General features: G+C 43.9%; 1 protein-coding gene and 1 non-coding gene across 6 annotated transcripts; one reads left to right on the top strand and one right to left on the bottom strand.

Annotated features, from left to right (window-relative positions):
• The first annotated feature begins 7858 nt into the window (after nucleotides 1–7858).
• Nucleotides 7859–39497, top strand: AZIN1 (antizyme inhibitor 1). Of its 5 annotated transcripts, none has more exons than XM_036830112.1 (13): nucleotides 7859–8214; nucleotides 12968–13105; nucleotides 20127–20272; nucleotides 26255–26452; nucleotides 28288–28461; nucleotides 30002–30174; nucleotides 31831–31965; nucleotides 33269–33350; nucleotides 33713–33787; nucleotides 34381–34540; nucleotides 35716–35831; nucleotides 36157–36371; nucleotides 36966–39285. In XM_036830112.1, exons 4-13 carry the CDS (start codon nucleotides 26351–26353, stop codon nucleotides 37075–37077), a joined length of 1344 nt encoding a protein of 447 aa, XP_036686007.1. In that variant the 5' UTR covers nucleotides 7859–8214; nucleotides 12968–13105; nucleotides 20127–20272; nucleotides 26255–26350; the 3' UTR covers nucleotides 37078–39285. The 5 variants fall into 5 exon arrangements, with proteins under 5 accessions (XP_036686007.1, XP_036686006.1, XP_036686010.1 ...); XM_036830113.1 differs by having other exon boundaries at nucleotides 7871–8214; nucleotides 20127–20284; XM_036830111.1 differs by lacking the exon at nucleotides 20127–20272 and having other exon boundaries at nucleotides 36966–39497.
• Nucleotides 20946–21019, bottom strand: TRNAG-UCC. Its single transcript has one exon. It is a non-coding gene; the product is annotated as a tRNA-Gly (tRNA).
• Nucleotides 39498–71540: the final 32043 nt, after the last annotated feature.

A 71540-nucleotide genomic window follows, 5' to 3' on the forward strand; every position in this document is an offset into this window, starting at 1 on the left:
CCAGCTCATCATATTTGGAAGAATATTGATTTTGATTTTCTGACCATTGTTCTCTAACAACTAAAAGGTTTGGTTCATCATTTTACTGTGGTATTAGCAACCAAATGTTGGATCCCAGTGCTTGATAGTCATGTAACTCTGCTGCCAGTGGGTACGGTGCCCGGGAAGTAAGAGGCATGCCACAACACAGACCCTCTGTGTTAAATCATCTCCCACTCAAGGGTTGCTGCTGGCAGCTGGAAATTTGACTTAGGAATCAAATATGTTGTTAAGCACCATTGTTTTTGTGTACAAAGAACAATGACTGAGACTTTTTTCTTTTAAAGCATTCTTAATGTTATACTATTATAGTGTCCCTCATTTTCTATGTCTTCACTTTCTTTGAAAAGCAAACACTCTTTTCTTGGTAATTAGGCACACAAGTAAACATAAAACACCCCAGTTTTTCTTGGATAGTTTATCTCCATTTTTATGACTACCATTTAAAATTAAAACAAACAAACAAGCACTATTCAGTTCTCTCAAATTAGAGGCATTTTCTTTTCTTTCTTTTTCTTTTTCTTTTTTTTTTTTTTTTCCTACTGTAGGCTATTGATTTCCTTGGGGAGGAGGAGGAATCAATAATGGCTAATCACAGATAAAATGCATCCTAATTTTAGTATGAGTAAATAATGCATTATAAAGAAATAGAACTTCATATGTTAATATGCAATCATCACATTTAAAGTTAAAATAATGCTAAATTTTGCTGGTTTTTAAAAAATAATATTTAATGAGTAGTAATCAATATGTTTCACCTTTACTTTGTGATTAAGTAAGGAAAGTGTCTAAGAGGTCCCTCTTCTCCAACATCCTCCCAGGGCAGAAATCCCCTCTGTATCTCTGAGTGAGTCCAGTGACAAGATATTGATAGCTTTCTGCTCCACAAGACATCCTAGGGCACTGCCAGTTACTACGCTGTTAGGAAGTAATCAGAGGTCTATGTGCAAGGCACTGTGCTGAGTGTTCCATCAGATTAAAAAAATAAGAATAAAATCCTTGCCATAAAGAAGCTTTGTGAACTTTTCACAAAGTTCAGACAATAATTACAATAACATAAGACAAGAAATTAAAGGGGCTATAGAAAGGCACAAACCAAACCTTGTGGAAACTCAAGGGGAGGAATGAGATAGCACATCTAGCCAAGGAAACCCACTGGTCCTAGCTCCGCTGTCTGGACTGACACTGTAGTTTCTCTTGTCCACTTGTAGAGCTTGACATAGTCTATAGATGAGTCCAAAGAGGCAATATAGTTGAGGGGCTTGAAGCTGGGTCTTGGGCATTAGACATCTTTGGACATGAATCTGGACCTTTTCTTTTTTAGCTGGGTGACCTTGAGCAAGTTACACAACCTCACTGTACTTCTGTGTTTTCATTTGTAAAATGGGCATAGTAAGACCTACCTGACAAGCTTACTGAAGAATTAAATAATAATATAAGAGGCTTTAGCATTAGTGCCTGGCACTTGGTGTATAAAAAATTGTAGCTTTTGCTTTTACTTTTTTTTCATTTTCCCTGTGTTTTTTTCTCCCCAATTTATCTCTAATATTTTTATCACTCCTAATAATATGTTGTTTCTAGACCTCCTCACCTTTATGGCTATCCTCCTCCAAACTATCTCGTTTTCATTCTCCTGTACAATGTGCTACCTTGAACTTTACAACAATAAAAATTTCCCCCCAAAATGTTACTTTTTCTGTTCGTTGGTTTCTGACCAAAACAGTAAACCAAACCACTACTTCCCTTCTAACCTGTACTTCTGTTAATGCATTAATTTATTGAATGTTCAAAATTATTGCATTCAAGTTTTTTTTTGTTTTGCTTTTGTTTTTTAGCAATTCCACACATGCCTTATCAGTTCATGGCAAGCTTGTGGCCAACTACCTTCTCTAGGCACTATTTAGATAATTAATGAACAATAGGTCTCTCCTGTCTTGTACTTGTGCTATTGATTTTTTTTTTTTTTTTTTTTTTTTGGCTGGTCAGACGGTTTGTGGGATCTTAGTTCGCCGACCAGGGATTGAACCAGGGCCACGGCAGTGAAAGCACTAAACCGCTAGACCGCCCGGGAATTCCCATGCAATTGATTTTTTTAACCTAAATGAAGGTCTTTTCCTTTCACTCTCCTGTGTAGGCCTTGATTCTTAGTAGCAAGTAACAGAAAGCTAGTTGGAACTAAAAACTTAAGTAAGAAAGATGAATTTTTCTGTTGGCATAACTGAAGAGCAAGAAAAATGGGACAACTAAAATGCTGACTATCCCTTCTTCATGATGAGCAGTGGCTTCATTTTCTCACATAGCTTTCTACTGGGACCCTTATGGCAGCAGCTCCTGGCTCATACTGTCATGACTTGAGCCATAGAAAAAATGATTCCCTCGTCCATTCCTCCTCCCTCCAACCAAGGTCTGAATCAAAAATGTGCCAATCGTTATTGAGCTGCCTCTGCCCCCAAGAGAGGGTGAGAAGTTGTCAACCCTTAAACTGGTTACTTTGTCCCAGCAAGGCAGAAGTTTGAGAAGGTAGCAGTTCCCAGCAGAACTCAGGGTATGGCAGGGGAGATGTTCTCCCAAAGGAATGAGGAATACATTTTCTAAAAGCAATGGAGGGGAATTCCCTGGCCGTCTACTGGTTAGGACTCTGAGCTTCCACTGCAGGGGTCATGGGTTCGATCCCTGGTCAGGGAACTAGTATCCTGCATGCTGTGCGGCCAAAAAAATTAAATAAATAAATAAATAAATAAATAAATAAATAAATAAATAAATAAATAAATAAAAGCAATGGAGGTGGCTTAGAATTAAGTGATTTAGACAAGTAGGACCTAGATGAAATGAAGATTCTCAAACTACTGTTGTTACAGATGGTTGAATGACACAAAAATATTATTTTTGTGAAATCAAGTCATTTACGTTTCTTCTCCCTATTTAAGTAAAGAAGGAACTAATCTTTTATTGTCTTTACTGCATGGCCTTTTCTCCTTTTAGTTAGTATTAGGTAAAGCAAATTTAGATTGATATAAATGTTTATCTGAGAACTTGCAAAACTTCAAGTTAAATGACAAAGTAACAAAAATTCTCATTAAATAAAATGTAGCCCGCAGTTACTTATTAATAATCATTTAGGTGCTCAGGTGACAGCACCTAGGCTAGGTTATTTATTTTAAAAAATAGAGTAAACCATAATTCAAACTGGACAAGAATAGATTTCAGAGCTCCTATCTTCTATATGCCCTGAACCAAAAAGTTTAGGATGTTTGCCAGGAAGTTGTTTTGAGACAGAGAGATACAAGCTTATCTTGCTATGTATTACCCAACAAACAAAACACTTATCAGATAATGCCTGACAGCAAAGTGAAAATGAGATTAATTTTCCAAGGATTTCCTAACTTCCAAGGATTAGAGAAAGATATGAGGGAGTAAACTCATGGGTCACGTCCATTGATTATTCTAGTCATGTATGTTACATTTATTTTTAAATTATTTATTTATTTATTTATTTATTGGCCAAGCTGTGTGGCATGTGGGATCTTAGTTCCCTGACCAGGGATCGAACCCGTGCCCCCTGCAGTGGAAGCTTGGAGTCCTAACCACTGGAGCACGAGGGAATACTTGTATGTTACATTTAATTTGTAAAGCTGGATTATTGCTTTGCCCTTTTACACAGGTTTCCAAAACAGTCCTCTTAAATTAACAGTGAGTAATTTGTTATTTCTTGAAGTAATAAAAGACGTCAGTGTATTGCTTATGACGTGCTTATCTTAGAAACCATCCAAATCACTTGGGAGATAGGCTGACCCATATCTAATGACATACACAACCACTGCAATGAAAATAGAAAAAAATTCTTTTCCCTCAAACTGGGTTTGTATCTGGGCTCTCTCACCCTTTGCTTGCCAGGCATACCATTCTATAGTTCAAATTGTCCTGTGGACAAAGATATGGGTGATGGACATGAGCGATTTCAAATCAGTGCTGGGATGCAGGGTACCTGGACTGGAATGCCACATAACCCCTGCTGACCTGATCCCTACATTTTGTGAGAAAAAAAAATTAAATATGGCAATAAATAGTCTCCTTCCAAATTAAGTGATTCCTCATCTGAGGTGAAAATCAACCTAGGTAAAGGAATTACGACTCTAAAAGATTATAACAACAAATTCTTAGCAAATAAAGGATAGCACCTTATATCCATTCTGTTCAAAGAGAGAATGGTGTATAATCTGAACTCTGTGCTCAGCAAAGTAATTTACAGAGCAAGTGAGTAATTACTCATTTTTACCTGTCCGTAAAAGACATAGCACCAGATTCTTGATAAGCAAGTTAGCTTTTTCGAATATTATCAGTGCACAAAAAGATGTGGTGGACAACTGAAATATCATAACATATTAAAGTGTGAATGTTTTAACTATTTGAAATCTATATATTTTGCTTTTCTACATAATAAGGCGTACTCTAAGAATGTACCTTAGCAATAGAAATTCTTATTAAGCTCTCTTTAAACATTCCCATTAAATTAGGATTTTCACTCTCAGTTACCACTGGGCTCTTTATTTTGTCACATTTATATATGTGACTACAAGATATTTCTATTACAGGCTAGTAATTTTAGGTTTACCCATTGTTTTTTGAGTGACTTGTCTTTATCAACAATCTAATTCATTCAGTCTTTTATATCTACTGGCACAAAGGCAAACAACTTTGAATCAACAGACCAGTATGATCTAAGTGTGAATGGTATTATATCATTTTATCTTAAGGCTCTCTATTTAATGATAATACTTTCTCTGGCACAACCTGTGTTTTTGTGTATGTGTAACCTGACTTGGCAAAAAAAACCCAAACCTCGAACCCGAAACGCAATTAAATATGCTGTTCTCATTAGGCAGCTATCATTCTGTTAAAGTTACATACTATGTTGTCTAGTTCATTGAAATACAGTTTTTAAGGCTCTATTGTATTCATTAAAAGCTAGCATTATTTAGATTTGAATACACAAATACTAATTGTGAGGGCACATAGTTTGAATGATAAATTGTTGGGTTGCTTCATTGTATAAATGATGTTGGATTAGGGTCTAATCCAGTTGAAAGAGTGGACATTCACTGACTTCACTTCAGCTGCTCCCCACTGGAACCTCTGCCACATGTCTGTGCCTCCCACTCCACTGAAATTCAGTTAAAGGTCACACATAACTTGTTTTCAGGCCCTTATCATTCTCCTTACTGGATCCTTATAATAGCTTTCCAAGTGTTCTCCCTGCCACACATGTATAGTCCTTTTTCTTCCCACCCCTACACTCTACCCTTTTCTAAAATTCAAATCACTCCCATGATTGAAACGTTTTTGTGTTAAAAATCCAGACTTCTTAACCTGAGTTTGGAGTTTACCGATGACTTCCCATTTTCCTAAATCAGAACCCCCTTTCAGCCATTTCAGGGATATGACATGCTGATCATTCATTCCATCTTGAAACACCTTCCCTGAATGGCTTGACATGGTACTACTGTGATTCTCCTCCTACTCCTCTGGCTGGTCCTCTTTACTGGCCTATCTTCTCTCTGGCATTTCTCTAAGTCCTGTGCTTATATCCCTTTTCCTGTAGACCTTAACATTTCCTTAATTATCATGTCTGTAGGAGAGGCTCCCAAATTCACAGACAAAAGGGTTCCAGATCTCCCTGTTTCCAGGGGCTTTTGGACCATTTTTACATGGATATCTCATCAACAGCTCAAACTATGCTCAAGGAAGGCTCATAGTCTTCCCTCTGAACTAGGTCATTCTATTTCTATCTCTGTTCATGATTCCAGAATTCTCCCTGTTGATTAGTTTCATATCTCCAAATCATTTGACAAGTTCTCCTTTCCCTTGACATTCAAGATTACCTCTACTCTTTCTTTGATTTTTCCCTCCCATCTATTCTGAAACTCCTGGTACTCTTCTTAACTGCTATAAGAGTATCCTTCACTGTCTCCCTCTTCCACATTTTCTGTTTTCAATTCCACTGATGACAGAGTAATCTTTTAAAAATATCTTTGAGTATATCATGTCCCTGATTAAATGGTTCCAGAATAAAGTCCAAGCTCTGATCACTTCTTGATCTCACCCTAACCCACCTTTTCCATCTCATTTGCAACACGAGGCCCTAAGCTGGAGTCACAAAGGTCACTCGGTTCTCTGAACTGGCCCATTTCTGTGCCTTCTCTCACACAGTTCCCTTGCCTGGAATATCTGCTCTCAAAATCACTTATTTCCCATGTCTGGAATGTCTGCTCTCAAAATCTATCTCTACCTTTCCCCACCAGCCTTTCTCTCACTTAGCTGCAATCATTTCCCACTTCCACTAGGTTCCGTGCAACATTTTATTTATCTGTCAACAATTTAGTTATTTTGTGTAGTTGTTTTATTTCCCCTGCTAGATTGTAAGCAAGATTTCAAGTGGGGTATTCATTTCTAGCCCTCCTCCCTCCACCAGGGACGGGGTCTAGTAAAGTGCTGTGCTTATAAATGTTCTGAAGCGAAAATAATTTTTATAGAGTGAAAGAGAAAATCAAGAGACAGCAGAGTAAAATATGGAGATATGAAATCAGGAAAAGTCCACAGCTCCTGACTTCTACCTAATACTTTCATCCCAGAGCGTACATTTCAGCGTTGCTACCGTTTTACTCAGGAATGTTCTCTCTCTTACTTTCTTATCTCATGATTTAGTAATCAACCACAGTGCAGCTCACAAAGTAAACAGACGGTCGGCAAGTACCAGAGGAAAAAAGTCTGGGTCTTTATCTCAAAGATTTTGGAGGGGTGTGTCAGTACATATTTCATTTAGTCTGAGTTGCAAGGCATTAGCACGGGAGGACTCAGGGTTTCTGATGAGTAGAGCGAAGACATTTTGAAAAGATGAGAATAAACTAAAAGCCATGCAGGTCGTCCTAGGTTCGCCAGTAAAAATAAGTTTGTTACGGAGTAGTAAAATTCAATGACCGCGCAACGAGACGTAGGGGGTTAAAGTAATGTGCCCTTGTAACGTCGGTAATGCCCTCTACGACACTGGTCCTTCATTAATAAGGACTGGGTCTGACTGCACCAACTCTTTTAAAAAGGAAGACACAAATGTCACTCCTTTAGAAAAAAAAATCCTACTGCACCACACTGCAACGTGCGAGCACGGGGACATTTCCACGCGGTCACGAGCCTCTGCAACCACCCGAACACTGGGCCGAGCCGTCCTGGCCATTAGGAACTCGCTTCCAAAAAGCAGCGCTGCATCCCGCGGGGACTGGAGCTTCACCCTGGGAGGGCAGTCCCCAGGCGCAGCCTACAGAGCCCTCCAAAGCGGAGGCTCTCGAGGGAGGGAGTCTCCGGGGGTGGCTGGCACGGACCTCCCTTTCACCCTCTCCAGGCAGTGCACGCGTCGCGCAGCCTATGGCCCCGGACTGCGCTCGGCGCCGCGGCCGCCGGGCCCAGTTCCTAAAGCGCCCGGGCCCGCCTCGGGAGTGAGCGCAGGCGCCCAGGCGGCGGGGGCGCGGGCGATGCAGCGTTCTGCCGGAGCCACCTCCCTCATCCCCAGCCCGCCCACGTCCGGGCGGCGGTCTTCCTCGGGCGGGGAAGCTGCCGAGGGCGGGAAGCTACCGGACGACCGGCACCTGCGTCGCGGGGTCGCCCGGCCCCAGACCCTTTCTCTCCCTCCTCGCCGTACCCCTTTCTCTTCCGCCCCCTCCCTTCTCTCCGGGCCGCAGCCCCACTCCGCCCGGCTCCCGCGGCGACCCGGCCGCTGTGACGTCACTATGACCCGCCCCCCTTGATATAAATAATGGCGTCTCTGGCGCCGCCTTCTCACACTCTCTGGCTCTTCGCTCGGTTGCAGTGTTTCGTTCCTTCGCCTTCTCTGCCTCTTCTCATCCTTTCTCGCTCTCTGCTCTGCGGTGTGACGAGGCTGAATCCTCTCCGCACCCAGCCCTCGCCTTTCTTCTTCTGCCCGCGCTGTTCTATTTCTCTCCTTCGGCCGCCGCCGCCACTGCTGCACAGCTGGTGTCGGTGCCGCGCTTTTCCCCCCACGTCGTCCCCGCAGCCTATGGCCCAGGCCGCCTTGGGTATTTCTGCTCAAGGTAACCACATCCCTCTTTAAAAATTCCGCCTAAAAAGAGAAGACGCTTTACCCGACTCTTTGGGCCGTTATCTCACGTGAGTACCGACCCGAGGGGCGCGGCCGGGGCCGGGGCGCGGGGCCGGCCTCGGGGTGCTGCCGGGTGCCTCCGGCTGGGCCCCGCCGCCCGGTCGGCGTCCCCGCAGCGCCCCGCGGCCGGCCGCCTCGAACATGGCGGATGGCGGCGTGTGTGGCGGCTGCCGGTGCTTCCGCGGTGGCGGCGGCGCGGCGGGCCGGGGCGGCGGGCGGCCGCTGGCCGCCGGGCCGAGCCCGACCAGCTGCTGTTGGGGCGAGGGGGCGTGTGTGTGTGGGGGGCGCGCGCGGGGGTCTCGCCGCCGGGGGTCGGCGGCGCCTCCGGGCGGCGTGCGGCCCCCACCCCGCTCCCGTGGTGCATTGCTGTTTCCGGGGAGGGGGACGGGCTGCAGCCCTGAGGGGCCTTGGTCCCGCCGCCCGACCCTGAGCGGCGCCGCGCCTTCGCCTCCGGGAGCCTGGCGGGAGCGCGACCGGTTGCAACCGCCGCGGCCTTAGGTTATGAATGGAGCGGGGCGGGCCCGGCGCCGGCCTCCTGTGACAGCTGCCGGAGGAGGACGGGTGCTCGAGGGTGCGGGGAGTGCGGCCCCCCTCTGCTGGAGGAAAGTTGACGCCGCAAGGGGCCAGGCGGCGGGGAAGCCCCGGTGTCAGGTAGCGAGCAAGAGGCCTTTGGCCCCTTCTGGAAGCCTCGGGGCTGCTGCTCCGCCCCCTGCGGCGCTCCTGATTGGGCCGAGTCGCCTTCACTCACCCCAGCCGCCTCCTGGAGCCCGAGGATTAGTCACCATGGCTTCGTTTTCCCGGCCACGCCACGATTCCAGGGCAGAGAGAGGGAGAGCGGTAGGCTTGGGTGGCTTATCAAGCAGTGTTTTGGCAGTTAATGGTGCTGTTTTAACCCTTCCCCAATGTATATCCTGAACGTGTGTTTCTTAGGCTAAGCTGCTGGTTCGGCGACCTGAAACGGTCGGGAACACAGTTTACGGCCCCATGTTTCAGCAGATTTAACTGGCTTTTGTGGTTGCCTCGTGGATACATGAAGATGTTTTGTGTCCCGTCGGGTTTCCACCGTTGAACCCCCTGCTTGGATGGGAACCGGAGGACACTTAAGGGAGAGAATTGATGTGTGATCAAGGAAAGGTTGATGTGGACGAGCCTGGCAGAAATACAGCTAATGATTATAGGGCAAGGCTCTAACAGTCCTTTGATTTCTTTTGCAACTGTAGGAGAGTACAGATGCTGGTTATGAAGGCAAATAAGCCCAGAAGAGTTAGAAGGAAAGATAGGCTCCTGATGATTATAGGTGATATGGTAGGCGCCGGAATCAAGTAATAATCAGTGCCGTCCGTCTTGCCACCCAGGTTTAACTTATAAATTTTCAAACATAACAGAGGGAGTGAAAGAATTGTACCCTCACCTACGTTCAGTAAACACTTAACATTTTCCTTTATTTGCCATTCCACTGTGCACTCATCAATCTTATGTTTCTATGTATTTTAAAATAAGTTGGAGGGCTTCCCTGGTGGCGCAGTGGTTGAGAATCTGCCTGCCAATGCAGGGGACACGGGTTTGAGCCCTGGTCTGGGAAGATCCAACATGCCGCGGAGCAACTAGGCCCGTGAGCCACAACTACTGAGCCTGCGCGTCTGGAGCCTGTGCTCCTCAACAAGAGAGGCTGCGATAGTGAGAGGCCCGCGCACTGCGATGAAGAGTGGCCCCCACTTGCCGCAACTAGAGAGAGCCCTTGCACAGAAACGAAGACCCAACACAGCCATAAATAAATAAATAAATAAATAAAATTTAAAAAAATAATAATAATAATTTAAAAAAAAATAAGTTGGAGACACCAGAACACTTCACCCCTCCAACTTCAGTATGCACATATCATTAAATAGAGTTTAATAGGGTAAAATTCACATAACAGCAAAATGTACAAATCTTAAGTTTACCATTTGACGAGTTTGACAGAAAAAAGTAATCCAGACCTTTAACAAAAGATGAGAACATTGCCATCAAACCCAGAAAATTCTCTTTTGCCCCTTCAAACTCCATCTCTCACAACCCACAGAGGCAACCACTGTTCTGACTTTTTACTAACCATATAGCTTAGTTATTATGGAAGTCTATTCTACAACTTCCATAGGCATATACTGTATGCATTGTATTTTGTAAAAGGCTTCTTTAACTCAGAATGTTTTTGATATTCATCCATTCATCAGTAAATTGTTACTTTTAACTGCCAAGTAGTAGTCCATTATATGAATATGTTGCCTGATTTTTTTTTAAACAACTTTATTTTGGAATAATTTTAGATTTATGGAAAACTTACAAAGATAACATGAAGTTACTTTGTACTTCTCACCTCGTTTACCTTATTATAAGAGGTATTGATAGTACATTTGTCAAAATTAAGAAACTGACTTTGATACATTACTCCCACCTAAACTCCAGACTTTCTTTAGATTTCACCAGTTTTTAATGTGCTTTCTGTCCAGGGACCAATCCAAGATACCACACTACACTTAGTTGTCATGTCTTCCCCAGTCATCTCTGATTTGTGACAGTTTCTCATGTCTTTGACAGTCTAGAGAAGTACTGGCCAGATATCCAGTAAAATGTCCCCAATTTGGGTTTGATATTTTTCTCATGATTGGACTAGGGTTTGGGGTTTTTGGAAAGAATACCCAGAACAACTTGAAAAGTCATTGGTAAAGGCAATGTAAGTTGTTCAGAGAAATACTGATAATTTGGGGGATACTAAGTTTCTGGGTAGTTATTGTCAAAAGTGATGGGAGGTTTTTGGTGATTTATTGGCCAGCTGCTGACGCGGTTAACTCTAGTTCTCCCTGTGCTGTCTGCCAAGATAGTGTAGCAAGGGTCATTCTCTTCAAACAATTGAATTTGATTGCAGTGTTGTACATGATCCAACTGATTGAAACATTCTAAATGAGAAAAATTTATCTTTCCCTTTACCTTCTATTTTTCCATATTTTTATTTTTTAATAAATTTATTTATTTATTTATTTTTGGCTGCATTGGGTCTTCGTCACTGTGCGTGGGCTTCTCTTCTTGTGGAGCACAGGCTCTAGGCGCGCAGGCTCAGTAGTTGTGGCGCACGGGCCTAGTTGCTCTGTGGCATGTGGGATCTTCCCGGACTGGTGCTCGAACTCACGTCCCCTGCACTGGCAGGCGGACTCCCAACCAGTGAGCCACCAGGGAAACCCTTCATATTTTTATTTAAACTTCTCTTATGGTTTATCGTGACTGTACAGGTGAACATTCAGTTCATCCTGTATGTAAATGGCCCTGTACCCCTTTTATTTATATTAAAGGGTGCCTTTCAAAGTTTAGAGCCTTCATTTCCTACTAGTATCTTTTTCGTTAGGTGGAAATATTTTAGAGATCCTGCTGAAGAACATTCTTGAATGTCTGAAGTGTAATGTTCTCAACATTTCACAGTACTGCTCCTGGGTTGCATTAAGCAGCAAAATAGCTATTGATCTATAGTGGGTCGGGGTGGGGTGGGGGTGTGGATGAAAATGTCTCAGCCAGGGTAATTATCCTATTCCTTAGAACAGTTAAGGATAAACTCTGTCTCTGTCGCTAGCGTGAGTCGGCTTTTAATTTACTTTTAAAATTACCTTGGTTTGGGAAGAATTGGAACCTTTGTTTTGGAGTACTTAGTTGGAATCTAACGTGATGATATAGTCACTGTTGCATACTAGTATGGATTTTTGCCTCATTGTCCATAAGTGTCATTGAGCATGTGAGCAGGATACCCCTAGTAGATTGAAAGAACATTTTATCTCCCCTAAGGGTGCCTCTATCCTGGTTGAGATGAGATATGCTTAAGATGTGTCTAGAGTGCTTCTGAAATCTCAGATTCTTCTAATTCCTAAATTTCATTATTTTTCTGGTTCCCTTCTTACCACCCATCTTCTAGCAGATACTGTCAGGTTGTATTACTTTAAGGTAGCAATCACTGAATTACAAATAGAAGTATAGATGTAGCTGTTTAGGTTAGAGGTGATAAGTCTATCCTGTCAAATCATAATAGGTAAAAACCACTTCTAAAACTTATTTAGCATTTTGTAGTGTGCCAAGCACGTTCACATTCATATGTTGTTCCTAGTGATAGTAGAGTGACTTAGATTAGGAATGAGGAGGAGGTAAACCTTAAGAGGTTACTTGTTGGATATGTAAGGCAGGTCTCAGAAGTTATTTCACATGTGTACTTAGTGTATTAGCTAAGTCACAAAATGTTTTTCTTTTTGATATGTAGTAGGATTTTACACTTAAGCAAAGAAGAACGTAGAATTTGGAGAGTAGAAGAAGGCTTGTGGGTAGTTTCAGACTATTAGATATACATATAATATCTTGCACACACACCAGGTTAGTGAGGGCACTTGGAGATCTTAAAATTTTAGGCCACTTAGAAGTTTGGGTTTTGGAGGACAAATAAAAGCAAAAATGAAATTCGGTGAAGACTGGAAACTGAGTAGGTAGATAGAGTAACTTGGTAAGATGACCATGACCTCAAATTCTTTAAGTTCTGTACTCTAGCAGCTTGGAAATGCTTATTACATAAAAAAGTACTTGGTACTGTGATAAACCCTTTGAAAACATCATTTTGTGTAATGTGCTTTAATGAAACACTTCAAACTAAAACTTCTTCCCGCACTTAATCTTTACATCAATTTAACCTTCTTGAAGTGCCACCTAACATTTTTTACCACTGGACTTACATACTTTTATTTTCCTCTTTAGGGCGAACTTTCTGACCAAGTATACAACTACCCAGAGGGCCTAGGAGAAGTGCTGTATAGAGAGCAGTTCGACTTCAACGCTGAGCCACCTTGGGAACCTAGCTGATGATAGGGGGGTTCCATCTCCTAACTTGTCCATGTAAGTATTTTCACATCTGCAGAGGGTGAGGGACGGTCTTGTAAAATAGAAGTAAAGGAGAGTTCTTGTTGCTCAGTCTTTTTCAAAACTTGAAATTGTATTTACCACTTATGCCCCACCCCGCCCCCCACCCTTTTTTTTGGCCGAACTGGGTGGCTTGAGGGATCTTAGCTCCCCCACCAGGGCTTGAACCCAGGCCATGGCAGTGAGAGAGCCCGAAATCATAACCACTAGGCCACCAGGGAACTCCCCCACTTACCCTTAAAGTTGATTCAGTTGTATGCATTGTTTACTAGTGGCTGGATCCTTATTTGTTACTATATCTAAGTACATACTGCAGGGTAAGTTTTAGGAAATCTTACTATTCCAGATTTTAATATAAGTTGGAGAGATGGTTTTTTGTTTGTGTTTTAATGAGGTGTGGGTAGTAGTTTATCATGCCATTCAACCATTTAACTTGTTAGATTCAAGTATTTGGAGTATTCAAGTATTCAAGTAAAAAATTCTGCTCTCCATTCCACTCAAACCTCTTCCACAGAGCATGGGATATAAGAGGTGAATCTTAGTTCTTGTTTTTCTAGTTATGAGCATCTTGCCAAATACAATGTAATTTCTAAGTTTATGTTCTTTTTCACAAAAAGACTTTGTGTAATACTCACCTGGTAGAAAAACTGGTTGTCTTTAGAGGTATTACTGAGAGATGATACATGCTTATCTCTCAACCGGCTACCTTCCCAAGAGATTTTCAGGGATAGTTTTTGACTATACTTGATTTTCTGTGTATGGATTTAACTTTGAATTTAAACCTCTATGCAAAATGCAGTTCCACAGTAAACTGTTGTTCGAACTTGTGCTGCTAGATTTGTGTGGTTCATTTAAAATTTTTTATTATTTGTAGATTTCTTGCAATTGAAATTTGGGTTTTGGTGTTGAGGTTTGGATGTCTTTAAGTGGGCTAGAGACTTGGAGGGAGTAACATTAGAAAATTTCAGGAAAGAGATCTAATTGGATAGCGTATGTTAAAGCAGACCTTTTCAACACATTTACTGTTAACCTCAAATTACAATTTTAGACTTCTTTTTTTAAGTCTAAAGAGAAAGGGGGGAAACAGTTTAAATAATACGAATTCTTGAAAGTTCTACTGACTTGGAACACAGACTGGAGGGTTTCCCGTACTGGCTTTCTCCTAGCTGTGTGAATTTGAGCGAATTGCTTATTTTTTTAATCACAGCTGTAAAATAAAGTTGAACTAGAACAGTTCCTTTAACTGTAAATTGATACAATGATTTCTCTTTTTTTGAGGGTTTTAATCGCCCTTTGTTAATGCAGTGTGTGTGGTCTTTGGAACAGTAGCATTAGCATAACCTAGAATAGAACTGCAGACTCTCAGCTCCACCCAAACCTGAATCAGAAATCTGCATTTTAACCAAGTGGCTTGTATGCATATTAAAGAGAAGTACAGTTGCCACCAGTTCAGTGCCAAGCCAGTTATCTCTTTAATTTTTGTTAGTCATCTATTCTCCTTCCAGCATATCTGATGTTTTCTCCCAAGTTGTCTTAGAGATATAAAACTTTTCTGGGTGGGGTGTAGTTGACTCCATAGTTGAGAGGGGAATAGATTCTAAGATGGAAATTTCATAACAAGCTTCATGTTTTAAGGAAGACCATATTAAAGGATAAGATTTTTATTTCAAGTCTCTTTAATGGAAACCTAACTTTGCATTATATTTTATATTTCTACTGGTGTTTCCTCTTAGACTTGAGAAACATATTAGTGAGCTCATACATTTATAAATGATTCTGCCAACTCAGGGAAAAGTCTTTAAGATAATTAATATTGTAGAACTCAGAAAGTCTATAATTTCCCCCTCTTTTTTGTTTGTGGAGGTGTAGTGTATATAGGCACAGATAGAAAATGCTAACACTTCATTCTGAAGGTTCCGGCAGCCAAAGTGACTGACTGATTTATTATGCCCAGGTACAGTGTATATTATGTTAAGTGAAACTTTAGTTCTTGGTGCTTTGCTATAAAGCTACAGCCACAATCCCTTATTCATGTAATTCCAAAATTGAAAAGTTAAAAAAAAATGTATAGCTTCCTTGATGTGACTTAACCTGATTGGGGAACAAAAAGTTGACCTGAATCTGAGCTAATTTGAGGCTATTTTTATTTTGACTTATCCCATTTAGTGCTAATATTCCTAATTCTGCTGCCTCCTGGAGAGCGTTAAATAATATATTAAACGTATATGTACTAAATTGCCATTCTAAAATCAGAAATTTTGAATCCAGAAAGATATCTTGCCCCAAAGGTTTCTTGACTAGAATTAGTAAAGGTGGCAAGAGAAATTCTACATTCCAGAAATGTCCTTAGATATTAATAGCTGTTTGCAGTACTAGACATTGAAATCCTGATATTTCCTGTGGAGCGACAATACTGTTTGGAACACACTGGCCTTCATGGAAAACACTTAGCACATAGCATTGCAAAATATATAATTACATGAACCATGTTATACGTCTAGTACTCCAGTAGGATTTCTGTGCAGGTGGTCTAAGCTCTAGGATTTGGCTTCAGATTTAGGTTTTCAAATCAGGTAACCATCTGAATTTTTAGATAGTTCATTTCATTAAGTATATGGAAACTTTATAAGCTGCTTGCATAGTAAAATTTCTTCTTTTGGATGTGTGTGTGGTGTAATGTGTGAGCACTGTAAAGATATAACAAATGCTTAAGCTTAATAATATCTCAGATTACTGAAGGGCTCTAGTTGTGGAAGAGTTTTTGTGTACGTTTTAAATTTCTTAGGCTCTACGCTGCAGTAGTTTTTTCAGTGGGCTGTATTTTCAAGGTATTTTAGCTAGAGCTCCGATTATAATTAATAGATCAGCCTAATGGAAAAATTTTAAAGTCTGTTTCAGAAAACTAAATTCTCTTCTAACCAGCTGCTTTTATTAGCAGATCTAGTGATGAAGTCAGATTGAATTAATTATTAACATATACCTTTTAATGTTTTGTTTCTAAGAATAGAAAAGGGATTCAATTAATTGATTTGTCTAAACGGACAAATTTTGTCTAAAATTTTAAATATTCAATTTAAATTACCAATATTTGGTAATTTAAAGATTCTGTGATGTAAGCAAATTCACAGAACTTTTATTAATGGTTGTTGGTGCTCTTTGACCGCGAAGACGAATAAAACTATCATTGAAAACACAGATTTAGGGACCAGTTTTTAAAGTATGTGTATCCCCTTGGCATGCAAAAAGTAGTATTCAATGGTGCCTCATTGCTTGTGTAAAGTAGCAAAAAAGCATTCTCTATAAGCCCAATGGGAATAATAGGATGTTAATGGATAAAACGGTTTGGGGGACATGGTATTCTTTCTTCAGGCAAATTTAAACTTTTCTGGGGGGGCCAAATAGATTAGAATGCAGTGTAGACCACTTTTAAAGGGAATAAAATTGTTCTTGCATTTATTACAGAAGATAGTGAGCTGAGAAAGTTAATAGTCACTACCAATCTGTGTATTCCATTACACTCCCTTTGGTCTTAATTTCAGAGTTTTTGAGTTTGGGGTTTTTCTCCTCTGCCCTCAAAAAAGCATTTAGAGACACTTATTTCTTCTGATTAGGAGTAAATAAAATATTGTGTAAACTGTACGTCCTAAGCTATAAAATCTAGGTAAATGGTGGGCTGCAGTTTTAGGCTGGCCATTGTTCAGACCGGCCTAAGGAGGCCGTTGCAAGTGCAATGCTGTCGTGCTGGTAAGGCCTAGAAGACACAGATGCTTTTGTCCTTCACCTCCATTCCAGGGCCATCCATGCACACTGAAGCAGTTTGTCACAACCTAACCGAAACAAAGATTTGGCCATCTTTTTTTCTAATCCAGGGAATAATGTGAAGAACATTATGGCATAAGTAGAAAATATTTGTGCAGCGTACTGAGTTGCAAGGATTAGGCTGATGAAGTTCAGCCTGCCCAAACCATACCCAGCCACCATGAGGTCTTAAATGCCTGTAACTGAGTGAGTTGCAGCAGGAGCCAAGATGATAAAACCCTTTTGGAATGCTCTGCTCTAAACTTTTCCACCTTTCTTCATTATCTTATGTAAGCACACATTTCATTTCTCTAGGATTTACTTGGTGTGGAGTTTTGACCTTTCTTTCCTTTACTGTTTAGTCTTGTAAACTTGTAAATTGATCTTTGTTACCTTGAGCAAAATTATTTGGGGGTACCATGGTTTTTGTTCCTGTTTTTTTATCTGTGATGTGTGTGGACTTGATCCTTAGAAGTTTAAAATTTTTTTATGAAAACAGCATTCTTTAGAACTGCTCTGTTCAGTACAGTAGCCACTAGCCAGGTAGCTATATAAATTTAAAGAATTCCAATCAAATAAAATTAAAAATTCAGCTGTTCAGTTGCTTGGGCACATTTTGAGTGCTTGGGAATTATATGTGGCTAATGGCTATTGTTTTGGACAGTGACAAAGAACGTTTCAATCATCATAGAAAGTTCTGTTGGACAGCATCACTCTAGGATAATTGTTACTGTGAATGTGAGTGATATTAGCCATATTAATCTTAAAATATCTGTTAATAAGAATCATAAGAATTACACATTCTCTTCTTTCTCCTTAGGTTTGTCTAATAAACTGTTCTTGACTGTAGGGGCTTTTCAGTTTTATATTCTAGTTGAATTCTTTAGTTGCCCAGCATGTTCTTAAGATCCAGCTCCCTGCTATACTTCATGTGCTCATACAGACTGAACTTAATATTAAGTTTACGTTGAATATATGACTTCAGATTATTTTTGATCTGTTTCTTTCTTTTGGTGGGGGCTGGCTTGTGGGATCTTTGTTCCCCAACCAGGAATCGAACCCTGACCCCCTGCAGTGGAGGCGTGGAGTCCTAACCACTGGACCGCCAGGGAATTCCCTATTTGTTGTTTTTTACTGCAAAGATACTGTGGTGCCCAGTATATAAAGAGCTCCTATATAAGTATAGTCTCTCCTTAGTTCATCATCTAGGTTCAGCATGGTTTGCATGTTATGTTTGGCATGACCAAGAGTAGGATGGGATATTCTAGTATGTTCAACATGGATACTATAGCAAAATAAATAAAACTCAAAATGAGAGAGATTTGCTATCCTGAATTCACGAAGAGCTCTTATAGGTCAATAAGAAAAAGCAAAAAACATGTAGGAAAATGAGCAAAAGGCTTAAAAACAATTTTTCACTAGCAACATAGCAGTTTCACTCCCAGGTGAAGTAGCACACTGCTTGGTTCTTCATTTGTGGATCAGCTAGTTTGCAGACCACAACTTGAGCAGTGTTCCCCTTGGGTACATAAATAACAGCAAGAAATTATATTATGGTGTTTATAAACAATATAGCAAAAAAATGGAACAACCTATAGGTCCTCTTTGGATAAATAAATGTTGTACATCTACAAAGAATAGTACACAGCAATGAAAATTAATGGACTCCAGTCCCATCTATCTGTGTGAAGGAATTGAAATTATAAAGTTGAGCAAAAGACGTCATAGTAGGAAAACAACAGTGACTCCATTCATGGTTCAAAACCAGTAAAGCCGATGTTTTAGGGGGCAGATAGAGGAATAAAAAGATTAAATAACAAGGGAATGATGATTGGAAAGGTCTGAACATGCTTATTCTAGAGGAGATGCAACCACTGCTACCTGGTAAAGATGTTTAGGGGCTTCTGAGGTATTCAGTCTTCCTTAACCTGGTGTTTACTGCAGTCATTGTAATGGACACATGCTTTATATAATAAAAGTAAATTTTCCTCTTGGTGAAGTGGCAATGAGATCTGCCCTAGGGTAATCAAAATAGTAGTTAAGTGCATTTGTTTAAAAGGTTATTTCCTGTGCTGCACCAGGAAAACTAGAAAGCTTGAAATAATATGGTTATGTATTTGCTGCTGTTTATGTTGCATTATAATAGTTATCTGTAATGTTACTACATTTTAATTACCATAGGGATTTACATATTTCACTTCTGTACAGGTACATACTTGTTGCAGAAGAAATTTAGTCTTCACATCAGATAGTCAAGACACATTTTTTAAGAGAGCCTAATCTTGTCAATTTCACTTGCAAAAGTATATTACTATGAAAATCCTGTATTTCAGTTTTCTCATTTAGATGTATTTTAGAGTTTAATGTGAGGCATTTCATTGGGCAGCCTTTACCCAAGCATTTCAAACTTAGCCTGTTGGGCTCATTTCCTTTAGGATTCCCCCCACCTTTATGTATTTCCTATTCATTCTTGTTCTTGTCTGTTTTTTTAAAAATAATTCTTCAGCAGTCACCTTTAGTGTTCTTCCTCTAGAGTTAGTTTTTTTCAACCTTATCAGCTGAAAAATAAACTTAAGGATGTTTATTGCCATTATTGGCTTTCCTCTTGCTGTCAATTAAAGCCACCCCTGTCCTGATGATCCTAAGTACTCAGTGTAGGCTATTGTTATTATCCATCACGTTTGGTCCAACATGGCAAAAGTTCATACGGTCTTATGATCACACAATTTATTGGAACTTCTACTTACCAGTTCTGATATGTAGCTTCCTGGAACTACCTTCCTGGAGGCCTGCTCCAGACCTCATGTTTGTAGTACCAGTGTCATCCTTCTGGCCGATTATTTCTAAAGGTATTCTCTGTGGTAAGTAACATTTTTCTGTGGGATGTAGAATGCAGAGGTGACTTTGACAGCATTGTGTCTGTCTTTTTTTTTTTTTCCCCCATTGTGTCTATTTTTAAACCTGTGAGCTGAGTGCTAAGTCATCAAATGCCTATGTAAAAGTAATAATAAAGGTAGAAATACCCTTAGGCTTCTTCAGAATAATAATAGTAGTGTAAATTTCAAAATATCTTAAGTTCTCATTTTTAATGAGTAAAAGTCCTTTTAGAAAACTGGTCATGTGTTAAGGTTGGGTTTCCTGCTTAGATGTCTCTGAAACAGTACTCTCAAACTTTCAGCTCTCCCTGTTCTACTTCCAGGGAGGTCTTCACTTCAGAAATCCAAGACTCATATTCATCCAGCTTGGTGTCAAGTGGGCTGTTGCTGCCAGAATTATCTTGTGATTATTTGAGAGATGTATCAGTTTCTTCTGAAGTACAATCAACTGTAGAAGCCTTTGTAGCAGGTGTGTAACAAGGCAAGTGCCCAGCTGCTGCAACCACTCCTCTTGGAGCTACCCTCTCGATGACATGAGGACTCACGACCTCATGAAAGACTCCAGGGAGCAGTGTGTGGTTCTTGGGAGCCTTTTCTTTCCTTGGCAGCTCTTCCTGAAAAATGTATTATCAAAAAACACCAATATGAAGGTGTAAATAAGGAATGTTAAACATGTTCTTTTCTTCCCAGCTATGATGTCCAAGAGGAAATTATTTCGTTTATAAACATAGTATTGTGATTGCAGCAGTTGTATTAGTGTAAAATAAGCTGAGCTTTCTTTCACCATATATTAAGGTGTTTGGTTGTGAAAATAGCTCAAAGGCTCTTGTGAATAGAGAGCACATTCTAGTGTCTATTGATAAAAATAAACTTGGGAGCTTTTATTAAAAATGGATTTGCTCTTTTAAGTTTAAATAAGTCAACGTCCAGCAACACTAGACTATAGTATGTAGTGGTCTATAACATGTCGGAACCAATAAATCAGTACTGTTTCTGATTTATACACCATTTAAAAAAATGGTGCAGTGTCTGTTGGGAATTAATAACCAGGATTAGATTGGAACATGGGGGAAGTTTGGCATCATCTGGGTTTGAGTCTGCTGCATTCTTTTTTTTGGCTGGAGCACTTTGCAGGATCTTAGTTCCCCAACCAGGGATTGAACCTGGGCCCCCTACAGTGGAAGTGCAGAGTCCTAACCACTGGACCACCAGGGGAATTCCCTGCGTCTGCGTTCTTAATGGAGAGATTCCTGGAAATTCCCTGTGGTGTGGATTAACTTGGTGGATCTGGCATACAGTATAAACTCTGCTCACCGCCAACACATGCACACTTATTTTCATTCTGACTCCCTAGGACATGCTGTGTGTCAGATTTTTGGTTTAATATTACCACCAAGTAACTTTAAATGCCTCTTGAAAACATTTTACTCAAATATTTCTTTACTTTAGTGCCTAGTAAAGCAGAAATGTAGAACATGAACCTTTTTGCAACAGTGAAACTTTAAAGTATTTTTGCTCACGTGTTAAGAAAATTGCAAGCATAGGCTTTTGAGGGTATGGTTATGAACTGCTTTTAGGACTCTTTCAGTGAGATCGGGCGTAGGAAAGACTCAAGAACAGTCTATGCTTAGCCACCAACTTAAGCCTTTTCAATTGTTGGGAATACTGGGCTTCCAAGTGAACATTTCATTTGAGCACAGGGTTTGTTGGCTCAAAATGTGTTAGAAACCCTCTTTCCTGAAGGTCTTTGTGTTTTGTGGATTCTTTTGAGGAATTAGTTTTTCCTGGGCATAGCTTTTAGTTTTTAACTGACAGTTGAGCTTTGCATTTACATGTGGGTCACTTGTATATCAAGGTTTTGGGATCCTTTTAAGGATGTGAAAGATGGACCTCTTTTTCAACACACTTGAGAGAGTTCTTTCCTGTCATCACCACAACCCTTAAGTTTCAGAACTCCCCATTCTTAGAATCATCCTTTGTCCATCTGTTTCTCAGCACCTACTCTGGGCTAGGAAATTATGGGAATCTCAAGACCTTCCTAGGGAGCATCTGAGAAGATAAACCGAGATAGAGCTCACTTATCTCAACATTTACCATCTTTTATGCATAGACGTTATTAGTATTGGTTTTAATCAACTGTTATTGCAGTGCTTGGTATAATTACAGAAGTAAAAAATACTACGTTTACATCTCTCTCAGTTGTTGCAGGTGTGTTGGTCCCAAAATCCTTTTTGTCAGGTCCTGCCAATATAGCACATTTTATTTTATTTTTCTGTCACAGTCCTTTTGTGAGTAAGCTAAGGATTGGTAAACTAACCCTGCGGTTACTTCAGAAGTCAGAGTTCCATTTCAGTGATGGTAATATAGCCACTCTAATGTACTCTCACTCTTTCCTTTAGAGCAGGGCATGCTTTAACATATCTTTATTCCTGTTGGTAGTACATTTATTTGTCAGCTGTTTTAGTTTGTCCTTTACTGTTAAAAATTATTCCACTTCACAGAGAATACAGTGTGGTTGCCAGGGGCTGAGGGAAGGGGAGATGGGGAGTTGTTCCTCAGTGGATGTAAAGTTTCAGTTATGCCAGGCAAATAAGTTCTAGAGATCTGCTCTACAACACAGGGCCTGTAGTTCGCAATACAGTATTGTGCACCTCAAAATTTGTTAAGAGGGTAGGTCTCACGTTGTGTTCTTTTCCCCCCAGCTTTACTGAGGTATACTTGACATATAACATTGTATATGTTTAAGGCTTACAACCCAATGATTTGCTAGGAGTGTATGTTGCAAAATGACTACCATAATAAAGTTAGTTAAGAGCTCTAAAAAAAAAAAAAAATTATTCCACTTCACAAAAGTCTGTAGTGACAGAAAGCAGATAAATGGTTGCCTGAGGTGGACAAAAGGGACATGAAGAAATTTCTCTTTATGGTTACAATGGTGTATACATTAGTCAAAGCGTGGGTGTACGTTATTGCATGTAAACTAATTCAAATTTAGAGTTTACCTGAGAGTTTTAGACAAAAGATATAGAAGGAGCAAGGTTGAAATGTAGAAACTAGTCATAAAGAAAGGTTTGAAAGGCTATGAGAAGGCATGATAGGATGTTTTGGTACCACATGTGAATAAACTTTATTATACAGAGGTTTAAGAACTATGGGAATTTATATGTCTGAGAAATGGTTAATTGATTATGGGGGTGTCATTTAGTCTGTCAAAGAGACTGAGAGTTGTGTTTGATTTCCAAAACAGGAATCCTGTGTTTTCTAGGAACGGGACTGCAGGGGAGACAGAGTTTTCCTTTTAACAGACAGGCATACCTCGTTTTATTGCGCTTGGCAAATACTGCATTTTTTACAGACTAAAGGTTTGTGGTGACCTTGCTTTGAGCAAGTCTATTGCTGCCATTTTCCAACAGCATTATTTTTTAGTTAAGGTATATACATTGTTTGTGTTTTTTGGGTGTGTGTGGGGTTTTTTTGGGTTTTTTTCACACTTAATAGACTAGAGGATAGTGTAAGCATAACTTTTATAGGAACTGGGAAACTAAAAAGTTTGTGTGACTGGCTTTAATGCAATACTCACTTTATTACAGTGGTTTGGAACTGAACCTCCAAGGTATGCCTGTTAATTTGATCATCAGCATCTCTAGAGCTAGCCTAATTAGTTGTTCTGTGCCTCAGTGTCTTCATCTGTAAAACAGAATAATACTGTCATAGTGGGGTTTTCTTTTAATATTTATTTATTCATTTATTTATTTTTGGCTGCATTGGGTCTTCATTGCTGCGCGTGGGCTTTCTCGAGTTGCGAGTTGTCGCGAGCGGGGGCTGCTCTTCATTGTGGTGCGCGGGCTTGTCAGTGGGGGTGGCTTCTCTCCCTGCGGGGCAGGGGCTCTAGGTACGCGGGCTTAGTTGCTCCGCGGCATGTGGGATCTTCCCAGACCAGACATCGAACCCGTGTCCCCTGCATGGGCAGGCGGGTTCTTAACCACTGCGCCACCAGGGAAGTCCCTGTCATAGTGGTTTTAAAGGTTAAGAGAATATTGTATAAAGTACTTGGCACACTGCTATAAAAAATGTTTGCTTTTAGATTTAAGCTAGTTTAGCAGGCAGTGAGAGTTGAACCTGTAGATTATATAGTTTGAAAATAGTTGGAGAAAATATCCTATCCCTATGACTATAACCTTACTTAATCTAGAAAAATTTCTGAAGAATGTGGGCATTCAGCAGGTAAGACTGGATTGAATGGGCCTGATGTTTTTGCAGCTGTTTAGGATCCTGATGTTAGAGGAAAATTAGCCTTCTTGTAAACACTAGCTGTAGGAAATTGAGGTTCATCTTGTCCTGGCTTTAAAAGCTAAACTTTACATTTGGTAGCAGTTGCCTGTGATGGTCAGTAATTGATAACTCAAGGTTCCCAGGTAAATACTGCATAGAGAGTAGAGTCTCCTTAGGAGTCTCATGAGCAGAAATACTAGGCTAAAGATCTTGATTAAGTATTTTTCATCATTAATAGAATTATTGATCTTTTTGAATGAGTAGGTTTTATCTGTTCTGTTCCTTTAGTGCATAGTTCAATATCCCTCTAAAATTGATGTTCCAGCTGGTCTTATATTGCTTAAAATAAACATGTATCCTCAAGCCTAAAATGTGTACTTTCTGGGCACAGATTTAAATCATTTCTGGTATCATAATCTAAGAGATTTGCTCAGCTAAACTGAATGTAGTTGAGTTCTTGGAAATAAAATTGTCATTTTTAAAATACTGCTTGTATTTTATGAAATTTGACTAATGCTCTGGCTTATTGATGAGTTTGTTTTGGTACAACCAAAAAGCCGACACTTTTTTTTTTTAATTTATTTATTTAATTTAATTATTTTTGGCTGCATTGGGTCTTTGTTGCTGCACGTGGGCTTTTCTCTCGTTGCGGCGAGCGGGAGCTACTCTGTTGTGGTGCGTGGGCTTCTCATTGCGGTGGCTTCTCTTGTGGAGCACGGGCTCTAGGCGCATGGGCTTCAGTAGTTGTAGTTCGCGGGCTCTAGAGCGCAGGCTCAGTAGTTGTGGCGCACGGGCTTAGTTGCCCTGTGAAAGCTGACACTTTTGAGAACCATTGAAATGGAGTATATTTTTAGGACAGGGGCCGTCACCCATGGTGAACTCTTGCATAGAGCAGGGAGAGGGGAAAGGAAAGGGGGCAATCAAGGATGTAGGCAAAGCTGTGCAGGTTTTAAAATAGGTTGCCAAGAGCTGGTCTATGTCCGTTATAATTAATGTGGCAACCAGAAATCAGTCCCAGGCAATGAGTAGCATCCTGTCTAGAGGACTTGTTTTGTTTATGGACTTTATATTAAAATAAATCTTTGCCTAAAGTAATGTAAGGACCAGTGAATTCAGCAAAGAACATAAACTTATTGTGTGTGCCGCTCCAGAGGACAGTGGGTGATTTGGAGAAAGAGGGAAAACTTTATTTGATGGGGGGGGGGGTTGGATTTAGTCTGATGCCCTTTTAAAAATCAGAGTTCTTAGTAAATAAATGGTTTAGGATGTATAGGTCCCTAGCTTATGCCTAGTTTCAAATTATGATGGCATTTTTGTATTTCTGGCAGTTGGCGACTTAATTTTAGCCCTTCCGAGTCAACACTTAAACAAGTGATTTTAATTTTGTTTTTTACAACAATCTTTTGAGGAAGTAGTTAAGGTAGTTAACTGAAGTTGACCTCAGATTGCGCAGCTATTAAATGACACAGCCAGGACTAGGTCTTCTGACTTCTAGTCCAGTAACATTTTCACCAATCATCTGACCTCATAAGAGACTTAACACTGTTAACTTGATTTAACTAGTCCATTTTAGCTTGTGGTGGGATCTAGATAGTGTGTATCAAAGCTACAGATTGTCCCCTAAAGTTGGCCTCCACTTTCACTCATTCCTATTATTGATATTTACACATCACCTACTCTAGAATTTTACTTAGAAGACGTTTATCTGCAGTTACCTGGTAGCACACTGTTATGTGGCTGGCAGTGTATTGAAGTTCAGACTATTTTGATTTCTTAGCTGCAGACATTTATTCCGCTAGCTTTCTTTACTTAAAATGAGTAAAATTGTGTGTGTGATGGAGGAATCACGAAACAAGATGAATAAAACAGACTGGCTCTGCAACTCTGTATGTAAGGTGACCATGTCTACTTGTAATATTTTGTGCATATGTGTCAATTACCTTCTCAAGAAATTGTCATATTAAGCTTATTTTTTTAATGTATAAATTCACATTTATTTGCTTTAAAATGGGCACTAAAGGAAAGGATATTAGTGATCTAGTGTTTCTGAAAGTGTTAAGTGATCACAGATTCTTCACTAAATTGGGTACTTATTATTAACACACTCGCATTGACAACTCATACATTAAGTTTGACTAATGAAATAATACAGACTTGGAAATAACTTCTATTTTGACAGTTTGTTGCATATTCTAAGGACCCAGACGTAAGGCTTGGTGGCCCGTCTCTTGTTTTTCCTGGTTTATGACTTTCGGCTTTGTGGAATACGGCTGAGATGAAAGGATTTATTGACGATGCAAACTACTCCGTTGGCCTGTTGGATGAAGGAACAAACCTTGGAAATGTTATTGATAACTATGTTTATGAACATACCCTGGTAAGTGTGCCATCTCACATTTCTGAAAACAGTGTTATAAATTTCTGAAATCTGAAGCATCAATGCTTTGTTTCCAAGGTCTTAATCTGATAAAAGAACTTTGTTCCAGGTTGTCTTGACTTGACAACCCCAGTTCCCCTTGAGAAGTGATGAGATTTTCTTTCTAGCTCACATTAAAAAAAAAATGCTTCCTGACAGCCCTTTCTCTTCTGTGCTTTATAGCACCTGGTTTTGTATGTTCTTTTATTTTCTTGATATGTTGCCAGCTATCCACTTAATCAGTACGTGGCTTCTTACCCATTTTTCTCAACTGTGTACTTCAGTACACAGTTATAAATTATAATTAGATTTTAATTTATATTTCAGATAATCTTGGTTATGTATGTTGAATGAGAATTTATACTGAATGCTTACTCTCCACTGCCCAAGTGTCAATTTCTATAGAATCATATTTATTGCTACTTAAGATCATTTTTGTTTCATACTTACTGATAGAAAAATTTTGTTTATTGCCTTACTGATAGAATTTTTGTTGAAGCTAATTTCCCATATTCCCCAAATTCGAACAATTGTTTTCGTGTTACTGGTGTTCAGTAATAGGATATCCAAAAAACTTTCTTCTTCTCTTGACCTTTACAGATGTGCTTAAGTCTTCTCACACACCAGCAAAATCTTGTTATTTCTCTCTTCTGCCATCAGAATTCTTTTTGGGGGGTGAGGAAGAGTGACACTTGTCCTACCGTTCAGTCTGTTCTATAGCTAAGTCATTCTACAGTTAATTCTCTGATGTCACTAGTCTTAGTCACTTTTACAACACACTTCCTGGGGATGGCACTTTTACAGCACACTTCCTGGGGATGGCAGCATGTTTTTTAAGGATGGGGTAACTTCAGTACAACTGTCCTATATCTGCCACCCGTAACCCATAATTTCTAGTCGTGTCTGTTTCTTGGTCAGTATGTTCCAGTAATGTATATCTTCAAATAATGTGGATTATAGAAAACAGTAATATCTTCATGGCTTTTCAAACAATACTTGCATGTTGTATGTTTTTAATAAGATTATTTTGTCTGCCATCTAACATGGGGTAATTTATGCTCTGGATGACATGCATAGTCATCTCTCTACCCCTAGAGTAGCCCCAACTTCGAAATCATTACAGATCTCTCCCAATCCCTAATTAAAATCTGTTTATTTGGGATTGAACCCAGGCCACAGCAGTGAAAGCGCAAGTCCTAACCACTGGACCTCCAGGGAAGTCCCCCAGTTTTCTTTCTTTTGAGGGAAGAATATCCTTACTCAGATTTATCTGACATTTAGTGTACTTCTGTATTTTTAAATTCAAGTTGGCCACCTATGCACACAAACTACCAACTTTATCTCCTTAAAAATGGGTTTCTTTTGTTTCCTTGTTTTACTGTCTTTAAGTGAAATTCATAATGGAGATACAGCTTTTTAGGATTCCTCATTCTACTCACCGTATTAGGAAATTAGATCCTATACTGCTAAAGTAGGTTTATTTTAAACAGTTAAGGAAAGCATGGAAGGAAATAAGTAGTCTCCTTCCCCTCCTCTCCCCAAAAGTAAAATTGAAGCATTTCTGAAGTAGAAAGTCGCTATAATTGATATATTTTTTTTAATCGAAGAGAATATTTTCTATACCAGCATAGCATAGCACAGCACAGAGTCAAATTTAAAAAGAAACAAGCCTTAAGTGTGGTAGTATGTAAATGTTTATCCCTGGCTCATTTGTGGAGGAAAAGGGAGTTCTTTCCTACTTTTGATAATCTGTTTTCAATAGTTTTTTATGTTTCTCTTTTTCATAACCATAATAGACAGGGAAAAATGCATTTTTTGTGGGAGATCTTGGAAAGATTGTGAAGAAACACAGTCAGTGGCAGAACATAGTGGCTCAGATAAAGCCATTCTACACGGTGAAGTGCAACTCCACTCCAGCTGTACTTGAGATTTTGGCAGCTCTTGGAACTGGATTTGCTTGTTACAGTAAAGTAAGTCATTTTCATTACTTTATTACTAAACTGCAGCATTTTAAAATTGACTAATTTTTGGTGACCCACAGCAGTAGGAGAACACTTGCAAGGAAGTTTTGACTTTTGAATGTGTTTCCTAACTCTTGTTTAAATTTGCAGTGTAATATTGGAAATTTACAAACTTTCAAGTGTACCTTTCAAGGAATGTTTCAGTGAGATGAGATTTTATAAGCTTTATTTTTCTTTAATCAAAATTCTTCCTCATTTTTAGCCTAGAGCTAGCTTGACCAAATTACTTCTTATGACAGCAAGATAATATCCTAAACTATGAGATTTCTCTGATGGTAATTACAGGCATACCTCAGAGGTACTGCAGATTGGGTTCTAGACCACTGCAATAAAGCAAGTCACACGAATTTTTTGGTTTCTCAGTCCATATAAAAGTTATGTTTATACTATATTGTGGTCTATTAAGTGTGCAATATAGCATTATGTCTAAAATATAATGTACATACATTATATTTACATGTACATAAAAAAATAATGCTGTTGAAAAAATGGTTCCAGTAGACTTGCTCAACACAAGGTTGCCACAAATCTTCAATTGTAAAAATGCAGTATCTGCAAAGTGCAATAAAATGAGATATGCCTGTATACCTTTTTTTTAAAAAGTAGGATCAGTATTTATTTTTAATTTTAATTTTATTTTTTGGCTGCTTTGGGTCTTTGTTGCTGCATGTGGGCTTCCTCTAGTGCAAGCAGGGGCTGCTCTTTGTTGTGCTGTGCAGGCTTCTCATTGTGGTGGCTTCTCTTCTTTGCGGAACATGGGCCTAGGCGCACGGGCTTCAGTAGTTGTAGTTGTGGCTCGCGGGCTCTAGAGCGCAGGCTCAGTAGTTGTGGCGCACAGGCTTAGTTGCTCCGCAGCTTGTGGGATCTTCCCGGACCAGGGCTCGAACCTGTGTCCCCTGCATTGGCAGGTGGATTCTTAACCACTGCGCCACCAGGGAAGTCCCTGTATACCTTTTTTTTTTTTTTTTTTTTTTAAAGGTTTTTTTTAAAATTATTAGCACCTTTCATTATTTTTTATTTTATTTTATTTTGGCTGTGTTGGGTCTTCATTTCTGTGCGAGGGCTTCCTCTAGTTGTGGCAAGCAGGGGCCACTCTTCATTGCGGTGCGCGGGCCTCTCACTATCGTGGCATCTCTTGTTGCGGAGCACAGGCTCCAGACGCGCAGGCTCAGTAGTTGTGGCTCACGGGCCTAGCTGCTCCGCGACATGTGGGATCTTCCCAGACCAGGGCTCGAACCCGTGTCCCCTGCATTAGCAGGCAGATTCTCAACCACCGCACCATCAGGGAAGCCCCCCTGTATACCTTTTTAAAAGGTTTTTAACAGAGTACAGTATAGTAAGCATTACCGGAATCTGAACTATGACATACATAATCCTAATTTAACCTTATATAATTTGAATTTAACCAAAAAATAAAGGTATGTGGTAGTGATTGAAAAGTAATAGAAAGCATGCCTTTTAGATGACACTGTTTAAAATCTGTTTTTAGACTGAAATGGCTTTAGTGCAAGAATTGGGTGTATCTCCAGAAAACATCATTTACATAAGTCCTTGCAAGCAAGTGTCTCAGATAAAGTATGCAGCAAAAGTTGGAGTGAATATCATGACATGTGACAATGAAGTCGAATTGAAGAAAATTGCACGTAATCACCCAAATGCCAAGTAAGTGTAAAACTAGGTACATGGGAATATTATTACCTAGGGTTTGGGGTTGTCTTTAGCCTGGGAAAAGGGGGCATTTATGTAGAGCAGTGGTATATGTTGTGATTACTGTGACTATTTCAAGTTCCTTTATGGAAAATGCTACTAGCATTTTATTGGCTACTTCTGATCCTTCCTGTGGAGCTGGAATGAGATAAGGGCATTTTGGGATATGAATTTATAATCTTTAATTCAAGGAAGAGAATCTGGTTGGTAGGATAATCAAATTAGAGCCACAGCTATATTTTCACAATTACATTAACCATGCTAGTTATTTGTCATATTGGGAACAGGATGTGTTTTGGTCAGCTTTTTTTCCTGGTTAGCTGAGGGTTTAATCTGCCCTTAGATGTGGTTTCTTGAATGGTTGTCCTTTGTGTCAGTGTCTTAGGAACCTAGTCCATAGATTCCTGGGATTTCTTTAAGGCCCTTCTTCTCAAACAGGAAGTTTAATGTTTTTACTTGTACCTACATGCATCCCAAGAGTTATTTTTTTAACTAAACACTTCACTTTTTAAAAGCAAAAGAATTTAAGGCAAAATTAATATTGCCATGAATTGGTATATCAAGAGGATTTTACAATATACTGAAAGTATATTAGTACAAAATTGTTTCCTTTTTAGTAAGTTATTGTGTATGTTATATGTTGTCGAAAATGTGTATCATATCCATATTTTCCTTGTATTCATAATTTTCTTATTGACTTTAATGGTATTCTTAGAAAGGTATCGTGACAGGATTTATTACTCTGAAAACCTTTGTTTTGATAAAGGCCAGTTTTTTGATAAAGTGGTTCTAGGGAACCGCTTGTCTCTCTTAAAAGTCTTCTGGGGGCGGTGGGGGGCGGGGAGTCTTACTTTTCTGTGACCTGATTTGGGGTGTTTACTGTATTAGATTATAAATGGAATGGTATATTCTTGATAGAGCTGGTTCTACTTGTAGGTAGAATAATTTTGCGTTTACAAACAGCATTTTTGTATAATTGCATTTTTTAGTGGTTAGTAATTACTTGGAGATTGCCTGACAGTCTTGATCATTTTGTCTTGGTTGTCGTGGTTTGGAAGGAAATACCAAATAGATTTGAATCAGCAGTCTAAAAGGCTGCTGTTGAGATACGTAAAATAACGTAGGACTTTCTAATTTTTTTGTTAGATGTACAAAATTAATGGGAGGAATGTTCAGAATAAGTGGTAGAAGGTTAGCTAACTAGAACAATTTAGGAAATTTGGAACATTTAAAGCCCTGATCATTTTTACTGAAAGACAATGATGGCATTGCTATTCAATTTAGTCTTTCTAGGTGGATTTATGGACTGATGGACTTGATTTGAAAGTAATGTCTTTCATTACAGAGCCCAACCGACTCTTGATGCTACAACAGAGTCTTAACTTCCTGCATTTTCCAAATTCCCATCCTTGTAAGCTTCATGCTTTAGGCCCTAATTGCTAGTTTTTTCTCTATACAGGATTGTTTTTCATTAGGTTCACTTGATTCATCCGACGCTGGATTTTGGAGCGCTGACAACATAATCAACACACTTCCTACAATCTTCAGGCTTCACATGTGCTGATGATGATGTAAACCAACTCTGCCCCAATCATCTTCCCCTTCTCTTAGGGTCTTACTACATATTGCAACAGAAGATAATATTGGAGGTGAAGAGGGTAACATGAAGTTTGGCACTACCCTGAAGAACTGTAGGCATCTTTTGGAATGTGCTAAGGAACTTGATGTCCAAATTATTGGGGTTAAGTGAGTATTTGTTTTAAACTTCATTTTGTGGGTGATAATCTTTGTCTTTCTGTTTACTGATTTAGAATTTCATTTGCATGAACTCTAATAGATTCAACTTTGGGTTTAATATACACATTTCCCTTAGTTCAGGAAAGCAACTAAATATGCTTATCCTTCATACTATTTTGTACCTGTACCTTCCCCTCACCCAGTAAAGAGAGAAAATAGTAAGTAACAATTCAGTTAGTAACGTAAATCACCTCTTTTTAAATTGAATGGAGGGATTTACTAGAACTCTAATGAATACCAAAATGGCATTCAGCTTCTAAGTTGTTGGAGATGTCATTTTTTTTTCCTTTTTCCTATCCTAAGACTTTTTCTCTTCTCCTTTTTAATCCCTCAGGAGCACTTCAAAAAATCAGTAGACTTTATTTTACCCTCTCAATTTTATGTGTGAGGAAAACTAAGACCCAGAGAGTTAATGATTTTGATCATAGTTTCAGAACCATGATCTCAGTCAAATTTGGAGCAGCTTAATGCTCCAAATTTTAAAACTGCTCATTAAGACGGATAAAGAATCACCACTGTTAAGCTTAAATCTACCTTACTTGATAATATTAACAGTATTGGAGAGTTTTCATAGTTCAGCTAAATTTTATTGTTAACACACAGGAAAATTGATTTGGGGTATATTCTTCTATGAATTTTAACATATTTTTGTAACCACTGCCACAGTCAGGGTACAGAAAGAACCATATTTCAATTCAATTTATTTTATTTTATTTTTTGGCTGCACCACGCAGTTTGTGGGATCTTAGTTCCTCAACCAGGGATTGAACCCGGGCCGCCTGCAGTGGAAGCATGGAGTCCTAACCACTGGACCGCTAGGGAATTCCCTATTTAAATTTAAATAGTCTGAATCATTGATAAGTATCACTGTTAATGAATACTAACAAGTATCAGTACTACTCAGCTGAATTAATGTTCACTTGTATTTATTTCACAATAGATAACATTTTTATATTTTTAGATAAAATTGTGCGTTCAAATTAAAGGTTTTGTAGGGTGATGCTTGTTACTTTACCATATATGCGTAAAAAGCATGTCCCTATCTGATAGTCATGAAGCATAACTGATAACTTATAAAAAATTGTTTATAAAATTACAGTATTCTAGTATTGGATAATACTTTTCTAAAAGGCTGGTATTGTAACTTGGATGATTAGAGGCTCGTGCTTCTAATGCTTTAAATTATAGGACTTATAGGAAAGGCCTCTAAAACTTGCAGCAGCTTCAAATTTATTACTCTTATTTCTTTCAGATTTCATGTTTCAAGTGCTTGCAAAGAATCTCAAGTATATGTACATGCTTTATCTGATGCTCGATGTGTATTTGACATGGCTGTAAGTTTTTCCCTTAAATTATTTCGATATTTTAATTAAGCCAGGATGTTATCTAAGATTCAGTGGTTTTCTACCTCTGAAGTACTCTTCATTCATTCATTTTTATGACATGCACATTTTTAAAAATGGGTGTGAAGGGATGAAATAGTAATTTACTTGCATATGTCTAAAGATAATACGGAAACATCAGGAAGACAATACATATAACATTGAATGAATCTGCTTCTGTTAGTAGAAAGCAAGAAATTTACTGTACTAAAGGTCAGAACAGAGATTATTTACCTCCTTTTTTTTTGAAATGTCCCTATATGCATTACAATTTGGAAAAGCGTTTAAAGATTTTCCCCCCTCCACATCTCTAGGGAGAATTTGGCTTCACAATGAACATGTTAGACATTGGTGGAGGCTTCACAGGAACCGAATTTCAATTGGAAGAGGTAAACCTTGTTCAGTGGGTGGACATAACTGGAATAATCTCTCATTCTTTACTACTTACCTGGTAGATTTGTAGACTAGAGTTTTTACAGCAGCAACTAAAGGTGTAACATTGTTTAAAATTTTATTCTAAGAAAATGAATAGGCAATGAGAAGATAGCTTAACTTTGAAAAGTTAAAACTCTATAGCATAATTTTACCACAGTTTCTATTTTCAGTACTTGATGGCACAGATGAATTCATAACTTGGAGAGCTTGAGCTATTTTATCCAGATACACACCACTCCTCACCTTCCTAATATATAGAAACTGATTTGAAATTTTGCTCCTTCATTGATAGTGATTGAATATAGAGACATGACTTTAAACAATCACCAGTAGCCATTTGCCATTGGAGTTACGATATTTTTTTTTTTATGCCATTCTGATAGTTAGAAAATAAACTTTGATGACTTGAAAGCCTGCTTTATTGCAAAGCTTCATGGTCTATAATTCAACTACTTAATTTTCCTAGAAAATTTAATAGCTATTAGTCTCTTATTGTGAATTATCTAATCCAGTATTAAAACCATAATGTGGGGTTTTAAATCCATAGGTTAATCATGTTATCAGCCCTTTGTTGGATGTCTACTTTCCTGAAGGATCCGGCATTAAGATAATTTCTGAACCCGGAAGCTACTATGTGTCTTCTGCATTTACACTTGCAGTTAATATCATTGCAAAGAAAGTTGTTGAAAATAAGTTTTCCTCTGGAGGTAAGTTACAAAGTTTATAGTTTTGTTTCTGTTAGTAGGTAATTCCAATTAGTTCAAAGATGAGTTTATCAGATACTACTCAGGTATAAATTTACTGTAGGACATTACATGGATTATAAAGTTGTGGGTGGTCTTCATCCATCAGTAGGCAGCAGCTAGGGAGCTTTTCAAAATGCCCTAGCCAAGGTCCCATTCCATAATAAGACTTTCTGAATCCAGCTCTTCTTGATACTGATGTTGAGATAGGCTTATTTTAGATAAACTTACCCAGGTGATTGATTCCCCTTAAGAACCAGTACAGTCTTAAATGTATGATTTGACAAGTTAATGAAGGCTTACACTGTCATCCCTATCAAGCTACAAATAATTTTCGTATCTTAAAGTTTTTTCTCAGTTTTGTTCCTTTGCCAGATAATCACTCTGATTATTTTTCCACCATAGATTAGTTTGGGCTGCTCTTGAACTTCATATAAATGAGGTCATATAACATATATTCTTCTGTTTAAGACAGCTCGGTATAATGTCTGAACCATTTTGTTTTACATTTATTGCCAATTAATATTCCATTTTCTGAATGAATATACATTGTATATTCATTGTATCCATTCTCTTGCTGATGATTATTTGATTGTTCCCAGTTTTTGGCTATTAAGAATAAAATTATTACTACATTCTTGTACTACTGGTATTGTGGACATTTTTCATTTCTCTTAGGTAAATGATTAAGAATAGAATTGCTGGGTCACAGAGTAGGTGTCTGCAAAGATTTCAGAATGGTGTTACTATTTTGACCCTCCAATGACAATGTATATATGCAAGTTCTGGTTGCTCCCCACCTTTACTGACTTTTTGGGGGGGGGGTGTCAGTGTTTTAAATTTTATCCATTCAGTAGGCGTGTGGTGGTGGTATCTCACTGTAGTTTTAATTTGCATTTACCTGGTGACAAATGATGTAGAGCACTTTTTTCATGTCTTCATTGGTTATCGTCCTTTGTGAAGTGTGTTCAGTATTTTAGGCTAACAGTTTTAAGGTATGTCAGTATATATATATCGGTGTTTATGTTTTGAGGAATGTGAAACCTACGAGTCAGTTCTGTAAATACTAATTCAGACTTTGATACACCTTTTAGATGTTTTACTATAAACTCGTCTTTACTTTTCCTGTTTCATTTCAGTAGGAAAAACCGGAAGTGATGAACCAACCTTTATGTATTATATGAACGATGGTGTTTATGGTTCTTTTGCAAGTAAACTGTCTGAGGACTTAAATACCATTCCAGAGGTTCACAAGGCAAGTTTTATTACAAATAATATAAAAACTGCTTATATGGCAGTTTATGAACAAGCTGTTATTTTTAAGATACATCCCAATTTTTGGAGAAATATTTTAGGATGGGGGAAGGTTGCCCCTTTTTTGAGGACTTGCATATCTCTGGCTGAGTTCCTTTAGTTGCTTCCTTAGATGGAGTTAAGGAACATCACTGCCGCTGGTTCTAGGCCTTTCTTCCAGGGGCACATTTGATCTGAGATAGTGAAAAAATGCTCTTATCCACCTTCAAATTCAGTGCCTGCCTGAGTAAAAACCTAACAAAACAACAACCTTTTTTTTCCTACAGAAATACAAGGAAGATGAGCCTCTGTTTACAAGCAGCCTTTGGGGTCCATCCTGTGATGAGCTTGATCAAATTGTGGAAAACTGTCTTCTTCCTGAGCTGAATGTGGGAGATTGGCTTATCTTTGATAACATGGGAGCAGATTCTTTCCATGAACCATCTGCTTTTAATGATTTTCAGAGGCCAGCTATTTATTATATGATGTCATACAGTGATTGGTAAGATGGTGTTTTTGTTTTAAAGCAGATTGGGTATTTGAGGTGACAGAACTGTAATGAACGCACAACTTAAAAGTAATAGCAAAATGATCTTTTAAGAGTAACTGGGGGACTTGCCTGGTGACGCAGTGGTTAAGAATCCGCCTGCCAATGCAGGGGACACGGGTTCGAGCCCTGGTCCAGGAAGATCCCACATGCCGCGGAGCAACTAAGCTTGTGCATCACAACTACTGAGCCTGTGCTCTAGTGCCCACGAGCCATGACTACTGAGCCCGTGAGCCACAACTACTGAAGCCCATGTGCCACAACTACTGAAGCCCGCGCGCCTAAAGCCTGAGCTCCGCAACAAGAGAAACCACTGCAATGAGAAGCCCGCGCACCACAACGAAGAGTAGCCCCTGCTCGATGTAATTAGAGAAAGCCCGCGTGCAGCAATGAAGACCCAACACAACCAAATAAATAAATGAAAATTAAAAAATAAAAAAGAGTAATTGGAAGACCACTTATTTTACAGTCCTATTTCATTGTCCATTTGTTATGTGGTTGTGTGGTCTTTATCCTTAAATTCAAATTTTCTACTTTTTTCTTATGTAGGTATGAGATGCAAGATGCTGGAATTACTTCAGACACAATGATGAAGAACTTCTTCTTTGTGCCTTCTTGCATTCAGTTGAGCCAAGAAGACAACTTTTCCACTGAAGCTTAAGCAGGCATTAACGCTTTTTTAGATCTGAAGTTGCAGGTTAAGCTTGTCTGGTCTACATTCCAGTGTGGAAAAAATTTGAACAATCTTATTCTGTTAATTCTCTTGGAAACAAAAACTACTAGTAATAGCTATTTGGGACCAGACAAAATTAGCTCTCATCTATAATTCACTGGGGGTAATTGGGAGATTAAGATAATGTATCCACATTTAAACTTACCAGTTTGCCCTACCCTACCCCTTAAGCGTTTAAAATAAAATATGCAACAAAATGGATGACTTAGTGGAGATGGAAGCCCATTAATTGGGTTCCCCATTAAACCGTTTACATACAAGTACACAGTTTTTATACTAAGGATTCGTGTTTAAAAAGTCTTGTAAAGTTAATGTCTTTCACCCAGATATATCAAATGTCAGTGGAAGACCAGTGTGATTTCATTAGATACGTTTAGTGTATTTAGAATGTGTAAATTTGTGCTTTGAACTGTAGTTTAATAAATGTAAAATTGCATCATAGTATTTGTTGTATTTGACCTAATGTAACCCTTGTATGATTGCAATAAAATTTTGTGTAGATTTTACTGTTTTTTCAGGCTAAAACTTTGGGAAAGGGGCTAGCTAGCAAAGGTAGTTTCGAAATAGATGTGTATATGGACTGTTTAGAAGGTTATTTTCCTTTATAGCCCATTTAAGTTTAGTTTGGCTCAGTACATTTTTCATTTATTTAATTAGTAATTTAAGTAAAATGTTTGGTAAATCATTGTGAAGTTGAGATTCATTATGGAGAGTTGATGTGCAGTAAGCATGATGTTTAACAATTTTAACACCAAAAATGTTAATCCTGCATAAACCAATTGTAATAATTAATAGGTGTTTCTGTACAGATAGAATGCATAGAGTACCTTAGTAAATCTTTGAATCACAAATCTTTTGGCTGAAATGGAAGATTCTCTTAAGTACCTTGAAAAAACTTTGGGGGAGGGAAATAAAATTGCAGAAAACTCTGCAGCGCACTAAATCTTAAAGAAGGGCTACATCTATATCCAGAAACCTGATGCTCCTTTGCACGGAATATTATTTAAATTGAAAATTGTGAGGTGGGGTGGGGAGAAGCACACCTATTTTCAGTTTCTCAATTGCAGTGATTTCAGACTTAGGGTTTGTTTTGTTTTAGCTATTCACTTAGCTTCTTATTATTTCCCATTTGTTCAGCTTAGTGTAGTTTTAATTCTTTTCATACTAAAATTTTATGGTGATTGGGGGAAGTGAGTTAGAGTCACTAACATGACAGTTGTTGCCAGGAATTTGCGTTGTTCACTGCTAGTATATTAGTAATCCTAGATCTCAGAATCACAATAGTAATAAACAACAGGGGTCATTTTTTCCTAACTTACTCTATGTTCAGATGTGGAATTTCTGTCTACCAAGAGGAAATGTGACTTCACTTTGGTGCCAATGGACAGAAAATTCTACCTGTGCTACATAGGAGAAGTTTGGAATGCACTTAATAGCTGGTTTTTACACCTTGATTTCAAGGTGGACGGAAATTGATCATGAATCTCTAATAAATTTCAATCTCTTAAACCAGTAGGTGCTTAATATTTTTGATTTGATTAATTCCCATTTGAATTATGTGGGTTCTATTAATTTAAAAAAAAAAGACTCCAATCTGTTGTCATCTAATTACCCTTGGGCTTTTCCAAGATGTAATGTGGGGTTTTATGCAGAATTCCAAGCTACCATGCAACTTTTTTTAACTGTAATAAGGAGGAGGAATTGTTCCTAACCTTCTTTACTTGTTGTGCTTTTTGGTCCAGAAATGCCAAATCTTTTAAGAGATGGTACAACTTTGACTCATTGGCCTGACTATACAACTTTGAGCTTCATGGCGTGTCGATTTTGCCATATTTATAGGAGAGCTATTCTGTGTATAACAGCTCAGAGTTGCAAGTAAGACGTGAATGATACGGTAACTTTAAGAAATATCTGTGTTGTATTTGAAGACTGTTTGCCATAAATCTGAAGTTTGAACTTATGTATTTCAATTTGGTTTGCTTAAAATAATGAATTAATGTAACCATTTTTTTTAAAACAATATTGTAATCTCAGTTCAGAATTTAACTGAAACTATAAAACCCAAATGATTTCTATATAGTAAATTGAACTGTAAAGGTAACTTGTGTGTGATTCTGAATACACAGATAAAATGTTTTTATTCCTCCTTACATTTTAGTTTTGCTTTGCTTTGGCTTCTGTCGTGAAAGACTTGTAATTTTACGTATCAGCTTTGTGTGTTAACTTGTAAGCATTCTTTCAGAATCTTAACTTGCTTTATCACTTAGTAACAAATTGAATCTGGTAAAATGATTCTGGATATTACATACGGAATACTGAAGGCTTCGATAAAGTCCAATATATATGTGAGCCCAAAGATTTCAGCTTTTGTGTGTTGTCTTGGAGCAGGTAAGCACCATCTTTCTTACTCCTGAATTCCATGACCTATATTGGCTTCAGTTTCAAAAGCAGTTCCATTTTAATCTTTGAAATCCTGATTCTACCATAATACCTCTTACGCCTGTCAAAACCCTTTGTAGTTGATGGCTTAGGAAGAAATTTAGCACTGGATCAATTATGGGAAATTGGAAAGTTAATCCACAGCTGGCTAACAGGTGAAGTGATCATGTATTGGCAATAGAAAAAAGGGGTTGCGTGAGAGTGCAAGAGAAGAAAGATCCTTTGGTAAACCAGCAGGATCTTATTCTGATTAGATTCAGTCTCAGATTCCAGTTAGAGCTTTTCCTAAATGACGGGTGCCAGACTTCATCCTGTCCTCCTGTGCTTACAGTTCTGTTACCACTCAATTTTTAGCAGTGGTGTACAGAGCAAGGGGGACACGGTTAAAATTCAGAAATTTTTAATTCTCTGGATCTCATTGATTTCCTCCCATCTGTTTTTTTTAAATTTTTGGCCTCACTGCACGGTATGCGGGATCTTAGTTCACTGACCAGGGTTGGAACCTGCGCCCCCTGCAGTGAAAGCGCGGAGTTAGTTATTTAGGCTGCATTGGGTCTTAGTTGCTGCATGTGGGCTCTTAGTTGCAGCATGCATGTGGGATCTAGTTCCCTGACCAGGGATGGAACCCAGGCCCGCTGCATTGGGAGCACGGAGTCTTACTCACTGGACCGCGAAGAAGTCCCCCAAGTCTTTTTTTTTTAATCTCTGCAATTTTTACAAGCTAATGATCTCCCAAGAAAGCTTTCTGGAAGTTCCCCCCAGCCAGCCCTTCTCCCCCGCATCCCTCACCCCCACCCCAGACGTAGATAGTCTTTTTTTTTTTTGTCTCTCTGTTTTTGGAGGTCTTTTTTTTTTTTCTCTATATGTTTTTGGATTGGTCTGTATCTTTATTAGAGGCATTCTCCGGATGTGTGGTAACCCTTCTATCTGAGTGGGGGGCTAAAGAGTGAATAGGAAGCTGTGAGTGCAGTTTGTCAACAATGTGCTCTGTCCTAGTGGATCGGTTGGGGAACCTCATGTCATAATTTTGAAGTCTTTGCTCATTCTCAGTGAACACTTTTCATGTCTCCTTCCTGAAGGGTAATGGGCCATCTGCTAGCATTCTAGAAGACAAGTGGAGTCAGAGGGGTTGGGCTTCTGTATTCAGTGTGCAGTAGGGTACCCCTGCCCTCAGCAGTGCTCCATGTCCATTATTCCAGAGGCCCATTTACCCACTTGAGAGAAGGAATCTCCAGTCATGACGAATGAGAGTGGGCTCTTGCCCAGCTGTGCAGCGTAGGAGAAAGGATTTAGGAATTGAATGCTTAGACTTCCAGACAATCCTTATTTTGCCCCACCTCCAGATGGGACTGCTGCCAATTTCTCTGCAACGTTTTAGAATTTGAGGGTTTTTTGGTACCCCCTGGCAACTTGGGATTCTGTTTCCTGCCGTTTCTAAATAATTTACTAGTCTGTGCACTTTCCAGCTTCATTTTTTCATCTGATGTCTCCATCCTTGTGAGTTTTCGCCTTAGTTCAGGAAGAAACAGATGTGTTTCCAGTCCACCATTGTAAACATGCCTCTCAATATATACTACGTGCATGAGCAGTCAAATTAGGAGAACTTCTAAATTTGGGGAGACCACTCAGACTATTTCCATCTGCTCACTGAGCTTAATTTGGGGGGATTTTAAAGTTTCATAATTTTACGGGTATACCAACAATCCCTTTACCATAAGGGATATATGGGAATAGAATTTTAATTTGCATTTATCTAGAACTGTTCTTTTTTAATTTTAGTGGGATGCTCTTAAGTTGTAGTTTATGCAACACAGTCACATACTCAGTTTTTGTTGCTTCAAACCAGTCTTAATGCACTTAGGCAATTTCTTTGTTTTACTGCTCAGTAATGCCCCTCAGCTTTAGTTACTTCTGTGACTTAAACCTACCCTCTTAATAGTCTCTCTTACTGTTAAATTCTCAACAGAAATAAAGGAAGCGAGGGCATTATTGAAGTTTGGTTTCCTCCTTTTCTGATTCTACGAGAGAACACACGTAAAGAGCTTGCTGGGAGAGGGAGGAGAACTTTAGTGTTTCCCAAAAGAGAGGCATCATTTTAAAATGTGTTTTAAAAATGGGTTTAGGGACGTCCCCGGTGGCGCAGTGGTTAAGAATCCGCCTGCCAATGCAGGGGACACAGGTTCGATCCCTGGTCCGGGAAGATCCCACATGCCACAGAGCAACTAAGCCCGTGCGCCACAGCTACTGAGCCTGCGCTCTAGACCTCCTGAGCCACGACTGCTGAGCCCGCGTGCTACAACTACTGAAGCCCACGCGCCTAGAGCCCATGCTCTGCAACAAGAGAAGCCACCGCAATGAGAAGCATGTGCACTGCAACGAAGAGTAGCCCCCGCTCACCACAACTAGGTAAAGCCCATGCGCAGCAACGAAGACTCAACGCAGCCAAAAATAAATTTTTTTAAAAATGGGTTTAGTTAGTGTTACCTTCATGTTGCCCCAATAGGAACTGGGTTTAGAGTATTTTAGATTGATGTCGGGGAGGGCATGTAAAGCTTCATATGAGAACCTATGCGGACATACAAGAAGTTCACGTTGAGGAGGAAAGTAACTACCCAAGTGGCACAATGCTACTGCCCCCTCCCTTTTATGTACAGTCAGTTTTGCTAGAACTTGGCATATGCTTTCCTAAAAATCCTTACACTATGTGAAACCGCACCATGGGCTGATGGGGAATATGAGGTTGGGAGCACTCATGCTGTCAGTGCGACATTACAATATTGATGGTAACCAATTTAAAATGGCTGTACAGTTGTACACATGTTAAATACATAGATACTACAGCCACTGCAGCACGTCACCTTGAAAAAGACCCACAGTTTGTGGAAGTGTTGCAGCTTGTGAGTTGTGAAGTGGTGGAAGGGGGTTATCAAAGTGGTAACATCAGTTTACGGGTGGGTGTGGCTTGTTACACTTGGTGAACTGAGGTAGCTGGTAGATATTTGAGGAGTGTGTATTTTGCATATTCGTATGTTAAGAACCACGAAGTTCAAGTTATCTTAACGTTGACCCCTAATGAACCAATCACCCTGGAACAAACGGTTTCAAAACTGACTTACTCTTCACCCTCTTGGGAGTAGGTTTGAAGAGTGTATCAATAATAAAGGATTACACTCAAGTCTTTACTACAGCAGTTTGATGGCAATTGAGAAAAGAAGAGCAAAAACATAGGACACAGTGGAACTAAAAGCCTAGCCTAAGCTATTTCGTCAAGGACAAGCATCTCCACAGCCTGATGATACCTCTGCGTGACACAAATATGGAGCTCAAAGTATCCTAGGGATATTATCTAATTTCTTTGTTTTACACTTGAAGAAATGGAGACTCAGATAGGTAAAGGAATTTGCCTCCAAATTTTACAGCTAAGATGTATCAGCAGGGATTTGAACCTAAGGCTTGATAAACCTGTGTCATTGTTTTAGACTGGGTTTCCTGAACACAGGTGAAGACAGCTGCACGCAGAAGGTTGATTGGAAGTGCTCGTAGGAGCTGGGAGGTAGGAGTGGGCAGAGGGAGAAGCTGATCCATGATGTATTTCCAGCCGAGTCCTTAGCTGAGCCAGTGGGGGGGTTCTGGAGCTGGGCTGGCCCTTCAGAGTTGGACCAAATTGAGAAGGCGGGGCTGGGACTTTGTATCACAGTACTAGCCAGCCGTTGGCTACAAGCTGCACCTTGTGAAGAGACATAACCTTGGGCAAGCAGTTCCCTGTGGCAGAGGGCAATTCTCAGAGATGAACAAAGTTGTGAGCCAATTCCCAGTGAAGAATGCAGCTGTGAGCGTTCAGCGGCTGCTGGCTAGTATCTGGGGGATGCGTCCATCAGCCCTGCAGAGCAGCTTGACAGAGTGCTCTGTACTCAGTCATTAAAAGAAAAAGACTATATCATGTTCAATTTCTATTTAAGAAGGTCAGAACCGCAATTTCTGCTAGGATGTGTGTCAGTTTGCTACAGCTGCTGTAATAAAGTACCACAAACTGGGGGGCTTAAACAACGGAAATTTATTGTCTCATAGTTCTGGAGGCCAGAAGTCCCAGATCAAGGTGTGGTTAAGGGTTAACTAAGACGACTTGTGAGGAAAAGATCTCTTCTAAGCTCTCTCCTTGGCATGTAGACAGCTGTCTTCATGTTGACATGTCATTCTCCCTGTACATGAGTCTGTCTCCAAACTTCCCCTTTTTACAGGGACACCAGTCATACTGGATTAGGTCACTCCCTAATGACTTCATATTAACTTTAATCATGTCTGCAATGACCCTATTTCCAAATAAGTTCACATTCCTTGGTACTGGGGGGTTAGGATTTCAACACGTGAATTTAGGGGGACACAACCTATAAACACAGATATGTTTGTAGCTGCCCTGGTGGCCCCTGCCTGCCCACTCCCTTCCCTGACAGTAGCTGCTCCTTCTGCTGCCTTCCTTTCCTCAGCACATTTTCAGGCTTCCTGCTTTTTAACTTTTCTCTATCTTCCCTTTTTCCTACAAGGTTAAAGGATCTTTGTTTTTTCCTATTATTATAAAATTCTTATAAATTAGAAAAACTCTTGACGAAAAAAATCATCTGAAACTCTGCAACAGAGACAACTGCTTTTAATATTTTGTGGCACTACCTTCTAGATACCTGTTTTTATTCCAACATTCCAACCCTCTTTCTCCTTCGGGAAAAAGTCTGACCATAATGGACACTACCCAGCATTTTACTTCTGCCACTTCCAATCATTTCAAACCTTTTATCTTGAACAGTGCAGGAACCTGCAGGAGAGGAACGTCTGGGGAGACCATCTGAAGTCGGTTCACCCCTCAGGCGAGCCCTCAGGTACGCCTGCAATGCCTGGGAAGGGTAAGTTCAAAGGGATGTGGCGACTCTGCCACCCTCCAGATGGTTCTCTAGGGGAAGGTGAGCCTGAGTTCAGGCCTCAGCCCGGCTCAGAGGGCAGCTGGAGGTGTGAGAGCATGTCCAAGAACTAATTTCCTCAACCTTAGTGGCCCCTTTTTATTTTCAACACTTTAACCTCTCTCTTTCCACAACTCAGCCCCCAGACCAGCGGCTCAGAAGGCCATCACCCACCTTGCTGTAGCTCCCTTACCTCTGCCGGCTTCCGCCTGCTGACAGACCACCCACACCACGTGACCCCGAAGATCTGCAGCCCCAAACTACCCCAACGCCACGGCGGGGCCGGAGTCAGGCTAGAGACCTGGTTCTAGAGCCTTGCCTCCTCTCTCTGACCTGGACTATTTCAATGGTTTCTAACTAGTCTCTCTGCTACTAGGGTCTCCCCTCGAGCCACCATCCTTATGGCTGCAGAGTGAGCTCCTGAAACGGGTCTGATGAAATCACTAATCTGCTTTAAAGTCTCCCTCTGCAGTCCCGTCTGGGATCTGTGCTTTCTAGGCCCTGGTCAGCCTTCAAACTGAAGGTGCAGGGACTTCCTTGGTGGCACAGTGGTTAAGACTCCGTGCTCCCAGTGCAGGGGGCTGGGGTTCGATCCCTGGTCAGGGAACTAGATCCCGCATGCATGCTGCAATTAAGAGCCCGCATACCACAACTAAGGAGCCCACATGCTGCAACTAAGACCTAGCACAACCAAAATAAATAATAAATAAATATTTTTTTAAAAAACCCCAAAGGTGCCATCTTGCTACTCATCCTGTGAGATCCCACAGCACCTCTCAGACAGCGTAGCTCCTTCACAGCAATGCCCGAGGGTGAGTTCAACCTTATCATTCATTCATTCATTCCTTTGGTTGTTCATTTATTCTCCAACAAATATCTTTTGATATTTCCAGGCCAGGGACTATTCTAGCACTGGGACAGCAGTAAACAACATAACCCTAAATCCCGGCCCACGTGGCACTTCCATCTCAGGAGGCCTCCTAGAGGCTTTCAGCTCACTTCTGGATTCTGAGGGATGGACCGGCCCCCACTTTATCTTTAGGCCTGCTACAGTAAGTGGTCTGACCCTTCAGGGTCCCCCGCATCCCTCATCCAGGATGCTGGGCTGGACAAGAGTCAGCAACTGTGTAATATCCACACAACCTCAATTACACACCAACAACTGCAGGCGGTTCTGTGCCACACAGCTCTGCTTGTGAGTTCCTCTTTCAGTCTGCGACCCTGAAACAAAGCCTCTTTTCCCCATTCTGGCCTCAGCTGCTGCCTGACTCAGAGTTCATGAAGCAGCAGTAGAGCCTAGTGGTTAAGAACGTGGACTTGGGGCATCGTAACTCCATTTCTACCACTTACTGGCTGTGTGACCTTGGACAAGTTATTTAACTTCTCTGATCCTCAGTTAACCTCTTCCATGTATTGATGTATAACAAATTGCCCCCAAACTTTGAGCTTCACTTCTTCATCTATAAAAAATAGGATTGTAAGAATTCAATGAGTTTTTACATTTAAAGTGCTTAGAAAAGTGCTCAGCATGTAGTAAAATTTCAGTATGTGTTTGCCATTATATCTCCTGGGTTCCTGCTCATTGAATCTCCCTGGGGCTTGGAACCCTCTTGCTCCTGATGACTCCTGAATAAGATGTTTTGGTAATGGAGTCTGTGTGGAATTACTGGTGACTCCACCTTCTTCCAAAAATTCTTTGAAATATCCTTCATATAAGATAGAAACTAGAGGGGACTTCCCTGGTAGTCCAGTGGTTAAGAATCCGCCTTGTAATGCAGGAGACACAGATTCGATCCCTGGTGGGGGAACGAAGATCCCACATGCCGCTGAGCAACTAAGCCCACAACTACTGAGCCTGTGTGTTCTAGAGCCCGTGCACCACAAGGAAAGATTCCATGTGCTGCAACTAAGACCCAATGCAGCCAAAAAAAAAAAAAAGAAACTTGATAAGAATATGGCAGTAAAGTGGAGAACAACTTTAAATATTAGATAAAACTGAGTCAAGGTTAGTCCAAAAGTGATCATCACAAGGTGCTGCTAAAGTCTGACCACGCTTTGTCTCTGAGGTTCCTAGCAGCCAGAGTTAAAAGGGAAACACTTTAAATTCAAATTTAAAAAATGTTAACAAAATTCAAAGCATCCATAGGATATGAGTGAAGCTTTCTTTCCACAGTGCAGAGCACAGTGCCAGGGGCAATTAAGCTCAAAATGCTCTTTCTAGCAAGGGCCCAGATGCAGATGGCTGGCCTTCTCTGTTGGTGGAAACAGAGCAGACCTCGCTGCCACTCAAGAAGGGCTCAGGGGTGGGCGGCAATGGCTGATCTACCCACTAGATGGCGCTCGTGGATTATCTTTGCTCATAGTGCCTCGAAGTTGCAGCAAGCAATTGTTTTTCAGTTTTCTTAGTTGATTTCACGTAGTATTAAATTCTTACGTTCTAGCATGTTTCTGAACGTCACACAAGCCTCCGCCTCTCTGTCCTAATCCACTGTTACAGTGGGTTTCGAGGTGGGGCGGAGCCAGGAGGAAGAGGGGATTCTGCCTCACCTTCCTTCCCCTCCTCCATTCACCCACCCCCATTAGCAACAGCTTTTGCCACTGCAAATCCCAAACAAAGTACAGGTTTGCAGTGACCATGACAACTGCTGGAGCTGAGCCCACTGACAAGTTACCGTGACAACTCTGAGCCCAAGAGGGACCCTTGTTCTTGGGTGTGAGACAATATAACCAAAGGCTAGAAGACCCAGACACTCAAGGAATGTGGTGGTTAAACTTTGTGGCTTTTTCCAGGTGCATTTTGAACTCCAAGTTGGGATGTCAGGTCCACCAATGACATACCTATGGCCACACAAAACCAAGTTTACATAGCTTGATGCATCCAAGGAACCCACACACCAGGCAAGCCTTTGGACCCTCTCAGTCTTTGAAGGTCAGGTTGGGCTTTTCTTAGGATCAAGTGGTTGAGGCCAGCTTGAAAAGCAGGGAACGATTAGGGCTGGTGGGTTGGGAGAAAAGGGACTTTTGCTGATTGGTTCAGGTTCAAAGAAGGGATCTTTTTATCTGTGGGGAATGTTCTCTGTGTGACTATGGCTTTGCTAGATCCATGAATCAGTTTTTGTGATTTAGAAGTTAAGATCTTGAAGGCAGTCAGTCAACTGGTTTCTCAGTCTGCCATCTTCCAGTAGCTCTTGAGGTCATGCCTGTATCTTTTTCATATCCCCAAAGCCCGGTGCATAACAGATGCTCTTTGTTGGGTGGGTGAATGAACTCACAACACCGCCTCCTTTCCGGGGTTGTCCCAAGATGGGTGAGCAGACAAGGTAGCGGATTCATGGAATACATATTCAAGAAGTACTTGCTTTATGCCAGGCACTGGGCCAGGTGCTGGGAACACCGTGATGGGCAAACCAGACAGGACCATGTCCTGAGGGAATCAACAAGTACATGTAAGACTACAATAGAGTCTCAGCTTTGAAGGAACAGCACTGGTGCTAAAGAGCAGATGATGGGGCACTTGGCTTGGTCAGGAAGATTTCCTGGTGAAATGATAGTTGCACTGAGATGTGAATAAAGAGTGGAGTTAAGTAGGTGAAGAGATGGAGGGAGAATGTTCCAGGCAAGGAGTACGGCAAGTGCAAAGGCCAGGAGATGGAAATTCCAGGCCCTGAGGAAGAAGGTCAGTGCTCCTGGAGGGTAGAGACTCATAGCACAAGCATTCTGTAGGATGCACCAGCCCAGGCAGGGCTCTGCAGGCCTTTTTATGGATTTCTATTTTTATCCTAAGAAAGATGGGGGTGGCGTTACTCTTTCTATAGCTAGAGGTGGGGTGTGTTTCAGAGCTGTCAAACGATTTTGCAGAAATCCTAGGTGAAGCCATAAACCTTGGAGCTGCTCCTGGTGGTCCTGCAGTGTATGTGAAGTAATTGAGTTTGTGTTCGAAGGGATTCGTCTGGCTTCATTGTGGAGAAAGGACCTGAGGAGGGCAAGAATTGGGAGTGGAGGCTTGGTTAGGCTCTGGCATTGGGACCAGATGGTGGTGGTGCAGTGAAGGGCTGTTTCAGAGGTAAATGGGCAAGATGTGATGAGTTGGATAAGGATGGAGGAGACAGGGGGAGGGTGCCTCTGAGTTTCTAGCTTGTGTAACTGGATAATGGGCTCGGTCACTGACACGTTGGTCACAAGAGAAGAGGACCAGGTTTTGAGGGGAGGCTTGTGAGTGTGGTCTTGGACATGTTGCATTTGAGGTGACTTTGGGGTGGGGATGTCAGTGGGAGGCTGGGTACTCAGTCTGGAGTTCAGAGAGAGGCCCAGCCCAGAGGCTGCGTATGGTTCTGTGCATGTGGTAACAGCACAACCAACGAATGTCAGCTGAATGACATGCCCTTTTGGAGAAATTACTGTCATGCCCCTTTGGTCATAGGTGGGTGCGGGTGTTCTGGGGGGACTTTGGCTCTCTTCCAAAATCCCCAGGTGAGGTCCACTGGGACAAGCATAGCCCTAGAAGTGAATCCAGGAAGAAACAAAGGCAACCACACAAGTGGTGACGTCCATTGGTTTGAAGGTGGCAGCCTGGAGTAGAGAAGGAGGTGTGACCACATCCAAAAGTCTAACCCAACCATATCCTAGCCTTTCACATGGCACCCCACATTCACTCAATTCTCATCAGCTGGCACCTCAATTACCTGTGATTACCGAGCACAGACTGAGGCAAATGGGAAAACAAGCGCACACAGCAGAGACTCACTCACGTCTTCAGACCCTTGTGCCTGAGGTTAGTGCAGTCTCTTCAAATTCAAAATGTTCTGGAAACTCAAAAGTTTTTTGTTTAGTTCGGTGAAAACTCATTTGGCCTCAAAACCTGACTGAAGGGACATGAAGCTGTTTATAGTGTTTATTTATCCTAGTTGGTGCGAATAGTCACACATTTTGCTGCAGGAATGTGGTATGTTTGATTACAGGGTGTTGTGCTGTTCCAGAGCCCGCAGCTGGTGGTGGTGGTGTGTGTGTGGGGGTGGTCACCTTATACATATACTGTGAATAATTCTAAATTCCAAACACATTCCTTCAAATTCTAGAAGGGAGCTAGTGGACCATTTTATCATCAATCTTTTACTACTCAGGGGAGCATACAAGAAAATTTAAGCATGCTAAAAATGATGATCTTGAAAGTGTGAAAAGCATGATCCCATGTTGGTAGAAACAACAATTGGTTTTTGAGCACCCAGAACACTGCTAAACAGTGTTCTAGACACTGAGGATGGTGCAGTGAACAAAACAAGGCCTATGCGTTCACAAAGCTGACAAAATTGTACTTTTAAAATTCTATAAAAGATGCACACACAGATTTGCAGATATGAAGCACTGAAGGGCAGATAGTAAAATTCTAAAACAGGCATTATGAGTAATTTGTTTTCTTTTTTTCTTCTCCACATTTCCAAATTTTCCTCCAATGCTCTGCACTCGTTTTTGAATTATTATTATTATTAATTTTTTTTTTTTTAAAGAGAATGGAGATCTTTAATTAACCAGGAATTTCTACGAACCTACAGCAGGACCGGAGCCCTCCTCCACCTCCGCAGTCGCTGTAGATGCGGGGGGAGTCCCCGTGCAGTTCTGAGGCCGCACCAGCAGAGGGCGCTGCGCCCAAGGGGCTCGGGGCGGGGCCGCGGCCGCGCTTTTCTCCCCAGCAACACCCGCCCGCGCGCCGCTCCGGAGGCGCGGCCTCCCGGCTTTCCCCGCCGGGCCTCCCCACCCGCCCCGCCCCCCGCCCGCAGAGCACGCAGCCGGGGCGGCGGCCGCGCTGCTGCGACCTAGTCAGTGCCTCGCCCCTAGGTCCGGGCCGACCCTGGCGCGGCAGGCGGGACCCGGCTCCTCGCAGACCCGCCCGCGCCGCGCGGGAGGGAGGAGGGGTGCAGCGCGCGGCCCCGCCCGCCCGGGCCGTCTGCCCCCACTACGCCCCCGGCGCCGCCCTCCCCCTCCCTGCCTCCGCCCTTCCGCGGGGTTGGCCGGGCCGCGGCTGACTCGTACTTTGGAGCCGGATGGGGAGACGTGACCGCCGAGATACGGGCTGCGCCGGGAACAGGCGCGGGGGGAGGGGGGGAGGCCGAGTTTCTGGGCACCTGGCGGCTGGGGCGGATGGGGAGGGCAGAGGCTGCCCCCTCCCCCCACTCCGGGTTCCCAGGGGAGCGGGAAGGGAAATGCGCTCCTCCCCGGCGCTCGGGGCCCCCGCCCTGGGCCTCGGCGTGTGCGCGTCACGCCGGTTCCGTTCCTTCTGCTCCTCTGCTCCGCCGCGCCCCGGGCCGCCCTGCAGCGGGGAGTCTGGCCTGGGAGGGCGGCCAGGTTACCAGTCGTGTCCGCCGTAGGTGGTCAGTTCTTCCTCAGGAACGAGGGAAGGAATTTATGCAGTCAGATCCAACCAACACTGAATCCCAGCCTCGGTCCAGCTTAGTTTCCTAATCTGTGAAATGGGAAAAGGAATACCTAACCTCCCAGTAGGCCCGCAGGTCTTCACACCAGGAACCTCGTGACGCCACAAGGAGATGTGCCGGGGAGAATTCTAAGGGAGGGAAGAATTATCCATTCCTAAATCCAAGAAAGGGCCATCTCGTGGCGTCTCTACTGCATTTACCAAGGCCTTCGACAATCTCGTTCGCCCTCATTTTGGCCAGGAAAGACCTTCCAATAAACACTAGTTACCCTTCATAGAGTTTCCTCCTCCGTGATGGGGATTCAAAGGGAGAGGAGTGCAGAAGCATTTCAATGACACACTTTCTCTTTGGGTTAAATGCGTCAGCCCTAGGATTAAGTTTGGCTTTTCTAGGGCTCTGATTGCAAACAAGGCTTGAGATGAAAAACTTAAATTCCCAAGATCTTAGAGTCAAAAGGCGGGGTCGGGGGGAGGTCTTGGCCCACTATGCTTAACTGCTGGCCTTTCAGATTTCAGTCACTACTCTGCCACTTGCTGGCTGTGGCTGCTTCACCAAGGTACTGAATGTCGCTCAGTCTGTTTTCTCAGCTGTCAAATGGGAACACAACACTGCTTGGTGGCGACAGGGTCAGGTATCCAGGATGAATCTCTGACTTTCACAAACTCTCATGAGTCCTTTAGGCAGCATTGCCATTTGTCAGGAAATTCTTCCTAGTTGTAGATCCTCCCCAGGCTCAAGGCCATATTTCTGCTGCTTGGTCCTGGGAGAGGACCGTTGGTCCCCCCCTTGTTAATCAATGTCATTTCCCTTGCAGCAGACAGGCCACTGCCAAGCTCCTCAGCCTGACCTTCCTTTACCCCTGGCTTCAGATATGGTTTCAGGGTCCTCCCCAAATCCTGTAGATTGGGGAGGTGCGGGTGGACAAATGCTGAGAGAGCTGAGAAGCCCAGACATGGACATTTTCCCTAAATTTGTGAGTTACTAGCAAAACAGGAAGAAAAGAATGCTTACTGAAAATTACCTCCACACTGGGGTGATTTATCTCAGGGTCCTCACAAGAACCTTTGAGGCAGGAGGCATCACCTCCTTTTTGCCCGTAAGAAAGCAGAGGACCTGTTGCCCAGGTCCCCAATCTGTCCTTAGCTGGGTCCTCCTCCACCTCTGAGGACAGAGTGTTACAGGTGGTGCCACCTCCACCTAGGGCCCCTTCCAGGTATGCCTTGTCGACAGGAAATGGCTGCAGTTCCTACTGATGCCTGGTTCTCCTGCCAGTGAGGTTCATGGTCGTTATCACTGGCTTGAAAGGCCAGTTGGCTCTTGGGAAACAAACAGAAGCCTCACCCTCCCTTCCTGTTGGAAACTTTGGCCTCAGCTGCAGAGTGGATGCCTGGGAAACACATTTCAACTCCAGCCTTGGGGAGCCCAACTGCTCCTGGAGATCTGCCAAGGCCATTCTCGGGGGGAGGTTGGGGGGTTGTTGGAGTTGGGAAGTCTGAAGGCCAGGGGGCCCCTGCTCTGGGAGTGTGGGCCTCATCTGGACACTCTTGACGGTGACCATCTGCATCAGTGGTTCTCATCCCTGGCTGCCCAGTGAAAGAATGCTGATGCCTGGGCTCCACCCCAGACCAGTGAAATCACCTTTCTGGGAGGGGGCCCATGTGTCAACATTTGTGATTTCTAAAGCACCCCCAGGTAATTCCAGTGTGCTGTCGCGGTTGAGAAACACTGAGGGAGATCAATACAAACAGACAGTGGTCAAAGGACAGAACGGGAAAGCATTTGATATCTGAACAAAGGAGGTTTGCGTTAGAGACCAGCTAATAAAAGCTGTCCGAGGCAGCAAGGCTCCTGCAGCTGTGGCTGAGCAGGACTGTGGAATACTTGGAAAGAGTCCACCCGTCTGGGAACTGGCATGACTCGGTGCCCAGGGACAGAGGGAGGAGCCCAGCGTGACTCCAGGTCCCTCTGGGCCACTGTGCCTGCTTCTGAGACGCACGTTCGTGCTGCCGGGAGAGGCCCCTGATGCTCCTGTGCGCCTCAGTTCTTCCAGTCCAACTGCATTGCTTGCCGTTCCCAGAACTCCCCCTGATCTTTCCGCTTCTAGGTTTTGGTTCCCGACATTTGATTCCATGTGGAATGTCCTTTCCCCATCTGTTCAAATCTTTCCTCTTCAAGGTCCCTGCCCTAATGCCAGCTCCACCAGGAAGCCTCCACCTTCTGTAAGCGCCTGTACCCCCCCTTCCCAGACTGTCACTGCCCGGGTGTGTGCAGGGTTGTCTCCCTGGCCAGGCTGTAGATGCAGGAAGGGCGGGGGCGATCACACCCCTCTGTGCCTCTTCCTCCCCGGCCTGTCTCTGGGGGTGGGGTGGAGGCGCCTTGCGTGGAGGAGCACCACGCTTTTCCTGAATGCTACAGAATTTGTCCCTGTTCCAGGACAGGGTGGACAGCCACAAAGATAAATCCTCTCTGCTCGTGCCCCTTCCTGATAGTTCTCTGGCCCGTCCGCTCCATTTCCGGAGTGTCAGGGGGCCTTGTGGTTAGCCGGCAGCGACAGGAAAGAGCTGAGGCCAGGCCTTGACCCAGCACGTGGTGTCCGCAGCACTAGAGTAGCTTCCCCTGGGGAGGGACGGGTAGAAAGACGGAGGCGGGGAATGAGAGCGTCGAAGCCCTGGATGCTGGCGCAGTCTCTTCCCACAGACAGACCCAAAGTCTTAAAGGGAGGGGTAGGACCCCCGCGACCTCGGGCGCCGCCGAGGCCAGTGCTGGTGCCACGGAACCGCCTCCTCCCGACAGCGGGGCGTCTGCCGGCCCGCGCCGCAGGTGACCCCGGTTGCTGCCAGTCGTCCCCGCTCCCCACCGAGCACCCCCAGCGGCCCCGCCGCAGCCGCCTTCTTGGGGTTTTCCGGCTCGGAGCGCCTCAAACGACCTCGGCAGCCGCCGGCCCGAGCCGCTCCCCCGCCCCGCCCCCCGCCTCCCTGGCCGCGGGGCAGGGCTTTCTGATGAGTCAGCGGGAGCCGGGGAGCCTCCAGCCTCCCCGGGCATCTGCTCCGGTGACGCACCGTGACTCACGGGCGCCTGGGCAGCCGCAGCCGCCGAGCGCGCAGCGCGGAGCCGGGACGCCGAGCGCAGGCCCCCGCCGCGGCCGAGCGACCCCCGGTAGGGCCCGGCTCCGCGCCCCGCGCCCGGCGTCTGGCTCCTCCCGCGCGCCCGGCGCCTCCCGCCTCCCGCGCCTCCCGCGCCTCCCGCTCCCGCCCGCCTCCGGCACCCTCCTCCCCCGGCCCCTCGGCTCCCCTGGCCCCAATCCAAGCTGACATCAGACGCTGGCCGCCCGGCCACCCTCTGAGTCAACAGTTTCCGAAGCTGAGCCTACTGCCAGGGGCTGGGAGAGAGCGCTGCCTCCGGGGGAGGCGGTGCGGGGCTGGCCGGGTCTGGCAGCCGCGGGAGGGCGGAGGTGGGTGGGGACGAGCGGAGCTTTTTACAAGAAGTCACGGGGGGTAGGGGAACCGAGAGGGTGAAAACCGCCCTGCGGAGCTGCCGGGGCGGGGAGGGAACCTGCGCCCGGAGCCACGTGCTGGAGCCGGCGCTGGGTGGGTGGCTTGGGGAGGCGTGGGGGAGGGAGAGGCCCTTGCTGGGAAAGGCCCCAGGCCACGTTTCTGGGGGAGGAGAAGAACCGCGGGTGGACACGCTCGGCCCCAGGCCACCAGGGAACGTTCGTGTCTGGATAACGCGGCCCAGATCCCTTTGATGGGAGCAGCTCTGGCCAAGCCTGCAGGGCTGGCCCTGCCTGGTTAGGGTTGGACCTAAAGAAATGCACTGGCCTAACCCAGTGGCCTCCGCTGACCGCGGTGGGATGGGGTTAGGGCTGGAGGCTCCTCCACCTCCCACCCCTCAAAGAGGATGTCTGTCCAAAGGTCAAAGAATTTGAGAGGCTGAGTAAGTTGAGGGTGGGTGGCTGCCCAGTGAAGGCGGGGGGAGTAGTAGGAAGAAGGACGGAGGCGTAAAAAGAAGGAAGAAGAATTTTAAGAACATGCCAAGGACATAACTGCAGTCCTTGGAAAGGTGAGTTTCCTACTACCTGAGGAATCAGGCCAAAATCCTCAGAGGAAAGAAAATGGATTCGCTGCAGGAAGGAATGTGGAGTCTGGGCTTCTTCCTCTGAGTAAGAGGCTGGAGCCTCTGGGTGCTCTGGTCTGCCACTGTCCGTGTTGAGCACCCACTTTGAGAGGCTGCCTCCTGTGGCTCTAGGATGCTCAAGAAAGGGCAAAAGACCCTTTATAAAAAGCACCCACATGCAGTGGCCTAAGCGACACCTAGAAGCTTCCTTAACCCTGACAGTTTTCTCTGCCCTTGTCAGAAGGGAGAGGAGCCAGGAAGACAGAAAGGCAGCAAAGCTCCCCAGGAACCTGGGTTTCCTCCTCTCCCACTCCATCCCACCTCACCCCACCCTCCCTTGACCCCCCAGGATGAGCAAGACGCAACTGCCCGTCAGTGGGCCTCCAGCTGCAATTCATTCTCAGTCTCTTTCCGGGATTTGACTTGCCGTTCTTTCCAAAGCCACAGCTCAACAAGTGATGCCAGCCCATGGAGGGAGTGTTGTGTCTCATCTTGCAGGCAGAAGTAGCACAACAGCTGGGTGAACCAAACCCATCCGGATCTGTCCAGAGCTGTTTGTCAGTATGGCCTCACAGGACCACGTGAGCTGCCTCTTGCCCCATGTGACCCCCATTCAAACTCAGGCAGAGCAAGAGCTCCCGGCCCCCTTCTCCTTGGGAAGCCTTCTCCCAAGTGTGTGTATGGGTGGCTCATTCCTGCCAGGTCAAAACAGCACTGAGCCAGAGTTCTGGGAAGCTCTGTATTCCAGGCCTCTGTAGAAGAGTTAAAAATAACAGCTCTTGGGAAGCCAGGGGGTCTAATTTGCTGAGGTGGGGCAAGATGCAGAGCCCTGTGACATCAAAGGGCAGAAATACTGGCTGGGGATCGGTATGGAAAGTGTTAGTAGCAGGAGGTCCTGGGCCCTGTGTGGTTGCCCTTCGGGGAAGTTGGTGGGCTGGACCAGTGGGGGTTATCCTAGCAGGCTAAGGCCAGGTGCAGAACGGGGGCTGTGGCCGGATACTTAAGCCACAAACACTGCAACCCCCAACTTCCACTTTTTTTTTCATGCTGAGAACTCTCTTGGTAGAGGCTGCTTCCTCCACTGTTTCAAATTCTGATTTCTCACGTATCTGTCAGAGAGACAGTTATCACGATCTGGGTGAAGCTCTTTTCTCCCATTCCACAATCTGTGGGCTTGTAGCCCTCTGCACCTGCACCGTAACCCTTACCATGCTTTGCTTGGCCTGAGAGGTTTTGCTGTCTTCAACTTCCCTCTCTACCCAGAGGCCTACTGGGAGGCCCAGAGTTTCATCTTTGCAACTCCCTCTCGGTGGAACTCATGGGGAAGTGAATTAGCTGTCAACTCTGCCCTCCTCTGCCCCACGCTTGGCCTGATAGCCTCCTTTGTGTCTGAGGGCACTTCCTGTCTGCTGTGTCTGCTGCTTCCACGAGAGCTTCATCCTGGGTTTTGACCCAACCTGCTCTTTGCCTGACAGTTCAGCCCAGCCTTTGGGACCCTGGCTTGTTATCCTGATTGACACCTGGCAGCTGTTCAGCAGGGAGAGCTTATGCACCTTCCCTTAGCAGTTGGAACTAGAGCAAAGGGTCGATGGAGCCTAAGTGTACTTCACTAAAGCCAGCCAGCCCGTTGCGTGTACCTGCACATCCAGGAATGCAGGTGGACCTAACTGAAGCTAACATGTCACGTGTAAATCCACAGTCATACAAAAAATAAGGGCTGCAACCCTTCACAAAACTTTTTTCAAAGCATACCATTAAATATGAGATTCCTGGTATGTATTTAGAGGGCTCATTTTCCTTGCAACTTTTGAGGAATAGATATATTGAAAGTGAGATACAAAATTAGGAGATGAATTAGCAGAGATTAGACTATTTTCAGGGGTCGTGTAACAAAGTTCTGTATTACTGCAGATGCCAGAAAAGTTGGAGATGAAACTGAGCCGAACTAGGAATATCTGCCTCAAAAGATCTGGCGTAACTCCTCAAAACATCTGGCATCCCTTGGTAGCGTTTATCACTCCACTGGAAAGCTAACCTTCTCCAGCCGTCCTTGACCACGTAATGGAGCAGAGAGCCGGGGACTCTGTCAGAAAATCTGGTTCCGTCTCTGCCGTGTCTGAGCTCTGCCACCTTGGGCCACCTGCTGATCTGTCTGTGCCTTGGTTTCTTCTCCTGTAAAATAGAGATCCTTATACCTACCTCTTAGGGCTCTTGTGAGGACCAGAGGAGGTAATTGACACTTGGTGGGTGCTCAGTAAAGGGTAGCTTAAAATGTTTTAGACTTTCTAACTGTTGGGATAACAACTTCCTTAAGTGTATAATCTTCTCCATTGGGATTCTTTAGGTTTAGGTTCCGTCCAGGGTCAAGAAGGTCAAACTGAGAGAGTGTTGAGGTCTTTTTCAGAAGCCACTGGAGCAAAGACCAACATCTCTAGGAGAGGTAAGGAATTTAAGAGCAGCGCAATCTGCTAACCAATCGTGGGTTTCAGGCCTGAGAGAAACCTGAGAATGAATCATTCTGAGGCCTAATCAGTGACAAAGATGACCTTTGCGCAGACACTGGCATGTTTGAGCCGCTGAATGAGCCTTTAGTGCAGGAGGTGTTGAAAGAGCCTAATAAATACTTATTCATTAAGTCAAATCCAAGAGTTTGAAGACAAATGCAAAGTTTATATTTTGTGTGCCCCTTGACCGTGTGAGATGTTACCCTGAGGGAAAACACTAAATCAGACCCTGCTCTAGTGTGTGATGGGTCCCAGAGCCACATGCCGGGCCCTGGATTCTTGCTCCCGTGAATGGGAGCAGGTAATGGTTCCCAGGAAGGACAGATTAATGGGCTGCATTGGACATCCTTTGGAGAGGGAGTAAGAACTGTCCTTTGCACCTCACCTCAGCTCTTTCTGGCCCATCTGACACCAATCCAGGGAACATATGGTATATTAGTCTCCTAGGACTGCATAACCAAGCACCACAAACTGGGTATCTCGAAACAACAGAAACGTATTTGCTCAGAGTCCTGGAGGCTGGAGGTTTGAAATCAAGGTATCAGCAGGGCCCTGCTCCCTCTGAGACTCTGGGTGGACTCCTTCCTTGGCTCTTCCTAGCTTCCTAGCTTCAGATAGCTGGCAATCCTTGGCATTCCTTGGCCTGCAGCTACATCACTCCAATCTCTGCCTCTGTTAGCACGTGATGTTCTGTGTGCGTCTTCATATGGCAATCTCCTCTTTATTAGAACCCCAGTCATACTGGATAAGGGCCCACCCTAATAGCCTCTTCTTAACTTTGTTACACCTGCAAAGACCCTGTTTCCAAATAAGGTCACATCCACAGGTACTGGGGGATTAGGATTTTACAATATCTTTTTTAGGGAAAACAATTCAACCCATAACATATGGTAAGAGCGATACCTTTGATAAACAGGCTGCCGCACAGGCTGAGAAGGTCGTCAACATGGGCATTCTGCCCTGTGCCAGCAAGGGGGCAAATCGGGACAGCAAGTTGGCAGTCCATCTATCAGGAACCTCAGAAGCATTCATATCCTTTAATCCAGTGATTCACAACTAGGAATCCAGCTGTAGGAAGTCAGCAAAAATGTTGATAAAACCTTATGCACAGAGGTATTCATCTCAATGTTGTTTATAATAATTATTAGAAACAACTTCAATGTCCAGCAGTTAGGGATGGTTGTTAAAATAAGCCACATCTACGTGAGGGGGGTGTTATATAGCCTTTAGAAATGATATTTCCAGAAAAAAATTTGTAACATGGGAAAAAATGAAATAAAATGACATATTCTATATGTTGTCAACTTTATAAAAAATATACAAGGAAGAAAAACATCAACATAATGTTAAAAGTCTCCCCCCTTCTTGTGGAGAGATTATGAGTGAGTTTTAAAAATTATTATTATGGCATTATATATATTCTCTGCATTAGCTTTATAACCAAGGAGAAAAAAACCCTAATGTTATTTTTAAAATAGATATATAAATAGTTTCCTGGAATATACATTCCAGGGAAGTTCTGGCTGGGAGGAGAGTAGCAGCTGCTGGGTGTCCAGCTGATTTCTGTGTTTATAAGCCATAGCCGTAACCCTCTAGAGTTTCTCAACATGTAGTTGGATGGCTCCTTGCCTCAGAATTACCCATGATGCTTATTTAAAAATGCAGAATTCTAGGCCCAACCCTAGGCCTACTAAATCAGGATCTCTGGGCACAAGGCCCAGGAATTTGCATTCTTACAGGCTCTGCACACTTGAGTTTGAATTCCCCTTGCCTTAGAGGCTGTGGACAACCCGCTCATCAGTAATCCAGCATGGTTTCTCACATCAGTCACTTTTGTTTTGAAGAGAAATTATTCGTTTTTATAAAGTTAATTCTTGGTTGTGCCTAAGACGGGAAGCTGCAAAACATATTCAAAAGAATAGAAAATTCATAATTGTATTATATTTTGGAATTCAGTAACAGCAGGTTGTGTTTCCTAATTTACATTAGGCTAATAATTAAAACGAGTTAACATCCCCAGACTCTACCCTAGGTTGGAATTAAGCAGTTGCAGGAGGACATCAGCCCACAGGGAAAGTTTTGCTGTATTAACAAGTGGGTATTCCACGTGCCGTTAGTTGAGAATCGTAATTATAGACATGATTACTTTTAACTCACAACCTGAGGTGTCCTTTATTAACTGGTTTAGGGGAGCGCTATCAGAGGACAGTAGAAAGTTCTCCACTTTGAGGTGTGTGCTGGCTCAGGGCAGGCGCTGGCTGAGAAAGCCCTCCCAGCCCTCTGGGGCTGTGACTTGTCCAGACCCGGGGAAGCTGTAACTGCTGGGTTGGGGGAGGGCAGCAGCTGTGCAATTTCAGCCATCTCATCAGTAGGTGAAACTCAACACCGCAAAGAGGCAATAATTCAGGGTATTAGTCCACACTTGTTGCTTCCGGAGTTGGTCACAGCCTCCTAAGAGAAAAGATGAGCCATCCTGAGAATGAAGACAGTGCTCCAGGTGGGAGCTGTAAGAAAAAAGGGCATCTAGCCTCCTGGCAGGGACCATATCCCCCCCGCCCCCTGCGCCCTCTCGCCCTCTCGTAGAATAGATGGCTTCAGGCTGCAGGACCCCGCACCTGATCCGCACTGTTTGGCCGGGAAGAGGGCCACAGGAGGTGGGTGAAGTGCGTGGCCCCTTTTAATAACACCTTCCATTTGTGCTGTGTCATAATCCCCAGCACTCTGGCAGGACTGGATCGCCCCGCGGTGGGAAATGAGACCTGGATGGGCAGGGCTGTCGTCAGCTCGCCAACTCAGGGAGGCCCGGAGCGGTGGGGCTGAGAGCCCGGCTCTGGGGAGCACAGGGCAGGAGGTCAGGCCAGTTGTGCCTTCTTCCCTGCGGCATGGGGAGGGAGCAGAGGAAGGCAGCCAAAAGGGTTAGGACCCATCAAGGAGGAAAAAATGTAAAAGGAAGCCCTGTAACTTTCATACAACATGTAATTAACTCTCAGCAGAAGATGCCACGGATTCATAATGGGAGCCGACAGCGGGGGAGGAAGGCTCTGACAAGCATGAGATTTCTTGGGTTTTTTTTTTTTTTTTAATTTAATTTTTAAAGGAACACGAACAGTTGCAATTATAATCGTGGACCTTCAGTGATAGTGTCTCCCCAGCAGCAAGCCAGCTCATGCTGTCTCCCACCCTACCCAGGCAGGATGAGCAGGAAGGCCTTTTCTGCCTCGGAGCTCTCTCCCGGCTCCTAGTGCCCCAGGGTGGGTCTGTCAGCAGCCCTTGCTCTGTCAGCCTGCCCGCGTGAGTCCGCCCCAGAGCCCTCTCTTCTCCGTGACAGCTGTCCTTGGAGTCACCCTGGTCTCCAGCCAGGGGCTCCCAGGGTCGCCCTTCTGGCAAAGCCCAGGCCTCCTCCCTAGTGCCCTGCCCTCAGTAGGGTGGCCGCACCCCATGAGGAAGGGAAGTGCAGCTGGAGAGGAAAGGCAGGGAGCCCCGGGGTGGGATGGCTGCAGGTGGGCAGTGCCTGGACGTCTGCCAGAACAAACGGGGCCAACGTTCTCCCAGGCACAAAGGGCTCTCTGTGCGGGACACACCCAGCCCCGTGTGCAATCTGGGAGGCTCACGTTTCCTAACACAAAGGAGACCCATTCCCAGACAGTCCTGGGTGTGGCCTGTAGGCTGAACCCTGCTGGGCAGAGCCCCGTGACCCATCTGGATGGGTGACTTCAGTCCTCATTATGCTCTGGTCTGCACATGAGGATGGAGAGAGGCTGCTTAACTCCACAGGACATGGGCAACTGCGTTTTCTTCCTCTGGGAAAGAGGCTTCCTAGGTCTACCACACACACACACACACGTGTGCACACGTATACACTCACACACACATTCACACACTCAGAGTCCAAATGAGAGAAGGTTCCACCTAACCATACTTAGACTAGTCAACTCGATTGTGCAGACCCTTCCCCGTTCCCCCAGGCCATTGCCACACAGAAATTAGACTAGGCCCCAAAGAAATCAGGCCAGGCAGTATGTAACAAGAACCCCTGTACTGACCCCAGGCATAATATCACTTCTCTTCAGAACTCAGAGGCTCTCCCTGCCACTAAGTGCCCCCTTGGTGTGACCCTGCTATGCATGAAAGAAAAAAAAAGAAAGAAAGAAACCTTTGGGTAGGCAAGATGGCATGGAAGGCATATCGAAAGGGTCTGTGCTGATGTATCTTTCAGCTGAGCTCGAGGGTCACCTGGGGTGGCTGTGCTGTGCCATGGAAAGGGATGGGTCAGGGAGTTACTTAAACCTTCACTGGGCCTCGTGGGCTTTGCGCTTTAAAATGAAAGAGTTGGTAAATCAACTATACTCCAATAAAAATTTCAAAATAAAATGAAAGAAAAATTAAAAAATAAAATGAAAGAGTTGGAGTAGGATTTCTACGGTCTCTTCAGCAGTCACTCGGGCCTGAGAGCCACAGGGCCACGTGGCCGTCCACACAGCTCCTGAGGCCCTGCTGCGTCGGGTGGGCTCTGGGGCCTCTGTAGGGAGGTGGGGCAGGCACGGTCCTCTGATCACAGCTGAGGCCGATGGTAATGGATGAGAAGTGGGCAGTCTTTGAATGTGGGACTTTTCTCTGTCCTGTGCGTCCTGGGCTGTGAACTATGAAGAGGACATTAATTTATTGAACATATATTTCTTGGGCACCATCTAGGTGCCAGAAAATAAAACAGACAAAATTTCCTGCTCTTAAGAGCTTACGTTTGACACAGAAGCATAGGCGCTTCTCCTCCGCATTCGTTTCCTAGGGCTGCTGTAACAAAGTACCACAGATTGGGTGGCTTAAGCAACAGAAATGTATTTTCTCACAGTTCTAGAAATCCAGGACCGAGGTCTGGGCAGGGTTGGTTCCCTCTGAGAGGCTTTGAGGCCTGTAAGGGCAAGTCTGTTCCAGGCCTTTCCCCTCACTTCTGGTTGGTGCTGGCAATCTTTGGTGTTCCTTGGTGTACAGCTGCAGCACGCCAACTTCTGCCTGCATCTTCACATGGTGTTCTCCCTGTGTGTCTGTTTATCCAAATTTCCCCTTTTTATAAAGACACCAGTGGTGTTAAATTAGAGCCCACCCTAATGGCCTCATTAACTTGATCATCTCTGGAAAGACTTTATCTTCAACAAAGGTCACATTCTGAGCTACTAAGGGTTAGGACTCCGACATGTCTTCTTTTTTTGAGGGTGGACATAATTCAAGCCATAACAGCCTCTATGGAGAAGTGTAGGAAAGTATGGAGGAGAGTCATTTGCCTTTGCGGTGCCTGGAGGCTCCTGCTTCCTCAAGGTCTCTCGTGAATACATCTGATTGGTGGAACCTGGGTCATGAATCTGTGCCCCACTGCAAGGCAGGCTGGGAAATCGAGTTTCTGGCTTCTTACCTTGGGGAGGATGGACATCTAATGTGGGATCTTACCCAAACACAGGAAGCGCATTCAAAGGATTCATGCAAAGGTGGCCACAAAGCACAAGAGAAATCTGCTATGCAGGTGCCTTCAGATTTTCTCCAAGGGGACCCAAAAGCAGAGAATGAGAACAACAGCATCAATGTCTCGTCTGCCCTTTAATGCCTGGTATTGTGTGCTGCCCACTGCAGAGACCAAATGTGGGTGACCACAGACGACATCTGGCCAGTCTACATAATAGCGAACAACTAACATTTAGTAAGCATTTACTGTGTGCCAGGAGATTTTCTAAGCTCCTTACATGCATTGCCTCATTTAATCCTCACAACAGCCTTATGAAATAGTGATGATGATTAGCCCCTTTCACAGATGAAAGAACTGAGGTACAGAGAAGTTAAGTAACTTAGCCTACTAGGTGAGAGGGCCAGTATTAGAACCCAGCCATTTCAATCTGAGACTGAGAGCTTAGCCACCGTGCTCCCTAAGGGCACAGTGATGGAAGAAGATGATGAGAGATGGAAGCCAGGCTTTAGGGCAGGTGGGTGAGTGCTATTAAGCCATTGCCCAGATGTCAACCTGGGAGCTCACCGGAGCCACCCCTGGATGGCATATACATTGTCTCACACTCTCTGAGCCGAGGTGGGTGTGATGTTGGCCTGAGGCACCCTGACAAAGTCCTCGGGAATCCTGGGAGAGAGGGGTGGGGGAGAGGCAGGAGGGAGGGGGAGGGGGGAGCCTGCAGCTGGGGTGCTGCAGGACCGGCCCAGGAGGCCCTGCCTGGCGTGGCTGAGGATGGCCTACGTCCAGGATGCAGGGGGCTGGGCAGGGGCTGGCTCTCCTGAGAGGCAGGGAGAGACCAAACAGGGCCCTTGCCAAGATGCTGCCTGGAGAGGGCCAGATGTTTCCAAAGGTTCTTCCCCAGTGACCTGGAGGAACAGCTGGGCCTTGGAGGGGCCGGGTGGCTGCCAGGGCAGACCCTCCGTGTTGAGGTGCATTTGGAAAGTGGTTCAGGTCCCTGACACATGCCCAGAGGCAGAGACCTGGGACCTCTGTGCCTGCCCTGGGGGAAGCCTTGGCCACACCCTACTCCTGCGACTCTGGATGTTGGAACATTGCTGTTTCTAATACTTAGGGGGGAAAATGTGGGAGGGGGGCAGAAGGAGACAAAAGAGAACGGGACATATTTCCGCAGGCCCAAGCATGTTCAGCTGGAGATCTTCTGAGGCCCTGGCCCTTAGGATTGGGCCTTGAACCTCATACACTTCAATCCAGGGTATAATTTCAAGAGTGTCCATACACCAGGGGTGTCTGTCATTCACCAGTCAGCCCTCCTCTTGAGAAAGCTGGGACCAGCCTGGCAGCTTCCCTTTCCAAAGGGAAATAGGGGTCAAGGTGGTAGCTGGGCTTTTCTTAAAAGGAACAGAAGACAAAGGTAGAGTATTTTCCTCAACAGCTTTGATAATAAGGTAAGGATAGGGTGGTTTCCTATATACTGGCAGGACATTTCCAAAACATACAAGGGTAACAAAAATAAGAAAGAAACGTGAAGGAAAAGAAATTTTCCGCAAGAGGTTTTTATTTTCATTTTTAAATTTTTTTGGAGGTTTTCATTACAGTAGGTCACTGTGAAATACAGAGTTAATAAGATAGATCAGCTTCAGAAATGTATGCAAACATCAGTAGTGTTCCAGAGTTTTAAAACCAGGTTAATATCTACAATAACATGAAAAATACCAATGCCTTGTATGTGCCCTGATGTTCAGTTACCTTCCCATAGATAAGAAGCAGAGAAGAGGGACATTCTTAGAATTTAAAGAATGAGGTGAGGCCAGGGTTGCCAGATAAAATACAAGATGGCCTGTTACATTTGAATTCCAGATAAAACAACGAATATTTTGTTAGTATAAAAGCATGTTTTGAATATTGCATGGGACATGCCTCTACTAAAAAATTTATTTGTCATTTATCTGAGATTCAAATTGAACTGGCCACCATGTATTTTCATTTGCTCAATCTGGCAAACTTGTGTGGGCCTCCATCCACCCCAGTAGGGGAAGGCAGAGAAGTGACTTCTGGAAAAGAGTCTGGCAGGCGTACGCCTCGTATCGGGGACTCCAGGGAGACCAGGCCTACAGCTCCAGGGCTGCCATGTAGGGCCCTGGGAAAAAGGCCCTGAGCCTCTTCTCGGAGATCTCCCTGGAGGGAACAGGCGGGGCCCAACAGCTGCGGAAGGAAGCCTTGAAAACAACCTGGAAACAATTCAGCCTTCTCCTGGCAGCTGCCAACACATCTACAAGTGCACCAGGGCTCCCAGACCACACGCCGGGCCACCTCCCGCAGTCTTGAGAGGTCACCCTGACCCCCCTGGGGTATAGTAACACTGAGCCACACCTGAGCTGACCCTGTAAATGCCCCAGCCTGCACTGACCTCTCCTTCAGGTCTGCCTGTGTCATCCCTGCTCACGCTGGCTGAATTTCCCCACATTATCTGGGGTTGAGGTCATCGAATACCCACGGGCCTTTCCTGCAAGGCTGAAGTGCCAAACCCTGGGCATTAGCTGGGTGGCTAGTTATTTGTGTGCTGCCCACAGGTAACCTAGGTGGGGGAAGTGTGGGCACCTGCTCCCCAGGAGCCCTGGGAAATCACTGGGTGAGAGAGGCCAGCAGTCTCTCCCCAGAAGGTGAGTGGAGTCTGCCTGCCTGAGGGCTCTGGACGAGCTGCAGACCCTCCAGCCTCGCAGGCCCCCTGCTGTGCTAGCTCTGCTGAGGGGCAGGTCTCCTCGTGGCTTTCCTCCCAGGGCTGTGTGGCAGCTGTTCTCGTGTCCTTTCCCAGAGAACAGGGAGGGAAAAGGGAAGGAGAGAAAGGGGCAGGCCTGCCCTGGGAAGTTTCAGCTTGAATGTTGGACCAGAGCACTCACTGGAGTGCTGAGAAAGGAAGGAAGGAAGGACAGCCTGTGAGCAGAGCATAGCTTTGATAAGCATCTCTTGTGAGGTGCTTTTAGTCCCATTTTCACAGAAGATGAAACTGAGGCCCAGGGAGTTTGTGGAACTTTCCTCAGGTCACACAGAAAATGCTAGAGTCAGAACTCACAGCCAGACCACTCTGATTCTTTTTTTTTTTTTTTTTTAATATTTATCTATTTATTTATTTGGCTGTATCGGGTCTCAGTTGCGGCATGCAGGATCTTTTGTTAAGCAGCGCGGCTTCTCTCTACTTGTGGTGTGTGGGATCTGGAGCGCCGGCTTAGTTGCCCCGCGGCATGTGGGATCTTAGTCCCCTGACCGGGGATTGAACCTGCGTTCCCTGCATTGGAAGGCGGATTCTTAACCATTGGATCGCCAGCGAAGTCCCCAGACCACTCTGATTCTTAAACCTGGGCCCATTCTATTGCTCTTTGCTACCCAGGAGAGAACCGATCTAGCTCAGGAGGAAATAGCTACTGTCAACTCTGTTATTCTACTATGTCAGGTTCCAGCCTCCTCCACTACCCCCAAGCTTGGCTCATGACTGTGAAATTTCCACTAGAAAGCAATGCTGAAAGGAAACAGCTGTACTTCTCTGGGTCCACGCCAGGACCCCCATCTCCTGGGCTCTTAACCCTCCTGTCACAGAGCTGAGTGAACGCGCTGGGCGAGGCCGTGGTGGTCTCGGCAGCACGTTGGGAATTGCCCCCAGTCCCCACTCTCGTGGGGCTCATTTGGTAATTCCTGACAGGCTGAAAACCAGCCTCTTAAACCCAGCCTGTGTGCTTGGTTGAGTCTGGTGAAACTGGAACATATAGGCCCCCAGGATGCTCCCACCCTCATCCCCAGGGAACACCGAGTTGTCCCTGCCCCCTTAGCCCTCCTCAGATGTCTCCCACAGAGGGCTCAAGCCTTCCTTATCTTGGGCATTTCTCATGTCTCTGGTACTCCCGCCACCTTGGGTCACTATTCCTCCCCCTCAACACCTCAGAAGTAGGATGACAAGAAACGTCTGCGTGTGGTAGGGAGAGAGCGGGGGCTGGGAGGGAAGAGAGAGAGCTCTGTTTCTTCTGATCATGAACTTCCTTTTTTTATTTTATTTTTTAATAAATTTATTTATTTTATTTATTTATTTTTGGCTGCGTTGGGTCTTCATTGCTGTGCACGGGCTTTCTCCAGTTGGGGCGAGCGGGGGCTACTCTTCGTTGCGGTGCGCCGGCTTCTCATTGCGGTGGCTTCTTTTGTTGCGGAGCACGGGCTCTAGGTGCGCAGGCGTCAATAGTTGGGCTCGCGGGCTCCAGAGCGCAGGCGTCGTGGCTCGCGGGCTCCAGAGCGCAGGCGTCAGTAGTTGTGGCTCGCGGGCTCTAGAGCGCAGGCTCAGTAGCTGTGGCGCACGGGCTTAGTTGTTCCGCGGTACGTGGGATCTTCCCGGACCAGGGCTGGAACCCGTGTCCCCTGCATTGGCAGGCGGATTCTTGACCACTGCCCCACCAGGGAAGTCCCGAACTTCTATACTGACTCATGCATGTATATTGGCTGGATGCGGAAACACAGGAGGAGATGGAGGCTGGACGTGGTAGCACCAGCTAGGTCCCCACAGGGCCCGGGCTCTTGGCTCAAAGCCTGTTCCCAGACATTTGTTAACCAAACGACGTTAAAAAGGACTTCCAAGCTCTACTTGCACCTCCTCTGCTGAGGATTGACTCAGTAGCATTTTTCAGACGCACCTTTCTTCTGTCACATCTTGCAGCTCCTCTAAGCCTCCAGAAACGTCCAGCCTACGCAATGTCTTCTCTTGTTGGAGTGTGGCTCTTGGAGCCCGACTGCCTGGGTTCACGTCCTGGCTCTGAACCGTCTCATACTTGGGTGCATTCCTTAATCTCTCTCTGCCTCAGATCCCTCACCTCTGATGTGGGGATTAGAGCATCTACAGCCTAGAGTTGTTGGGATTACAATGTCAACAGCCATAAAGGACTTAAAATAGTAGCTGGTACATGGTAAGTACTATATGTGTTAGCAGCCATCATTATTTTTACTATTATGATGATTCTCTCATCTCTTCCCTTTCCTTCAACATCTCCAGTCCCATCTTTTATCAATGCACTGTCCTCCTGAAGCCTCGGTGGCTGAACAGAGCCGTCCTTATAGGGTGGTGTGAGAGGACATGGAAGGCTGCAGACTCTCACATGGAGATGAACCTGTGCCTGATGTCTGAGAAGGTGTAGGGACCCCTACAGATGGTTCTGAGGTGGGAAGGAGCAAGTTGCCCTCCACTGTACTGAACGAAGGAGGACCCGCTTGCAGCAGGGGGCGTATCTCCTGGTGGTGACGTAGCTTCGGCTTTGGGTCCAAACAGTTTAGTTCAGGGGAAAACTCGTCAGTCAGAGGAGTGCTGAACATGTCCAGATGGAGGTGAAACCGCACAACTGGTCTCAGATGGGATGAAACCGCACAACTCAGATGGGACTTGAACCCAGCCAAAATTCTGATTGGGACTTGAACCTCATGGGCTGGGACTCGAACCCACTGTCTTTTAATTGAAATCACACACATGGTCTCAGGACTTAATGAAGCTCAGGTTCTTTGTGTCTCATCGCAGAAGGAATTCAGCTAGAGGCAAAGTGAAAGGTAAGAAGTAGATTTATTGAGAGAGATACACATTCCATAGACAGAATGCAGTCTGTCTCAAAAGGCAAAAGCGGCCCTGAAATATGGTGTGGATAGTTTTTATGGGCTGGGTAATTTCATAGGCTAATGAGTGGGAGAATTATTCCAACTATTTTGGAGAAGGGGTGTGGATTTCCAGGAACTGGGCACCGCCCAGTTTTTGACCTTTTATGGTCGGCCTCAGAGCTGTCATGGTGCCGGTGGGTGTGTCGTTGATCATGCTAATGTATTACAATGAGCGTATAATGAGGCTCAAGGTCCACTGGGAGTTAAATCTTCCGCCACCTTGGACCTAGTTGGTTCTAACCAGTTTGTGTTGTATCTTCAACCTGCTATGTCCTTTTTTTTTTGGTATCTTACTGTAGTTTTTTTTTTTTTTTTTAACATCTTTATTGGAGTATAATTGCTTTACAATGGTGTGTTAGTTTCGGCTGTATAACAAAGTGAATCAGCTATACATACACATATATCCCCATATCTCCTCCCTCTTGTGTCTCCCTCCCACCCTCCCACTCCTCTAGGTAGACACAAAGCACGGAGCTGATCTCCCTGTGCTATGTGGCTGCTTCCCACTAGGTATCTATTTTACATTTGGTAGTGTATATATGTCCATGCAACTGGCTGTGTCATTCTTTTAAAGGTTGTGCCCTGCCCCCTTCCCTCCTGTTTCAGAGGTTGCAATTAAGACACTCATACAAAGGACTCTAGTGGGTTGACGGGTGGCTCCCCCAAAAGATATGTCCATGTCCCAGCCCCCAAAACCTGTGAATGTGACCTTGTTTTGAAAAAGGGTCTTTGCAAATGTAATTAAGAATCCCGAGATGAGGTCATCCTGGATTATCAAGGTGTGTCCCAAATCCAATGACAAGTGTCCTTATAAAGAGCAGAAGAGGAGAATTCACAAATACAGAGGAGAAGGTCATGTGAAGACAGAGGCAGAGATTGAAGTTATGCAGCCAAAGAAAGCCTGGAGCCACCAGAAGCTGGAAGGGAAACTTTGGAGAGAGTGCAGCCCTGAGGACACCTTATCCTTGGATTCTTCGCTCCCAGAACTATGGAAGAATTAATTTCTGTTGTTTTAAGCCACCCGGTTTGTGGTAATTTGTTTCAATAGCTACAGGAAATTAATAACAAGGACCAATTGCAAACCACAGCCCATCCCCACCCCGAAAGGAAAAGATAAGGGGCCATGGTCTGAAGTGGTGAAGGCAGAGAGAAGCGAAACTCAAAGGATCAATGAAGGACTTTCATCGCTTGCTGCATACAATGGAGTGGGTTGTGCACTGCACAACGGTGGGCGCCATATACAGCATGGTTGTAGATCTGAATATTTATTGCTTGTTTTTTTTCTGCAGGGGTCAGTAAGGTATCTTGAGGAAGGGATGCCTCTTCCTAAAACACACAAAACTACCCTATGAACTTGTTGGTTTTTGGTGAGAAAAATCTAGATAGCCCTGTCCAGTAGAACTTTCTGCAAGTATGGAAATGTTATAATTGCGCCATCCAATAGAGTAGCCATGAGTCACATGTGACTCTTGAGCACTTAGAATGTGGCTTGTGCAACTGAGGAGCTGAATTTTTGGCTGTGTTGGGTCTTCGTTGCTGCACGCGGGCTTTCTCTTGTTGCGGTGAGCGGGGGCTACTCTTCTTTGCAGTGCACGGGCTTCTCATTGCAGTGGCTTCTCTTGTTGCGGAGCACGGGCTCTAGGCGCGCGGGCTTCAGTAGTTGTGGCTTGCGGGCTCTAAAGCACAGGCTCAGTAGTTGTGCCGCACGGGCTTAGTTGCTCTGCGGCATGTGGGACCTTCCTGGACCAGGGCTCGAACCAGTGTCCCCTGCGTTGGCAGGCGGATTCTTAACCACTGCGCCAGCAGGGAAGCCCTGAATTTTATTTTAATTAATGTAAATTTAAAAAGCCACATGTGGCTGGTGGCTACCATATTGGACACACAGCTCTAGGTCAAGAAAATGGAAGCTTGGGACTGCTTGATGTAGAATTTAGTCACCAGAAGCCTGGCCACAATTCACTAGATATTGTTCATGGACCCCTCTGCAACTGTAGTCCTTATTGAGTTGAGGGGGTCAGTCAGGGACCAAGTTGGAGGTAGGGGTGGTGGCAGGGAGCGAGGAGTGCCCGGAAGTATGAGAAATGCCCAACTAGACCGGAGCGAGGGTCCAACAGCAGAAGGAGGAAGAAAGGCTTGCCCAAGGAGGTAAGAGATTTCTCTCCAAATTGCTGGCTTTCCCTACTCTTAGTAAACTTTCATGAATCTGTCAATCATGAAGTTAGCTAAACTCTTTAGGAACCCTCCCCCCCTTTTTTTCTGGCTGCACTGGGCTACTTGCAGGATCTTAGTTCCCTGACCAGGGATTGAACCTGGGCCCTGTCAGTGAAAGAGTCGCGTCCTAACCTCTGGACCACCAGGGAATTCCCTCTTTTAGAACCTATTTTTGCTTTCAGCTTTCAGTTTGGAATAATGAATTTTTATTTGGAGATAATCATAGAGATGGGCAGGGGGTGCCAGTCTGGGGGCTCCTGGGCCTCGGGGTCATTCACTCCTTGAAAGGGGGCTCTTTGGGAGCAGGTCTGTTTAAGCTCCCAATCAAGCCTGCTATGGGAAGGTGGGAGCTCTCCCTGTCTATGCCACCCCACATCGCCCAGGTGTAGTGTCCAAACTCCTGTCTGGAGAGCAAGACATTTGCCCAGCTGCACCTTCATCCCTTGAAGGGACCTGAAGACTCCTCCAAGGTGGGAAGAAAGGTCTAATATGTCATTTGGTGATCATCACACTCTCCCCGCATGTTGGTAAGCAATGAGTGTGAATTTACTGAAGACTTTTAGGGGTAAGTGCCAACCAGACAGTGAGGGCCTGGCTATTCCGGCAGCATCGGCATCAC

Source organism: Balaenoptera musculus, chromosome 17, assembly GCF_009873245.2.
Source record: "Balaenoptera musculus isolate JJ_BM4_2016_0621 chromosome 17, mBalMus1.pri.v3, whole genome shotgun sequence".
NCBI lineage: Eukaryota > Metazoa > Chordata > Mammalia > Artiodactyla > Balaenopteridae > Balaenoptera > Balaenoptera musculus.

Coding starts and splice junctions, on each gene's coding strand:
- AZIN1 (XM_036830111.1), top strand. CDS start 26,351: ATGAAAGGATTTATTGACGATGCAAACTACTCCGTTGGCCTGTTGGAT. Junction 28,462..30,001: donor GATTTGCTTGTTACAGTAAA/GTAAGTCATTTT, acceptor ATCTGTTTTTAG/ACTGAAATGGCTTTAGTGCA. Junction 30,175..31,830: donor CGTAATCACCCAAATGCCAA/GTAAGTGTAAAA, acceptor CCCTTCTCTTAG/GGTCTTACTACATATTGCAA.